Source organism: Oncorhynchus masou, chromosome 8, assembly GCF_036934945.1.
Source record: "Oncorhynchus masou masou isolate Uvic2021 chromosome 8, UVic_Omas_1.1, whole genome shotgun sequence".
Taxonomy (NCBI): Eukaryota; Metazoa; Chordata; class Actinopteri; order Salmoniformes; family Salmonidae; genus Oncorhynchus; species Oncorhynchus masou.
Genome location: NC_088219.1, coordinates 44,488,036 through 44,550,874, shown reverse-complemented (window position 1 = coordinate 44,550,874; position 62,839 = coordinate 44,488,036). Strand labels below are relative to the sequence as shown.

General features: G+C 42.8%; 1 protein-coding gene across 1 annotated transcript; it reads right to left on the bottom strand.

Moving 5' to 3' along the window:
• Positions 1-6,582: 6,582 nt before the first annotated feature.
• LOC135544731 (stromelysin-3-like) lies at positions 6,583-54,540 on the bottom strand. Its single transcript, XM_064972585.1, has 8 exons — positions 54,244-54,540; positions 38,546-38,850; positions 28,933-29,076; positions 19,099-19,232; positions 18,247-18,461; positions 17,638-17,842; positions 16,574-16,834; positions 6,583-9,466 (listed from the first exon to the last, which is right to left on the bottom strand). The coding sequence occupies exons 1-8, from the start codon at positions 54,355-54,357 to the stop codon at positions 9,282-9,284; spliced, it is 1,563 nt and encodes a 520-aa protein (XP_064828657.1). The 5' UTR covers positions 54,358-54,540; the 3' UTR covers positions 6,583-9,281.
• Positions 54,541-62,839: the final 8,299 nt, after the last annotated feature.

Genomic DNA, 62,839 nt, shown 5'->3' with positions numbered 1-62,839 from the left:
ACCATAGTCATTGGTGACTCCATTACCCGCAGTATTAGACTTGAAACTAATCATCCAGCGATCATACACTGTTTACCAGGGGGCAGGGCTACTGACATTAAGGCTAATCTGGAGATGGTGCTGGCTAAAGATATAACAGGGCTACTGACGTTAAGGCTAATCTGAAGATGGTGCTGGCTAAAGATATAACAGGGCTACTGATGTTAAGGCTAATCTGAAGATGGTGCTGGCTAAAGATAAAACTGGTGAGTGTAGAGAGTAGAGGGATATTGTTATCCACGTTGGCACCAATGATGTTAGGATGAAACAGTCAGAGGTCACCAAGCGCAACATAACTTCAGCGTGTAAATCAGCTTGAAAGATGTGTCGGCATTGAGTAATTGTCTCTGGCCCCCTCCCAGTTAGGGGGAGCGATGAGCTCTACAGCAGAGTCTCACAACTCAATCGCTGGTTGAAAACTGTTTTCTGCCCCTCCCACAAGAATTTGTAGATAATTGGCCCTCTTTCTGGGACTCAAGCCTGGCCTGTTGAGGAGTGACGGGCTCCATCCTAGCTTGAAGGGTGCTCTCATCATATTTACAAACATAGACAGGGCTCTAACTCCCCTAGCTCCACAATGAGATAGGGTGCAGGCCAGGCAGCAGGCTGTTAGCTAGCCTGCCAGTTTAGTGGAGTCTGCCACTAGCACAGTCAGTGTAGTCAGCTCAGCTATCCCCATTGAGACCGTGTCTGTGCCTCGATCTAGGTTGGGCAAAACAAAACATGTCAGTGATTGTTTTAGCAATCTCACTGGAATAAAGACCTCCTCCAGTCCTGTCATTATTGAAAGACATTGTGTTATCTCACATCTCAAAATAGGGCTACTTAATGTTACATCCCTCACTTCCAAGGCAGTTATAGTCAATGAACTAATCACTGATCATAATCTTGATGTGATTGGCCTGACTGAAACATGGCTAAAGCCTGATGATTTTAAATCATTAAATGAGGCCTCACCTCCTGGTTACACTAGTGACCATATCCCGCAATGGTGGAGGTGTTGCAAACATTCACAATAGCAAATTTCAATTTACCCTCCAAAAAACGACAGCGTTTTTGTCTTTTGAGCTTCTACTCAGGAAATCTTTGCAGCCTACTCAATCACTTTTAATAGCTACTGTTTATAGGAGTCCTGGGCCATATACCATGTTCCTGAGTTCCCTGAATTCCTGTCGGACCTTGTAGTCATGGCAGATAATATTCACATTTTTGATAACTTTAATATTAACATGGAAAAGTCCAGAAACTCACTCCAAAAGGCTTTCGGAGCCATGTCTCTGGACCTACTCACTGCCACAGTCATACTCTGAACCTAGTTTTGTCCCGTGGAATCAATGTTATGGATCTTAATGTTTTTCCTCATTTCCTGGACTATTGGACCACCATTTTATTACGTTTGCAACTGCAACAAATAATCTGCTCAGACCCCAACCAAGGACCATCAAAAGCCACGCTATAAAATCTCGGACAACCCAAAGATTCCTAGATGCCCTTCCAGACTCTCTCCACCTACCCAAGGGTGTCAGAGTACAAACATCAGTTAACCACCTAACTGAGGAACTCAATTTAAGCTTGCGTAATATCGTAGATGCAGTTGCACCCCTAAAAACATTTGTCATAAGAAACTAGCTCCCTGGTATACAGAAAATACCTGAGCTCTGAAGCAAGCTTTCAGAAAAATGGAACGGAAATGGTGCTGGAAGTCTTCCGGAAGACTGGAAGTCTTCCGATTAGCTTGGAAAGACAGTACCGCGCAGTATCGAAGAGCCCTTTTTCAACTTAATTTAGGAAAATAAGAACAATCCAACATTTATTTTTGATACTGTTGCAAAGTTAACTAAAAAGCAGCATTCCCCAAGAGAGGATGGGTTTCACTTCAGCAGTGATAAACTCATGAACTTATTTGACGAAAAGATCATGATCAAAGATCAAGCAAATTACGGACTCCTCTCTAAATCTGAGTCTGCACAACACTACCAGGACAAGGGAGACACTCAAGTTTTTTTAATACTTTATCTCTTGAAACATTGCTGAAAATAATCATGGCCTCTAAACCTTCAAGTTGTATACTGGACCTTATTCCAACTAAACTAATGAAAGAGCTGCTTCCTGTGCTTGGCCCTCCTTTGTTGAACATAATAAAATGGCTCTCTATCCACCGGATGTGTACCAAACTCACTAAGAGTGGCAATAATAAAGCCTCTCTTGAAAAAGACAAACCTTGACCCAGAAAATATTAAAACGAATCGGCCTGTATTGAATCTCCCATTCCTCTCAAAAATGTTAGAAAAAGTTGCTCAGCAACTCACTGCCTTCCTGAAGACAAACAATGTATACGAAAAGCTTCAGTCTGGTATTAGACCCCATCATTGCACTGAGACTGCACTTGTGAAGGTGGTAAATTACCTTTTAATGGCGTCAGACCGAGGCTCTGCATCTGTCCTCGTGCTCCTAGACCTTAGTGCTGCTTTTGATACCATCATTTGATCACCACAAGTCTTTTGCAGAGATTGGAAACCCAAATTGGTCTACACGGACAAGTTCTGGCCTGGTATAGATCTTATCTGTCGGAAAGATATCAGTTTGTCTCTGTGGATGGTTTGTCCTCTGACAAATCAACTGTAAATGTCGGTGTTCCTCAAGGATCTGTTTTAGGAACACTATAGTTTTCACTATATATTTTACCTCTTGGTGATGTCATTCGGAAACATAATGTTAATTGTCACTGCGATGAGGATGACACACAGCCGTAAATTTCTAAGAAACATGGTGAAGCCCCAAAATTGCCCTCCCTGGAAGCCTATGTTTCAGACATAAGGAAGTGGATGGCGGCAAATGTTCTACTTTTAAACTCAGTCAAAACAGAGATGCTAGTTCTGGGTACCAAGAAACAAAGAGATCTTCTGTTGAATCTGACAATTAATCTTGATGGTTGTACTGTTGTATCAATTAAAACCCTTTAAGGACCTCAGTGTTACTCTAGACCCTGATCTCTCTTTTGATGAACATATCTAAACTGTTTCAAGGACAGCTTTTTTCCATCTACGTAACATTGCATAAATCAGAAACTTTCTGTCCAAAGATGATCCAGAAAAATGAATCCATGCTGTTGTCATTTCTAGGTTAGACTACTACAATGCTCTACATTCTGGCTACCTGGATAAAGAACTAAATAAACTTCAGTTAGTGCTGAGCACGGCTACTAGAATCTTGACTAGAACCAAATTTATTTTATCATATTACTCCAGTGCTAGCCTCTCTATACTGGCTTCCTGTTAAGCCTAGAGCTGATTTCAAGGATTTACTGCTAACTTACAAAGCATTACACGGGCTTGCGTCTACCATACATACCTACACGTACGCTACAATCACAATACGCAGGCCTCCCTACTGTCCCTAGAATTTGGAGGCAGGGCTTTCTCCTATAGAGCTCCATTTTTATGGAATGGTGGAATATGAGAGACGCAGACTCGGTCTCGACCTTTAAGTCTTTATTGAAGACTCATCTCTTCAGTAGGTCCTATGATTGAGTGTAGTCTGGCCCAGGAGTGTGAAGGTGAATGGTAAGGCACTGGAGCAACGAACTGCCCTTGCTGTCTCTGCCTGGCTGGTAACCCTCGCTCCACTGGGAATCTCTGCCTCAAACCCTATTACAGGGGCTGAGTCACTGGCTTACTGGTGCTCTTCCATTCCATCCCTAGGAGGGGTGCGCCAATTGAGGGGGTTGAGTCACTGACGTGATCTTCCTGTCTGGGTTAGCACCCCCCTTGGGTTCGTGCCATGGGGTAGATCTTCGTGGGCTATACTCGGCCTTGTCTCAGGATGGTAAGTTGGTGGTTGAAGATATCCCTCTAGTGGTGTGGGGGCTGTGCGTTGGCAAAGTATATCTTGCCTGTTTTGCCCTGTCCGGGGGTATCGTCGGACAGGGCCACAGTGTCTCCCGACCCCTCCTGTCTCAGCCTCCAGTATTTATGCTGCAATAGTTTGTGTCTGGGGGCTTGGGTCAGTCTAATATATTTGGAGTATTTCTCCTGTCTTATCCAGTGTCCTAAAATCTCTCTCTTTCTTGCTCTCTTTTTCTCTCTCTCGGAGGACCTGAGCCCTTGGACCATGCCTCAGGACAACCTGGCCTGATTACTCCTTGCTGTCCCCAGTCTACCTGGTCGTGCTGCTGTTCCAGTTTCAACTGTTCTGCCTGCGGCTATGGAACTCTGACCTGTTCACCGGACTTGCTACCTGTCCCAGACCTGCTGTTTTCAACTCTCTACAGACTAGAGGTCGACCAATTATGATTTTTCAACACAGATACCGATTATTGTAGGACCAAAAAAAGCCGATAGCGATTAATTTTTATTTTTACTTAATATAATACATCAATAAAATCAATTTAGCCTTAAATTCTCCTTCCAGACTCATATTAAACATCTCCAATCAAAAATCAAATTTAGAATCGGCTTTCTATTTCGCAACAAAGTCTCCTTCACTCACGCCGCCAAACTGACCCTAGTAAAACTGACTATCCTACCGATCATCAACGTCGGTGATGTCATCTACAAAATAGCTTCCAACACTCTACTCAGCAAACTGGATGCAGTCTATCACAGTGCCATCTGTTTAGTTACCAAATCACATTATACCACCCACCACAACAACCTATATGCTCTATTCGGCTGGCCCTCGCTACATATTCATTGCCAGACCCACTGGCTCCAGGTCATCTATAAGTCTATGCTAGGTAAAGCTCTGCCTTATTATCTCAGTTCAATGGTTACGATAACAACACCCACCCGTAGCACGCGTTCCAGCAGGTATATCTCACTGATCATTATCAAAGCCAACACCTCATTTGGCCGCCTTTCCTTCCAGTTCTCTGCTGCCAGTGACTGGAACAAATTGCAAAAATCGCTGAAATTGGAGACTTTTATTTCCCTCACCAACTCTAAACATCAACTAGTCCATCTGTAAATAGCCCACCAAATCTATCTACCTCATCCCCATAGTGTTTTTATTTTATTTACTTTTCTGCTCTTTTCCACACCAGTATCTCTACTTGCACATCATCATCTGCTCATTTATCACTCCAGTGTTAATCTGCTAAATTGTAATTATTCGCTCCGGAGGCCTATTTATTGCCTACCTCCTCATGCCTTTTGCACACACTGTATATAGACTTTATTTTTTCTACTGTGTCATTGATTTGTTTATTGGGTTATTGGCTTGTTTATTGTTTACTCCATGTGTAACTCTGTGTTGTTGTCTGTGTCACACTGCTTTGCTTTATCTTGGCCAGGTCGCACTTGTTCTCAACTAGCCTACCTGGTGAAAAAAAATAAAAAATAATGAAACATGTTCAATTTCCTTTAAATAATGCAAAAACAAAGTGTTGGAGAAGAAAGTAAAAGTGCAATATGTGCCATATGTGCCTTGCTCAGAACATGAGAACATATGAAAGCTGGTTTTTCCTTTTAACATGAGTCTTCAATATTCCCAGGTAAGAAGTTTTAGGTTGTAATTATTATAAGACTATTCCTCTATACCATTTGTATTTCATATACCTTTGACTATTGAAAGTTCTTATAGGCACTTTAGTACTGCCAGTGTACCAGTATAGCTTCCATCCCTCTCCCCTCACTACCTGGGCTCAAACTAGGAACACATCGACAACAGCCACTCTGGAAGCAGCGTTACCCATGCAGAGCAAGGGGAACAACTACTAGAAGGCTCAGAGCGAGTGACGTTTGAAAAGCTATTAGCGCGTGCTAACTAGCTAGCCATTTCACTTCGGTTACACCAGCCTCATCTCGGGAGTTGATAGGCTTGAAGTCATAAACAGCGCAATGCTTGACGCACAATGAAGAGCTGCTGGCAAAACGCACAAAAGTGCTGTTTGAATGAATGTTTACGCGCCTGCTTCTGCCTACTACCGCTCTGTCAGATACTTAGATACTTGTATGCTCAGTCAGATTATATGCAATGCAGGACACGCTAGATAATATCTAGTAATATCATCAACCATGTGTCGCTAACTAGTGATTATGATTGTTTGTTTTTTATAAGATAAGTTTAATGCTAGCTAGCAACTTACCTTGGCTTACTGCATTCGCGTAACAGGCAGTCTCCTTGTGGAGTGCAACGAGAGAGAGGCAGAACGTTATTGTGTTGGGCTCGTTAACTGTAAGGTTGCAAGATTGGATCCCCCGAGCTGACAAGGTGAAAATCTGTCGTTCTGCCCCTGAACATGGCAGTTAACCCACCGTTCCTAGGCCGTCATTGAAAATAAGAATGTGTTATTTTTAACTGACTTGCCTTGTTAAAAAAAAAGGTATCAAAAATACATTTTAAAAATCGGCAAATCGGCGCCCAAAAATACAGATTTCCGATTGTTATGAAAACCTAATTAATCGGCCATTCTGATTCATCGGTCGACCTCTACTTGTAACGCAAGGGTAGTGAGTTTGATTCCCGGACCACCCAAACATAAAATGTACGCATGCAGTCTCAGAGCGAGTGACGTTTGAAACGTTAATAGCGCGCACCCCGCTAACTAGCTAGCCACTTCACATCGGTTACACCAGCCTAATCTCGGGAGTTGATAGACTTGAAGTCATAAACAAAGAAGAGCTGCTGGCAAAACACAAGAAAGTGCTGTTTGAATGAATGCTTACGAGCCTGCTGGTGCCTACCATCACTCAGTCAGACTGCTCTATCAAATCATAGACTTAATCATAACATAATAACACACAGAAATACGAGCCTTAGGTCATTAATATGGTAGAATCCGGAAACGATAATTTCGAAAACAAAACGTTTATTCTTTCAGTGAAATACGGAACCGTTCCGTATTTTTTCTAAAGGATGGCATCCCTAAGTCTAAATATTGCTGTTACATTGCACAACCTTCAGTGTTATGTCATAATTACGTACAATTCTGGCAAATTAGCAATGAGCAAGGCGGCCCAAACTGTTACATTTACCCTGACCCTGCGTGCAATGAACGCAAGAGAAGTGACAATTTCACCTGGTTAATATTGCCTGCTAACCATTCTTTTAGGTAAATATGCAGGTTTAAAAAATATATACTTCTGTGTATTGATTTTAAGAAAGGCATTGATGTTTATGGTAAGGTACATGTTGGAGAAACGGCAGTCCTTTTTCGCGAATGCGCACCGCATCGATTATATGCAACGCAGGACTCGCTAGATAAACTAGAAATATCATCAACCATGTGTAACCAGTGATTATGATTGATTGATTGTTTTTTATAAGATATGTTTAATGCTAGCCAGCAACTTACCGTGGCTTCTTACTGCATTCGCGTAACAGGCAGCCTCCTCGTGAGGCAGGTGATTAGAGCGTTGGACTAGTTAACCGTAAGGTTGCGAGATTGAATCCCTGAGCTGACAAGGTAAAAATCTGTCTGAGCTGACAAGGCAGTTAACCCACCGTTCCTAGGCCGTCATTGAAAATAAGAATGTGTTCTTAACTGACTTGCCTCGTTAAATAAAGTTGTAAAAAAATATATTTTAAAAAATCATCAAAATCGGTGTCCAAAAATACCAATTTACGATAGTTATGAAAACTTGAAATCGGCCATTCCGATTAATCGGTCGACCTCTATTAGAGACCGCAGGACAGGTAGAGATACTCTGAATGATCGGCTATGAAAAGCCAACTGACATTTCCTCCTGAGGTGCTGTTGCACCCTCTACAACCACTGTGATTATTATTATTTGACCCTGCTGGTCATCTATGAACATTTGAACATCTTGGCCATGTTCTGTTATAACCTCCACCCGGCACAGCCAGAAGAGGACTGGCCACCCTCATAGCCTGGTTCCTCTCTAGGTTTCTTCCTAGGTTCTGGCCTTTCTTGGGAGTTTTTCCTAGCCGCAATGCTTCTACACCTGCATTGCTTGCTGCTTGGGGTTTTAGGCTGGGTTACGGTACAGCACTTTCTGACATCAGCTGATGTTAGAAGGGCTTTGTAAATAAATATCATTGATTGATTGATTGATCACAATGTATAAAAAAGTGAGGAAATGGTATCAGTGGCCTGCACTGATACACTGCAACACCAAATGGCTTTTTCATTGACGCTAGCTGCATGACAAATGGCTACACGCTACAATATGAATAAAGTTTACCATCTTGGAGTAGTCAGAGAAGAACATGAAGGACGTTTTACCTGATGAGGTATCACTGTGAAAACTGATATGCGATGCTTGGCTTCCACCACTGTAAAATCATCATATCAATGTTGTGTTAAAGGGACATTACACTCCAAAATAAACTTTGTCATGTCTTCAGGCCTCAAAGTTTGTCTAAAGTCAGGATGAATTCACAACCCTTTAGCTATATTGGCTCCCGAGTGGCACAGTGGTTTAAGGCACTGCATTTCAGTGCAAGAGGCATCACTACAGTCCCTGGTTTGAATCCAGGCTGAATCACATCCGGCCGTGATGGGGAGTCCCATAGGGAAGCGCACAATTGGCCCAGCGTCGACTGTTCCTAGGCCGTCATTGTAAATAAGAATTTGTTCTTATCTGACTTGCCTAGTTAAAGGTCAAATAAAAATATGCGTCAGACCTAGGACACTACTTTTAAGGTATCAAAACATCTGACAAACTTTGATTTTGGAGTGTAATGTAACCTTTAACTGTTAAAGGCAAAGCACTTTATTTGAGGTACAAATGTGTACCTTCCTCGTTGAGTCTGTTTGAACACCTGTGTGTGAAATAGAATGCTCAATGAGGCTGGAGAGAAAATGTGGGTCCCTGTCAAATAGATTTACACGGCTACACCTGATAAACAATGGCATGAAAGAAAGAGGAACTGCACAGAAACATTATTGAGACTCATCTGTGGATCAAAAACATTTGACAAAAAAAAAATAAGAATAAAGGCTATACATCAAGTAAAAATATATATATATTCAGCAGAGCTGTCCGTGTGCTCTTTAACGTATCTCTGAAAGACTGTGCATTGGTTTTACACCAGAAAATATCATATTGTGGATGATGATAGAATGAAATATACCCAATTCATCTGTTGAAATATGACCTCAATTTCTAGTGGTCTTCAGACAGCCACGGACCTCAGACTGGGTTCCTAATGAAAGTTTCAACCAAGTCCTCACCTCTATTAGACCAACAGCTGCAGTCAACCTGCTGATGTTACGCAATGATGTAATTATATCAGTATAAAGTCCCATTGTAGTGACATCAATCTTAAGAGCAAACAAATTAATTTGGTCGTGATATTCCATTCACCTCTTCGGGCGATATGGACTCTTCATGGGCTTTATCGATAATAGGAAGTGGGCAGCCAAAGAAGTCCATGCCGATATAGCGTGGGTATCCTTCCAGAACCGTCACATCCACCGGGTCAAACTTCCAATACTGCATCCCACTCAGGAAATTAGCATATCCTGTCAAGAGGACAAAGGGTCAACATTTAGTCCACTGCAGTTTAACAGAATTATCATGGTTTGTACACACACACACATTTTCAATGTCAGTGTCACTTTAAATGCATTCAATGTCAGCCAAATGAACCCTGATGACTCGGTGGCTCGCGACACGTACAAGGCAAGCAGTACGAGCTCTGCAAATCCACGAGGGAAGCAAAAAGACAATTCAGTCTCAAACTTGAAGACAACACAGGCTCGAGATGCATGTGGCAAGGACTACAGACTATCACGGACTAAAGGCAAAAGCTGTGTGGTGCCCACCGAAGCCTCCGTCCTAGACAAGCTTAACACATTCTATGCTCGCGTCGAGGCATCCAGCAATGCTCCTGCTGCTACGGGCAACCAAGTGCTTGCGCTCTCCGAGGCATGAAGAAAACTCTGAAAAGAGTGAATACACACAAAGCAGCCAGCTCGGATGGCATCCCTGGCCGCATCCTCAGTGTGCTGACCAGCTGGTTGGCGTCTTTCCGCACATAATCAACCTGTCCCTGTCCCAGGCTGTAGTCCCCTCCTGCTTCAAAAAGACCACCATCGTCCCAGTGCCCAATAACAACAAGGTGATGCCCAAATTACTAATTGCCCCGTCGCACTCACCCTGGTCATCATGAAATGCTTCGAGAGAAAGGCTGGTCATGGCCCACATCAAGACCAGCATGCCGGGCACACTGAATCCACTTTACATCGCTACTCACACAGCCATAACACATCTGGACAAGAAGAACACCTATGTGAGAACGCTATTCATTGACATGCCCCGATCCACATCATTGGGACTGCAGTAGAGAGTCAGCAGTATTAAATTCCTTGGAATCCACATCACAGAGGACTTGACGTGGACCAACTACACCACCACTCTTCCCACACCGGTTGAATCAATGATTCTGTACGTTTCTATGTGGAATTTTCAATGCAATTTCAACGTATACATTGGTTTGAAGATTATGTTGAAATTAGATTGATGTAGCAACCTTTTAGTCAGTTTAAGTCAATTGTAACGCTTGTCGTCTGGGGAAGGAGAGTACCAAAGCGCGGCGTAGTAAGTATACATATTGATTTATTCAAAAAACAACTGGACACTGGAACAAATTAATAAACGTGAAATATACAAAACCGAAAAAGTACCGTGTGGCCCAAACACTCACACGGAAACAAACACCCACAAACCAAAAGTGAAACCCAGGCTACCTAAGTATGATTCTCAATCAGAGACAACTAAAGACACCTGCCTCTGAGAACCATACTTGGCTGAACCCAAAAACCAACATAGAAAAACAAACAGACTGCCCTGACCATACTAAAACAAAGAATAAAATAACAGAACTATGGTCAAAACGTGACATCAATGTATTCAAGTTTTACCCTCATTTTAATGTTTACTACACTGGTTGAAATGAAATACAATCAGTGCTGGTTAATTACTTTTTCAAATCCAATGTATTTTCCATGTTGATTCTGTCACAATACATTGACAAATTATGTTGAAACAACGTAAAGGGTGCAATAGCGTCTCTACATTCTAAGGAATAAAATTCAGCCGAAGAAATTCGGCATCTCAGTTTCTGTTGCGTTTACGCACTGAAGGTAGGTGAGGAGTCAAACGCAGGAGAGCAGAAATGTCATTGTAGCGTATATTTAATCGGGGCAAGTCCAAAAAACACGGTACAGTACAATTCCCAAAAACAACATCCAAGGCAATGGGAACTAACAGTACTCCCGTAAGGCAAAAAGACACAACGCACTTTACTATAATAACCACACGCGAAATACACTGAGGAAAGCCTCCACAAGCAACAAGAAAAATAATCCCGCACAAACCTAAGCGGGGGAAACAGGGTTAAATATAAACACAGAAATTACAGCAAATGAAAACCAGGTGTGAATGAACCAAAGACAAAACAAACAGAAAATGAAACATGGATCGGTGATGGCTAGTAGGCCGGGCCCGAACAGGGAGAGGAACCACCTTCGGTGGAAGTCGTGACAGTTTCAAGGTCTCAGATTGAAGAGAAGAAGCCTCGTGAGGTATTGGTTAGTCACTAAGGAACTAAAGTTAATGATGAATAATGTAAATCATGCTTATATGACTTTTTTGTATAGCTGTATATAAGAGAACTAACGGGACTGCCCTGGTAGCTCCAGACCGACATGTACTATGGTGCATTAAGTTTTTTGGAACATCTCCAGCTTGCTGTTAATAAAGAATTATTCATTTAATAGTGGTCATTTCAATGACAAAACCTTCCAACAACTTTCTGAGGATGGTGCAGGATAGTTGCTTCGCTTTGGAACATTCTCAGCACATTTAAGGAACTTGACCAAACAACTTAATTTTTTTGGTATTTCATTACTTTTTCATTACTTTAACATAACGTTTTCATTCTTTTCAATTTTGGTAATGTTCTGGGAACATTCTCCAATGGGGTTGACATTGGGAATGTTCTCAAATAGTTCAGAGAAGATTAAGAAACAACGTTCTTCAGTAGGAATTTCAGTACTTCAGCATAATGTTTCTAAATGTTTCCTCTTGGTTCTATTTAAAACATTGAGAAAACTTAAGTAACGTTTAGAGAACATTCTAAGAATGGTATTTAAAAACATATACATTCCTTTCTCAACATCAACTAAATATTCTCTGTCCTCAATCTTGTTAAGTGTCTTAGTGAGTGCTTGTTTCATTTTTTAAGACACTAACAGCTTAAAGATGGTAGGCAATTAAGGTCACAGTTATGAAAACGTAGGACACTAAAGAGGCCTTTCTACTGACTCTGAAAAACAACATAAGAAAGATGCCCAGGGTCCCTGCTCATCTGCGTGAACGTGCCTTAGGCATGCTGCAAGGAGAAATGAGGACTGCAGATGTGGCCAAGGCAATAAATTGCAAGGTCCGTACTGTGAGACCCCTAAGACAGCGCTACAGGGAGACAGGACGGACAGCTGATTGTCCTCGCAGTGGCAGATCACGTGTAACAACACCTGCACAGGATCGGTACACCAGGAACGCAAAATCCCTCCATCAGTGCTGACTGTCCGCAATAAGCTGAGAGAGGCTGGACTGAGGGCATGTAAGGCCTATTGTAATGCAGGTCCTTACGAGACATCACCGGAACAACATCGCCTATGGGCACAAACCCACCGTTGCTGGACCAGACAGGACCGCCAAAAAAATTGGAACGGAAATGGTGCCATCCCAAACTGGAAGTCTTCTGACTAGCTTGGAAAGACAGTACCGTGCAGTATCGAAGAGCCTTCACTTCTGCGCGATCATCCTATTTTTCCAACTTAATTGAGTAAAATAAAAACAATCCGAAATGTATTTTTGATACTGTCGCAAAGCTAACTAAAAAGCTGCATTCCCCAAGAGACGATGGCTTTCACTTCAGCAGTAATAAATTCATGAACTTTTTTGAGGAAAAGATGATTATTTGAAAGCAAATTACGAACTCCGCTTTAAATCTGCGTATTCCTCCAAAGCTCAGTTGTCCTGAGTCTGCATCACTCTGCCATGATCTAGGATCAAGAGAGACCACTCAAGTGTTTTAGTACTATATCTCTTGACACAATGATGAAAATAATCATGGCCTCAAAACCTTCAAGCTGCATACTGGACACTATTCCAAATAAACTACTGAAAGAGATGCTTCCTGTGCTTGGCCCTCCTATGTTCTGCCCCTGAACAGGCAGTTAACCCACTGTTCCTTGTCATTGAAAATAAGAATTTGTTCTTTAACTGACTTGCCTAGTTGAATAAAGGTTACAAAAATAAAAAATAAAAATGTTGAAGATAATAAACGGATCTCTTTCCACCAGATGTGTACTAAACTGACTAAAAGTGGCAGCAATAAAGTCTCTCTTGAAAAAGCCAAAGCTTGAACCAGAAAATATTTTAAAAACTATTGGCTTATATTGAATCTTCCATTCCTCTCAACATTCTTAGAAACTCACTGCCTTCCTGAAGACAAACAATGTATATGAAATGCTTCAGTCTGGTTTTAGACCCCATCATAGCACCGAGACTGCACTTGTGATGGTGGTAAATGACCTTTTAATGGTGTCAGAACGAGGCTCTGCATCTGTCCTCGTGCTCCTAGAACTTAGTGCTGCTTTTGATACCATTGATCACCACATTCTTTTGGAGAGATTGGAAACCCAAATTGGTCTACACGGACAAGTTCTGGCCTGGTTTAGATCTTATCTGTCTGAAAGATATCAGTTTGTCTCTGTGAATGAAATTTCGGTGTTCCTCAAGGTTCCGTTTTAGGACCACTATTGTTTTCACTAAATATTTTACCTCTTGGGGATGTCATTCGAAAACATAATGTTAACTTTCACTGATGACACACAGCTGGACATTTCAATGAAACATGGTGAAGCCCCAAATTGCCCTCGCTCGTAGCCATTGTTTCAGACATAAGGAAGTGGATGGCTGCAAACGTTCTACTTTTAAACTCGGACAAAACAGAGATGCTTGTTCTAGGTCCCAAGAAACAAAGAGATCTTCTGTTGAATCTGACAATTAATCTTGATGGTTGTACAGTCGTCTCAAATAAAACTGTGAAAGACCTCGGCATTACTCTTGACCCTGATCTCTCTTTTCAAGGACAGCTTTTTTCCACCTACGTAACATTGCAAAAATCAGAAACTTTCTGTCCCAAAATTATGCAGAATTAATCCATGCTTTTGTTACTTCTAGGTTAGACTACTGCAATGCTCTACTTTCCGGCTACCCGGATAATGCACTAAATAAACTTCAGTTAGTGCTAAATAAGGCTGCTAGAATCCTGACTAGAACCAAAAAATGTGATCATATTTCTCCAGTGCTAGCCTCCCTCCCTAATTTCAAGGTTTTACTGCTAACCTACAAAGCATTACATGGGCTTGAGCCTACCAATCCTTACGATTTGGTCCTACCGTACATACCTACACGTACGCTACGGTCACAAGACTCAGGCCTCCTAATTGTCCCTAGAATTTCTAAGCAAACAGCTGGAGGCAGGGCTTTCTCCTATAGAGCTCCATTTTTATGGAATGGTCTGCCTACCCATGTGAGAGACGCAAACTCTGTCTCAGCCTTTAAGTCTTCACTGAAGACTCATCTCTTCAGTAGGTCATATGATTGAGTGTAGTCTGGCCCAGGATTGTGAAGGTGAACAGAAAGGCTCTGGAGCAACGAACCGCCCTTGCTGTCTCTGCATGGCTGGTTCCCCTCTCTCCACTGGGATTCTCTGCCTCTAACCCTATTACAGTGGCTGAGTCACTGGCTTACTGTTGCTCTTCCATGCCGTCCCTAGGAGGGGTGCGTCACTTGAGTGTGTTGAGTCACTGACGTGATCTTCCTGTCTGGGTTGGCGCCCCCCTTGGGTTGTGCCGTGGAGGAGATCTTTGTGGGCTATACTTTCCTTGTCTCGGTATGGTAAGTTGGTGGTTGAAGATATCCCTCTAGTGGTGTGGGGGCTGTGCTTCGGCAAAGTGGGTGGGGTTATATCCTGCCTGTTTGGCCCTGTCCAGGGGTATCATCGGTTGGGGGCACAGTGTCTCGGATGGGGGCACAACTCCTGTCTCAGCCTCCAGTATTTATGCTGCAGTAGTTTATGTGTCGGGGGCTAGGGTCAGTCTGTTATATCTGGAGTACTTCTCCTGTCTTATCCGGTGTCCTGTGTGAATTTAAGTATGCTCTCTCTAATTCTCTCTTTTGTTCTTTCTCTCTCTCGGAGGACCTGAGCCATAGGACCATGCCTCAGGACTACCTGGCATGATGACTCCTTGCTGTCCCCAGTCCACCTGGCCATGCTGCTGCTCCAGTTTCAACTGTTCTGCCTGCGGCTATGGAACACTGACCTGTTCACCGGACGTGCTACCTGACTCAGACCTGCTGTTTTCTAACTCTCAAGAGACAGCAGGAGCGGAAGAGATACTCTTAATGATCGGCTATGAAAAGCCAACTGACATTTACTCCTGACGTGCAGACTTGTTGCACCCTCGACAACTACTGTGATTATTATTATTTGACCATGCTGGTCATTTATGAACATTTGAACATCTTGGCCATGTTCTGTCATAATCTCCACCCGGCACAGCCAGAAGAGGACTGGCCACCCCTCATAGCCTTGTTCCTCTCTAGGTTTCTTAGTAGTTTCTGGCCTTTCTAGGGAGTTTTTCCTAGCCACCGTGCTTCTACACCTGCATTGCTTGCTGTTTAGGGTTTTAGGCTGGGTTTCTGTACAGCACTTTGAGATATCAGCTGATGTTAGAAGGGCTATATAAATTAATTTGATTTGATTTGAAAAAGTGCTCTTCACTGATGAGTCGTAGTTTTCTCTCACCAGGGATGATGGTCGGATTCGTGTTTATCGTCAATGGAATGAGCTTTACACCGTGGCCTGAACTCTGGAGCGGGATCAATTTGGAGGTGGAGGGCCCGTCATGGTCTGGGGCGGTGTGTCACAGCATCATCGGACTGAGCATGTTGTCATTGCAGGTAATCTCAACGCTGTGCGTTACAGGGAAGACATCCTCCTCCCTCATGCGGTACCCTTCCTGCAGGCTCATCCTGACATGACCCTCCAACATGACAGAGCCACCAGCCATACTGCTCATTTTGTGTGTGATTTCCTGCAAGACAGGAATGTCAGTGTTCAGCCATGGCCAGCGAAGAGCACGGATCTCAATCCCATTGAGCACGTCTGGGACCTTTTGGATCGGAGGGTGAGGGCTTGGGCAATTCCCCCCAGAAATGTCCAGGAACGTGCAGGTGCCTTGGTGGAAGAGTGGGTTAACATCTCACAGCAAGAACTGGCAAATCTGGTGCAGTCCATGAGGAGGAAATGCACTGCAGTACTTAATGCAGCTGGTGGCCACACCAGATACTGACTGTTACTCTTGATTTTGACCCCCCTTTGTTCAGGGACACATTATTCCACTTCTGTTAGTCACATGTCTATGGAACTCATTCAGTTTATGTCTTAGTTGTTGATTCTTGTTACGTTCATACAAACACATGTTAAGTTTGCTGAAAAAACATTATTATCTTATCTTTTCTTCTTACAGTAATGGAAGTACGACTCTCACCATATTGGTCCTGGAAGGCAGCGTCGATGTCCATGGGGATGCCTCCCCAGTCCTGCATGCTGCGTGGGTGGGCTGTCTCCACCCGGTTCTCCAGGGGGCTGAAGCGCCAGTAGGTTCCCGACTTGAAGAGGTAAGTCTTCTGGGCCTTGTCCTCGCCCCACATGAGGGCTGCCTGGATGTCCGACACGTGGAGGCCCAGCCGACTCAACGTGTCCGGCCCTGTGATCTTCCTTTCTGCGTCAAACACCCAGTAACTGTCACCTGTTAATGATGTCACACACAGGGGACACAAATGAGAACACACCAAACATTGCCCATGTCTTTTAAGAAACAGATCTAGGAACCGATTAGTCCACTCCCAATTGTCATGTCAACTTTTTGTGGGATGGAATAATATCTGAACCTGTATCAGTTTGTAGGGGCAACTTTTGTGCTAAGCAGATGGTGGGTCCCATGAACCAGGCTGGAACCTTCACCTGGTGAATGGACCTACTGCTGTGTTTTTACCCACGCAAACACTGTCTTAGCCCTTCTGCATATTTCCCCCCTGGTGATCTTCTGTCCAATACTTTCATTTTAGAAGTTTGACCTAACTAAACTTTCATACAAATGGCTCTCAAAGTGCACACTTTCGGTTCTACTCAGAACTGCTACCAACGTGCCAGAGTCTGGTATAGCAGTCTAAACTCGCGACTCTGGACCATACATACCACCTGGCAAAGGGGCAAGTCTCACCTTGGGCCTCTCCGGTCTGTGCCGTTCTTTTCTTTACCCCTACCATATTTGCTACAAGCGGTCCTGTCATAAAATACTATCTCCTTTCAAAAAAAAAATATATATAGCTGCAAGCAGCCTTGTTTCAAACCCAATGGCAGTTCAGTGCCACCATCAGGACAACTTGGACTTATTGCCCTTGGATGATCTACTTCTGTACTCCTTACCATGCCTTCCAAATATCAGAGCTTAAAAACAACCGCTACCAACAGAGCAGTGGCGTCCATAGACATAGACTTACTCGAATGGGTGAAGACCCCCAGTTATTCTGATTTTATGGTGGAACCCACCTTGGAAGAACCAGCTGTTTCCAGTCTTGTCTTCGTAGGCCGCATCAATGTTGTCGGGGATCCCCCTCCAGTGGCGCGTTGCTAGCGCCGGGTACCCCGCCTGCAGTCGGCCGTCGCGGATACGCCACACATAGCAGGACTTGAAGAAGAACAACTCACCTCTGATCATGGACACTGCATCAAAGTTAGTCCTGCAGGGGTCTGGCTGTGGCCAAGTCATGGCGAGAGAGACCCTCAGTGAGCACAGGTTGTCATGCAAAAGCAATATTGGAAGGCAAGACACTTTCTTGAATCTTAACTTTTGTCAAGAGATTGAATTGTGCATATAAGCTTAATAATGTTTCAGTGTCTAACTACAGTATCTTGTGAAAGTATTCACACCCCTTGACATTCATTTTGTTAAAATGTTACTTCCACTTTGACATTAGAGTATATTGTGTAGATCATTGACAATAAAAAAAATATTTAAAAAATGTAATCCCACTTTGTAACACAACAAAATGTGGTAAAAGTCAAGGGGTGTGAATACTTTCTGAAGGCACTGTATATGCTCCCAACAATGGATGTGATCACTAATAAGTTGAACTTCTATTCAGGTTTTTTCCTCACCACAGTGGTTTCGATCTCATTGGTCTCTGTGATGACAGGCTTGGCTTTCCGCGGTGGGCCGTACAGGTATTGGATGCCCTGCTTGTCATCGTCACTCAGCTCCAAAGGGTATGAGAAGCTGTAGAAGGGGGACATGACGGCTCTGTCGACCAGGGAGTGCTGGAGGCCAAGAACATGGCCAAACTCATGGGCCGCCACCTGCAAGAGGTCCGTGCCTGAGGGTCCACCATGGGACATAGGACAAGGGACAGTGACTGTGAGACAGAGGGCTTTAACCAAACTTTCCTGAGAAAGATTTAGGCAGTAACTTTACAGTATTTTTGGCAATGTTTATTCAGTATCTTCCCGTATAAACTACTACAGATGTAGGATCCTAATTTGATCAATTTTGCAACGGAAAGAAGATAATCCTGCAGCAACAAGAAACGCTAATTATTACTTGGATAATTTTTTTATTTTATTTTACCTTTATTTAACTAGGCAAGTCAGTTAAGAACAAATTCTTATTTTCAATGACGGCCTAGGAACAGTGGGTTAACTGCCTGTTCAGGGAAAGAACGACAGATTTGTACCTTGTCAGCTTGGTGGTTTGAACTTGCAACCTTCCGGTTACTAGTCCAACGCTCTAACCACTATGGACATTTTTGTAGGGGTTGTCATAATGTAAAATCAAGTCAAATATTTCTAAGTGGAAATTACAAACTTCAGAAGCCTTTATTTAAACCTCAAATAAACTACACATTTTAAATGTCCTGCATTGCAGGAAATGTATCCTGCAACAGGGTGATCAAAATAAGATCCTACATCTGTACCTATAGGCTCGTTAATCGCTTATTTATGCTATTCACTCACCCATGCTGTTGCCCACAGTCCAACTCTCGTCATAGTCAAAGTGGATGTCGCCTGCCCGGTGGGTTCTGGGAAAAAAGGCATGAGCCAGAATGCCTCCAGGACCATCAAAGGGCAGGTTGTCACCATGCCAGTACCTACACAACAAACAGAGGCACAAGGCAAGGTGGTCACCCATTTGTTTAAGACAAAGTTCACCTCATGACCATTTCAAAAGTCATAACATCACTTTAGGGGCTCCGTACAAATCTGATTCACGTGTTTGTTATTAAGTTTGTACTGTACGTACCAGGGATATCCATTTTGAGATGAATTAAGATTCACTGGTAGTGGAAATTGACACGGACTATTTGCTGGGTTCTCGGCTCAGATATTCAAGTAGGCTCCATGGACCTTTTGTACAGTAACTGATCAAAGTAATGCTGTCATCGCAGTCAGTATTTAAAATAGATTCAATTTAGAATGTGTCCCTGGCCTACACACAATACCAAAGTAGAATTATGTTTTTAGAAATGTTCATAAATTAATTAAAAATGAAAATCTCAAATGTCTTGAGTCAATAAGTACTCAACCTCTTTATTATGGCAAGCCTAAATAGGAAAAAAATGTGCTTTAGAAGTCACATAATATGTTGCATGGACTCACTTAATAGTAGTGTATAACATGATTTTTAAAAGACTACCCCATCTCTGTACCCCACATATTCAATTATCTGTAAGGTCCCTCAGTTGAGCAGTTAATTTCAAACACAGATTCAAACACAAAGACCAGGGACGTTTTCCTATGTCTCGCAAAGAAGGGCAACTATTAGTAGATGGGTAAAAATAAAAAGGTAAAAATAAAAAGATGACATTGAATATTCCTTTAAGCGTGGTGAAATTATTAATTACACTTTGGATGGTGTATCAATACACCCAGTCACTACAAAGATACAGGCGTCCTTCCTAACTCAGTTGCCGGAGAGGAAGGAAACCGCTCAGGGATTTCGCCATGAGGCCAATGGTGACTTTAAAACAGTTACAGAGTTTACTGGCTGTGATAGGAGAAAACTGAGGATGGATCAACAACATTGTAGTTACTCCGCAATACTAACCTAAATGACAGAGTGAAAAGAAGGAAGACTGTACAGAATAAAACTATTCCAAAACATGCATCCTGTTTCCATTAAGGCACTAAAGTAATACTGTAAAAAAACAAATCCAACACAACACAACATATCACTGAGTCCCACTCTTCATATTTTTAAGCATGGTGGTGGCTGCATCATGTGATGGGTATGCCTGTCATCGGCAAGGAGTTTTTGGGGTTAAATAAATGGAATAAAGCTAAGCACAGGCAAAATCCTAGAGGAAAACCTGGTTCAGTCGGACACTGGGAGACAAAATCCCCTTTCAGCAGAACAATAACCTAAAACACAAGTTGCTTACCAAGCTGACATTGAGAGGCCTAGTTATAGTTGCCTTAATTAAATCAGATTGAAAATCTATGGCAACACTTGAGAATGGCTGTCGAGCAATGATCAACAATAAGCTTGACAGGGAACAAAGGATTTTTAAAAGACTAATGTACAAATATTGTAAAATTCAGGTGTGAAAAGATCTTATAGAGAGAAAAAAACAGAAAGAGTCACAGCTGTAATCACTGCCAAATATGATTCTAACATGTATTGACTCAGGGGTGTGAATAATTACAGTTGATTTGGAAAGTAATCCGGGTTGGAGCGAGCGGTCGCATCTACACTTCGGTCCGCAGGAGATACTGCTAGCTAGCTAGCCAACAGCTAGCCAACGTCTACTGAATAGAACTTCAACAACCCGGTCAACATTCCGCTTCGCTCCACAGGTAGTATCACATTTTCATTTCACTTCATTACAGTACAACGGTTTGATTTGTTTGATCGTAGCTAGCTAGCTACATAGCCGTCTTTGTATCTAAGACAATTGTGTAGTCTAGAGCGATTTTCTAGGTTAGCTAGCCAGCTATTGTCGTTCTTTTAACGTAACGTAACGTAATCAACACTGCTAGCTAGCCAGCTAGCCAGCTAGCCCCGAATAGCAGCACTGTAGAAACTATTACACTCGACGGAACGACTTGATTAGTGTAGTGTCAACAACGCAGCCACTGCCAGCTAGCCTACAAAGTCAACAACGCAGCCACTGCCAGCTAGCCTACTCCAGCAGTACTGTATCATTTCAATCATTTTAGTCAATAAGATTCTTGCTACGTAAGCTTAACTTTCTGAACATTCGAGACGTGTAGTCCACTTGTCATTCCAATCTCCTTTGCATTAGCGTAGCCTCTTCTGTAGCCTGTCAACTATGTGTCTTTCTATCCCTGTTCTCTCCTCTCTGCACAGACCATACAAACGCTCCACACCGCGTGGCCGCGGCCACCCTAATCTGGTGGTCCCAGCGCGCACGACCCACGTGGAGTTCCAGGTCTCCGGTAGCCTCTGGAACTGCCGATCTGCGGCCAACAAGGCAGACTTCATCTCAGCCTATGCCTCCCTCCAGTCCCTCGACTTCTTGGCACTGACGGAAACATGGATCACCACAGACAACACTGCTACTCCTACTGCTCTCTCTTCGTCCGCCCACGTGTTCTCGCACACCCCGAGAGCTCCTGGTCAGTGGGGTGGTGGCACCGGGATCCTCATCTCTCCCAAGTGGTCATTCTCTCTTTCTCCCCTTACCCATCTGTCTATCGCCTCCTTTGAATTCCATGCTGTCACAGTTACCAGCCCTTTCAAGCTTAACATCCTTATCATTTATCGCCCTCCAGGTTCCTCGGAGAGTTCATCAATGAGCTTGATGCCTTGATAAGCTCCTTTCCTGAGGACGGCTCACCTCTCACAGTCCTGGGCGACTTTAACCTCCCCACGTCTACCTTTGACTCATTCCTCTCTGCCTCCTTCTTTCCACTCCTCTCCTCTTTTGACCTCACCCTCTCACCTTCCCCCTACTCACAAGGCAGGCAATACGCTCGACGTCATCTTTACTAGATGCTGTTCTTCCACTAACCTCATTGCAACTCCCCTCCAAGTCTCCGACCACTACCTTGTATCCTTTTCCCTCTCGCTCTCATCCAACACTTCCCACACTGCCCCTACTCGGATGGTATCGCGCCGTCCCAACCTTCGCTCTCTCTCCCCCGCTACTCTCTCCTCTTCCATCCTATCATCTCTTCCCTCTGCTCATACCTTCTCCAACCTATCTCCTGATTCTGCCTCCTCAACCCTCCTCTCTTCCCTTTCTGCATCCTTTGACTCTCTATGTCCCCTATCCTCCAGGCCGGCTCGGTCCTCCCCTCCCGCTCCGTGGCTCGACGACTCATTGCGAGCTCACAGAACAGTGCTCCGGGCAGCCGAGCGGAAATGGAGGAAAACTCGCCTCCCTGCGGACCTGGCATCCTTTCACTCCCTCCTCTCTACATTTTCCTCCTCTGTCTCTGCTGCTAAAGCCACTTTCTACCACTCTAAATTCCAAGCATCTGCCTCTAACCCTAGGAAGCTCTTTGCCACCTTCTCCTCCCTCCTGAATCCTCCTCCCCTCCCCCCTCCTCCCTCTCTGCAGATGACTTCGTCAACCATTTTGAAAAGAAGGTCGACGACATCCGATCCTCGTTTGCTAAGTCAAACGACACCGCTGGTTCTGCTGACACTGCCCTACCCTGTGCTCTGACCTCTTTCTCCCTCTCTCTCCAGATGAAATCTCGCTTCTTGCGACGGCCGGCCGCCCAACAACCTGCCCGCTTGACCCTATCCCCTCCTCTCTTCTCCAGACCATTTCCGGAGACCTTCTCCCTTACCTCACCTCGCTCATCAACTCATCCCTGACCGCTGGCTACGTCCCTTCCGTCTTCAAGAGAGCGAGAGTTGCACCCCTTCTGAAAAAACCTACACTCGATCCCTCCGATGTCAACAACTACAGACCAGTATCCCTTCTTTCTTTTCTCTCCAAAACTCTTGAACGTGCCGTCCTTGGCCAGCTCTCCCGCTATCTCTCTCAGAATGACCTTCTTGATCCAAATCAGTCAGGTTTCAAGACTAGTCATTCAACTGAGACTGCTCTTCTCTGTATCACGGAGGCGCTCCGCACTGCTAAAGCTAATTCTCTCTCCTCTGCTCTCATCCTTCTAGACCTATCGGCTGCCTTCGATACTGTGAACCATCAGATCCTCCTCTCCACCCTCTCCGAGTTGGGCATCTCCGGCGCGGCCCACGCTTGGATTGCGTCCTACCTGACAGGTCGCTCCTACCAGGTGGCGTGGCGAGAATCTGTCTCCTCGCCACGTGCTCTCACCACTGGGGTACCCCAGGGCTCTGTTCTAGGCCCTCTCCTATTCTCGCTATACACCAAGTCACTTGGCTCTGTCATAACCTCACATGGTCTCTCCTATCATTGCTATGCAGACGACACACAATTAATCTTCTCCTTTCCCCCTTCTGATGACCAGGTGGCGAATCGCATCTCTGCATGTCTGGCAGACATATCAGTGTGGATGACGGATCACCACCTCAAGCTGAACCTCGACAAGACGGAGCTGCTCCTCCTCCCGGGGAAGGACTGCCCGTTCCATGATCTCGCCATCACGATTGACAACTCCATTGTGTCCTCCTCCCAGAGCTCTAAGAACCTTGGCGTGATCCTGGACAACACCCTGTCGTTCTCAACTAACATCAAGGCGGTGGCCCGTTCCTGTAGGTTCATGCTCTACAACATCCGCAGAGTACGACCCTGCCTCACACAGGAAGCGGCACAGGTCCTAATCCAGGCACTTGTCATCTCCCGTCTGGATTACTGCAACTCGCTGTTGGCTGGGCTCCCTGCCTGTGCCATTAAACCCCTACAACTCATCCAGAACGCCGCAGCCCGTCTGGTGTTCAACCTTCCCAAGTTCTCTCACGTCACCCCGCTCCTCCGCTCTCTCCACTGGCTTCCAGTTGAAGCTCGCATCCGCTACAAGACCATGATGCTTGCCTACGGAGCTGTGAGGGGAACGGCACCCCAGTACCTCCAGGCTCTGATCAGGCCCTACACCCAAACAAGGGCACTGCGTTCATCCACCTCTGGCCTGCTCGCCTCCCTACCACTGAGGAAGTACAGTTCCCGCTCAGCCCAGTCAAAACTGTTCGCTGCTCTGACTCCCCAATGGTGGAACAAACTCCCTCACGACACCAGGACAGCGGAGTCAATCACTACCTTCCGGAGACACCTGAAACCCCACCTCTTCAAGGAATACCTAGGATAGGATAAAGTGGTCCTTCTCACCCCCCCCCCCCCCTTAAATGATTTAAAGTGGCTGTTCCACTGGATGTCAAAAGGTGAATTCACCAATTTGTAAGTCGCTCTGGATAAGAGCGTCTGCCAAATGACTTAAATGTAACGTTAATGTAAGTATTCAAACCCCTTCACTTGGAAGTTACAGCCTTATTCTAAAAATTAAAAATTAAAAATCTCATCAATCTACACACAATACGCCATAATGACAAAGCAAAAACAGGTTATAGAAATGTGCGCAAATAAATAAAAACAAATAAAAAACTGAACTATGACATTGACATAAGTATTCAGACCCTTTACTCAGTATTTTGTTGAAGCACCTTTGGCAGGGATTACACTCTCGGGTCTTCTTGAGTGTGATGCTAGAAGCTTGGCACACCTGTATTTGGGGAGTTTCTCCCATTCTTCTCTTCAGATGCTCTCAAGCTCAGTCAGGTTGGATCGGGGAGCGTTGCTGCAGGTCTCTCCAGTAATGTTTGATCAGGTTCAAGTCCGGGCTCTGGCTGGGCCACTCAAGGACATTCAGAGACTTGTCCTGAAGCCACTCGTGCGTTGTCTTGGCTGTGTGATTAGGGTTGCTGTCCTGTTGGAATGTGAACCTTCGGCCCAGAGGTCCTAAGCGCTCTGGAGCAGGTTTTCATCAAGGATCTCTCTGTACTTTGCTCCGTTCGTCTTTCCCTCAATCCTGACTAATCTCCCAGTCCCTGCCACTGAAAAACATCCCCACAGCATGATGCTGCCACCACCATGCTTTACCGTAGGGATGTGATTGGTCAGGTGATGAGCAGTGAGGGTTTCCTCCAGACGTGATGCTTGGCAAACTTCAAGCGGGCTGTCATGTGCCTTGAGGAATGGCTTCCGTCTGGCCACTCTACTATAAAGGCCTGATTAGTGGAGTACTGCAGAGATGGGTGTCCTTCTCGAAGTTTCTCCCATCTCCACAGATGAGCTCTGTCAGAGTGACTATCGTGCTCTTGGTTACCTCCCTAACTCAGGCCCTTCTCCCCCGATTGCTCAGTCTTCCTCGGGCGGCCAGCTCTAGGAAGAGTCTTGATGGTTCAAAACTTTTTCCATTTAACAATGATGTAGGCCACTGTGTTCTTGGGGACCTTCAATGCTGCAGATATTTTTTTGGTACTCTTCCCAGATCTGTGCCTCGACACAATCCTGTCTCGGAGCTCTACGGACAATTCCGTCAACCTCATGGCTTGGTTTTTGCTCTGACAAGCACTCTTGTCTTCAACTGTGGGACTTTATATAGACAGGTGTGTGCCTTTCCAAATCATGTCCAATCAATTGAATATACCACAGGTGGATTCCAATCAAGTTGTAGAAACATCTCAAGGACGATCAATGGAAACAGGATGCACCTGAGCTCAATTTCGAATCTCATAGCAAAGCGTCTGAATACTTATGTAAATAAGGTATTTATTTTTTGTATTTTTAATACATTTGCAAAAATGTTTAAAAACCTGTTTCCTTTTTGTCATTATGGAGTATTATGTGTAGATGAGTGTGAAAAAATATATATATTTAAACCATTTTTCCTTTTGACAACAAACTGTGGAATAAGTGAAGTGGCATGAATACTTTCTGAAGGCACTGTAGGTCTGATGGGGATACTGTAAAACTACAGTTTTCATTGAAGACAAGGGAATATAACTCTGTCGTGCTCGTGCCAGATCAAAAAATCAGATGAGGGTGGAAAACGTTTGCCCTGAGGACGTTCATTCACATAAACCGCAGCAAACATGTCCTGCTTTGTAAAATTCAAGTGCAGGTTCAAGAGAGTGTGTGTGTGTGGGGGGGGGGGGGGCTTGGGGGATCCACCCTGAAGCATGGTTTACAGACCTAGGATGTTAATAAGAGCCAGTCTGCTACAGCAGGAAAATAAATAATAAAAAATAAAAAAATAATCCTGCCACAGCGACTTCAGTGGGTAAATGCTCACGTTTGATGACCATTGTCACACTGGAGAAGTGTGCTCTTCATGGATGAATCCGGGTTTCAACTGTACCAGGCAGATGGCAGACAGTGTGACAGCCACAGCGATATATGTGAATTTATATGTGGACTATAATTAATGGACATTTTGAAGTTGAAATTACAAACTTTAGAAGCCTTATAAACATTGGACACACTACAAGTTTACATTTCTGGCTGTGCAGGACAATTCTCAGGAACAAAACAGTGATTATATTAAGATCCTACATCTGTATTGTAGACATGGGTGAGTGACGGGCAGGGTTGGGTTCAATTCAGGTGGAAATTCAGGAAACTAGACCCTATCAAAGAGGTTATTAACATACACTAAGTTGACTGTGCTTTTAAACAGCTTGGAAAATCCCAGAAAATTATGTCATGGTTTAGAAGCTTCTGATAAGGCTAATTGACATCGTTTGAGTCAATTGGAGGTGCACCTGTGGATGTATTTCAAGGCCTACCTTCAAACTCAGTACCTCTTTGCTTGACGTCATGGGAATATCAAAATAAATAAGTCACGACCTCAGAAAAAAGATTGTAGACCTCCACATGTCTGGTTCATCCTTGGGAGCAATTTCCAAATGCCTGAAGGTACCACATTCATTTGTACAAACAATAGTACACAAGTATAAACACCATGGGACCACGCAGCCATCATACCGCTCAGGAAGGAAATGTGTTCTGTCTCCTAGACATGAACATACTTTGGTGCGAAAAGTGCAAATCAATCCCAGAACAACAGCAAAAGACCTTGTGAAGATGCTGGAGGAAACAGGTACAAAAGTATCTATATCCACAGTAAAACGTGTCCTATATCGACATAACCTGAAAGGCCACTCAGCAAGGAAGAAGCCACTGCTCCAAAACCGCCATAAAAAAAGACTACGGTTTGCAACTGCACATGGGGACAAAGATCGTACTATTTGGAGAAATGTCCTCTTGTCTGATGAAACAAAAATGTAACTGTTTGGCCATAATGACCATCATTATGTTTGGAGTAAAAAGGGGGATGCATCAAAGCCGAAGAACACCATCCCAACCATTAAACACAGGGGTGGCAGCATAATGTGGGGGTGCTTTGCTGCATTAGGGACTGGTGCACTTCACAAAATAGATGGCATCACGAGGGCGGAAATTGTGGATATATTGAAGCAACATCTCAAGACATCAGTCAGGAAGTTAAAGTTTGGATCTTCCAAATGCACATTGACCCCAATCATACTTCTAAAAAAATGGCTTAAGGACCACACAAAGCCCTGACCTCAATCCTATAGAAAATTTGTGGGCAGAACTGAAAAAGTGTGTGCGAGCAAGGAGGCCTACAAATCTGACTCAGTTACACCAGCGCTGTCAGGAGGAAATGGCTCAAATTCACCCAATTTATTGTGGGAAGCTTGTGAAGGCTACCCGGAACATTTGACCAAAGTTAAACAATTTCAAGGCAATGCTACCAACTACTAATTGAGTGAAATGTAAACTTCTGACCCACTGGGAATGTGACGAAAAGCAATGAAAGCTGACATAAATCATTCTCTCCACTATTATACTGACATTTCACATTCTTAAAATTAAGTCGTGATCCTAACTGACCTAAAACAGGGAATTTTTACTTGGATTAAATGTCAGGAATTGTGAAACTGAGTTTAAATGTATTTGGCTAAGGTGTGTGTAAACATCCGGCCTCGACTGTACATACAGTACCAGTCAAAAGTTTGGGCTCATTCCAGGGTTTATCTTAATTTGACTATTTTCTACATTGTAGAATAATAGTGAAGACATCAACTATGAGAACACACATGGACTCATGTAGTAACCCAAAAAGTGTTAAACAAATCAAATTATATTTTATATTTGAGATTCTTCAAAGTAGCCAACTTTTGCCTTGATGACAGCTTTGCACACTTGACATTCTCTCAACCATCTTCATGAGGTAGTCACCTGGAATGCATTTCAATGAATAGGTGTGCCTTGGTAAAAGTATATTTCAGTATTAATACATTTGAGCCAATCAGTAGTGTTGTGACAAGGTAGGGGTGGTATACAGAAGATAGCCCTATTTGGTAAAATAACAGCTCATACAGCTCAGATATGACAAGAACAGCTCAAATAACCAAAGACAAACGACAGTCCATCATTACTGTAAGACATGAAGGTCAGTCAATCTGGAAAATGTCAAGAACTTGCAGTCGCAAAAACCATCAAGCACTAGGATGAAACTGGCTCTCATGAGCACCGCCACGGGAAATGAAGTTACCTCTGCTACAGAGGATAAGTTCATTAGAGTTACCAGCCTCAGAAAATGCAGCCCAAATAAGTGCTTCACAGAGTTCAAGTAACAGACACATCTCAACATCAACTGTCCAGAGGAGACTGTGATCGAATTGCTGCAAAGACACCACTATGTGTGAGTTGAAAAAGAGTTGATCTTGATCTCAAGCCTGGCACTTTGGATGCCTCAGGTTCTCATAGTGTTAGCAGTTACAAGTTGTTTTTGCCTCTGACCACAATGCCCAAAATGCCCAAAATGCACAAACACAAACTTAGAACATCTATCATCTAGTATGATTATTACCTGGTGAAGTCGATGATGATGTCAGCTCCCCCACTGCTGACCTCGGTGAACTTCAGGGGCGTGACGTCACTCCACACAAGCAGCGCCTCCTGTAGGATTCGACGCACTTTCTCCTTACTCAGTTGCCAAGGGAAGCGCATAATCCTGAGACACACATACACACACACACACTTGTGTCAGGGACCACCGGTGTGATTGGCATCTTTGTGTTCTACCCATAATCCTCTTTTGCAGGGGGCATTTCTCTGGTTGCTTTATAGGCACGAGGTGAGCCTGGCCTCGGCCCGGGATAATCTGGCTGTTGTGAGAGAGGCTGCAGTAAAGTGGCCGCAAAGCCCAGTCTGATGCTGCCCAGCTTGACTGGTGGGTTGGAGCTGACAAAGGAATCTGATATCATACGTTGCTGAATGGGATCTATGGATTAGCTCAACTGTCTGCACAATGGCAGATCAACTGACACCATGAAGGCATGGTTCGTATACAGCAACATGAACAAAGACTATGAGATAGAGGTGCTTGCATACTGACCCAACTAACCAACCAACACTCTTTATTCAGAATCATGTATTCGGATTCATACTTGTTATTCAAGGCATAGGTCATGTGCCGTGCATAGCAACATAACTTCACTTGTTCACAGCTGATGTGGATTAGCAGAGAAGGCTAAAGGGAGAGTTGACGGAGGTTGTTTGTGCTTCCAAACTCTAAGACCTGCATTATTATGACAGGCGTTGACAGACAGAAAGGGCAGCACTTGTTTCCCCCTATGGAGGGCATTTAAACAACCGTGACATGTTTTGTCTCAATCTCCATCTCGTGCCATTATCCACCACCTCTTCCGTTACCCCCCTGCCCTGTAGACATTTTCTCTTCTACCTCCCTTGATACCTGCCATGGCGGCTATCACTTTCATTCTTCATTTTAGATTTCATGGGGTAGTTGTGTGGGTAGTTGGGTGCGTTAGAGAAATTGATTGTGTCTCATTGTGTTTAGGCCCTACATTCATGCCCAGACAGGAGAGGCCAGGTTGTGCTGTCACTCTATAACCCCACTCTACCTAAATGAAAACTCCCTAACCCTACGAGGGCGATGCATGCCGGGGCGCGATTCCACCTACAGCACCTGACGCCTGGAGCAGACTCGCATTAAAGTGGAACTGATAGCGTTTTAACAACATGAAATCTTATTAAAATCATATACACCTTCAGAAAGGATATGCCACCTTTAAACATTTAGACATGGTCATTTTCACATTTTCATGAATGTATGACGTTTTGGGGAATGACGTACAGTACCAGTCAAAAGTTTGGACAAACTCATTCAAGGGTTTTTCTTTATTTGGACTATTTTCTACAATGTAGACTAATAGTGAATATATCAAAACTATGAAATAACACATTTGGAATCATGTAGTAAACAAAAAAGTGTTCAACAAATCAAAATATATGTTATATTTTAGATTCTACAAAGTAGCCCCCCTTTGCCTTGATGACAGCTTTGCACACTCTTGGCATTCTCTCAACCAGCTTCACTTGGAATGCTTTTCCAACAGTCTTGAAGTAGTTCCCACATATGCTGAGCACTTGTTGGCTGCTTTCACTCTGCGGTCCAACTCATCCCAAACATCTCAATTTGGTTGAGGCCGGGGGATTTGGGAGGCCAGGTCATCTGATGCAGTACACCATCACTCTCCTTCTTGGTCAAAAAGCCCTTACACTGCCTGGAGGTGTGTTGGGTCATTGTCCTGTTGAAAAACAAATGATCGTCCCACTAAGCCCAAACCAGATGGGATGGTGTATTGCTGCAGAATGCTGTGGTAGCCTTGCTGGTTAAGTGTGCCTTGAATTCTAAATAAATAACCAACTGTCACCAGCAAAGCACCCCCACACCATCACACCTCCTCCTCCGTGCTTCATGATGGGAACCTCACATGCGGAGATCATCCATTCACCTACTCTGCGTCTCACATCAAACCTACTCTGCGTCTCACACCAAAAATCTTGAATTTGGACTCATCAGATCAAAGGACAGAATTCCACCGATCTAATGTCCATTGCTCGTGTTTCTTGGCCCAAGCAAGTCTCTTCAAATCTCTTCAAGTCTCTTTCACAGATCCCTCCGGAACTGTCATTACGCACACCTGGTCCCTATTCCCATTTGATTAGTAATTGTGTAAGTGTGTCCTTTGTTCACCATTGTCCTGTTGATTATTGGTCCAATGTCCATTGGTCGTGTGAGTACTATTTTGTTTTGGCTTTCGTGCCACGTATATTGTGCAGATTACGGGTCTCGTCCCGTGTGATAATCATTGTGCAATTGTGTATTTATTCGAGGTACTCCTCGCTCTTTTGTTTGGATTTCTCCCCTGTTTTGTATACGTGTTTGTTTGGTCATCTTCCACGTGCCTTTACACGGCAAGCTGTCATTTGGGAAATAAAAAACCCTATTATGCATTCCTGTGCCTGTCTCCCGATCCCTTCATACCAGCCTGACACTATTGGTGTCCTTTAGTAGTGGTTTCTTTGCAGCAAATCGACCATGAAGGCCTGATTCACGCAGTCTTCTCTGTTGATGTTGATCTGTGTCTGTTGCACGAACTCTGTGACGCATTTATTTGGACTGAAATTTCTGAGGTAGTTCACTCTAATGAACTTATCCTCTGTGGCAGAGGTAACTCAGACTTCCTTTGCTGTTGCAGTCCTCATGCGAGCCAGTTTCATCAAAGGGCTTGATGGTTTTTGGCGATTGCACTTTAAGAAACTTTCAAAGTTCTTGACATTTTCCGGATTGACTGACCTTCATGTTTTACAGTAATGATGGACTGAAAAACAATATGAGGGGGACAAGTCATTCACTTACCCACTCCTCCAATGACATGACATCCTCCTAGTAGATAGCTAATGTTAGGCTCTGTGTTTTTAGCTTGCTAAATAAATTATGAATGCTGCATTGATGTATGGTGCACTCAAAATGTATTGTAGTTGAGTAGCCAGCCTCGGCTACTGCTGAAATGGTGTGCATGGTGTTTTGTTGCAGATGTAGTTTTTTGGTCATTCATTGTCAGTGCTTGCTGGGACTTGTATTGACATTCCCAGCCTTAGTAACAGTCGTCCGTTTATTCAAAATATTGAAACTGAAACGGTGCATTCCAAATGGGTGGAGGTAGCAAACAATGTACCAGCTTTGATTTACAACCTGCAATATGTTTGGGACTACCAGGAAATGTATTGTTGAATTGGTTGGTTTTGGTTTTGTAGCATAAACTGGGAATTTGATAATTTGACTGATATGATGATTGTGTTTTTTCATATGTGCAAAGTAATTAAAACGCTGTCAGTTCCACTTTAAAGTTGTGCTCTGGGAGGAGTAAGAGACTACTATGGAACAGTCACTGTGCTGCTAATGCTACAGTCCGTTATTATTACAACAAAGTCAACACAGAGAACACAGCAAAACACTTGCCTGGTAATGACCCCCCCTGGAGTCAGTTGCTCGACTTGTTCCTCACCACAGCCAGCCACTGTGGGAGAAGAGGAGTGGAACCAGACTGGGAACAACAGTGCTGATTGCTGGCTTGAGGGGCAAAAGTTGCTCTGTGATGTTGTGTGTCTCCTGAGGTGAAAATGTGACGAGCCAGCAGAGTGCAGTAAACACCCTTACTGTGCTGTAAATCATTTCTTTCTTGAAAAGAGGCCACCCAGCTGTGTGTGCAGAAATGATTGTGTGTGAGAGGGAGTAAAGGGCACGGGAGGTTCTGTGCCTGTTGACAATCAGCAAAATGACCATGAAGCTATATTTAGGGATACTTAGTAAGTGGTTACCTCAAAGGGAACATGAGTAATGACGAATGAGGCAATATTTTGGTTTTTGGCGAAGGGTGGTTGATTATTGTAACGACGTTCTTCGTTTGTCGAAAGAGAGTCGGACCGAAATGCAGCGTGTTGGTTACTCATGTTTATTAATAGAACAAACGACGAAACATGAAAAAACAAAAACAACAAACGGAACGTGAAAAACCTATACAGCCTGTCTGGTGAACACTAACACAGAGACAGGAACAATCACCCACGAAATACAAAGTGAAACCCAGGCTACCTAAATACGGTTCCCAATCAGAGACAACGAGAATCACCTGACTCTGATTGAGAACCGCCTCAGGCAGCCAAACCTATGTAACACACACCCCTAATCAGCTACAATCCCAATAACTAAAAAAACCCACTAAGAATTACAACAAACAATAAACCCATGTCACACCCTGGCCTGACCAACTAATAAACTAAAACACAAAATACTAAGACCAAGGCGTGACAATTATACTCAGCATTTCTGCGTTTGATCAATACATATGCCATGTTTCACATGAAAACATGAGCTCTCTATTTTCTATTCTACACCATTATTTCTCTCTTCTATGTTTTTACATCGTCTAGATTTATTTCTCAAGAGTGACACTTACCGTAATGTTGAAAAGGAAATTGAGTTCCGCAACAACAAAGACTAATTCTTCTTGGCCCTGCTCTGATAACACTCTCCTGGAAGTAACTATTAGCTTGACCTTTCCACTCTCCAGCCCCCTCCCTGCTGAGCTGTATGTGCAGATGTTGGGAAATATTTGGGCTGCTCTGCTGTAACATGCTTGAGTGCTCTGACTCTTGTAAATGGCTGTGGTTTTTCAGGTCACGACTGCCAGACTCCTAATGACAGAGAAGGAGGGTGGCCAATGTCTGGCTAGGCCTGTCTTTTAACTGTAATGGAAGAGCCGAGGCAGTCAAAACACAAGGAAGAGACCAAACGGCCCTGAGGGCACAGGGTTCATCGTGTCAATCAAAAGATGCTTCAAAGGCAAAGAAACACCAAACTAAATTGAAATTGTGCCTCCTAGTTTTCTGTTACGTTTGGTTTGAAATTACATCATAAACATAAACACAGCTCAACACTGAATACACATAGACTGGGCACCCTCTCCTTTGAGGTCCTTTGTAGTTCAGTTAGTAGAGCATGATGCTTGTAACTAGAGGTCGATCGATTATGATTTTTCAACACCGATACTGATTATTGGAGGACCAAAAAAGCCGATACAGATTAATCGGACGATTTTTAAAAATGTATTTGTAATACATAATGATAATTACAACAATACTGAATGAACACTTATTTTAACTTCATGTAATACATCAATAAAATCAATTTAGCCTCAAGTAAATAATGAAACATGTTCAGTTTGATTTAAATAATGCAAAAGTGTAAAAGTAAAAGTGCAATATGTGCTATGCAAGAAAGCTAGCGTTTCAGTTCCTTGCTCCGAACATGAGAACATATGAAAGCTGGTGGTTCCTTTTAACATGAGTGTTCAATATTCCCAGGTAAGAAGTTTTAGGTTGTAGTTATTATAGGAATTCTAGGACTATTTCCCTCTATACCATTTGTATTTCATTAACCTTTGACTATTGGATGTTCTTATAGGCACTTTAGTATTGCCAGTGTAACAGTATAGCTTCCGTCCCTCTCCTCGCTCCTCCCTGGGCTCAAACCAGAAACACAATGACAACAGCCACCATCGAAGCAGCGTTACCCATGCAGAGCAAGGGGAATAACTACTAGAAGGCTCAGAGCGAGTGATGTTTGAAACACTATTAGCGCACGTTAACTAGCTAGCCATTTCACTTCGGTTACACCAGTCTCATCTCGGGAGTTGATAGGCTTGAAGTCATAAACAGCGCAATGCTTGACGCACAACAAAGAGCCACTGACAAAATGCACGAAAGTGCAGTTTGAATGAATGTTTACTCGCTTGCTTCTGCCGACCACCACTCAGTCAGATACTTAGATACTTGTATGCTTGTATGCTCAGTCAGATTATATGCAACGCAGGACACGCTAGACAATATCTAGTAATATCATCAACCATGTGTAGTTAACTAGTGATTATGATTGATTGTTTTTTGTAAGATAAGTTTAATGCTAGCTAGCAACTTACCTTGGCTTACTGCATTCGCGTAACAGGCAGTCTCCTTGTGGAGTGCAACGAGAGAGAGGCAGAACGTTATTGTGTTGGGCTCGTTAACTGTAAGGTTGCAAGATTGGTTCCCCGAGCTGACAAGGTGAAAATCTGTCGTTCTGCCCCTGAACAAGGCGGTTAACCCACCGTTCCTAGGCCGTCATTGAAAATAAGAATGTGTTATTTTTAACTGACTTGCCTTGTTAAAAAAAAGGTATAAAAAATACATTTTAAAAATTGGCAAATCGGCGCCCAAAAATACAGATTTCCGATTGTTATGAAAACCTAATTAATCGGCCATTCTGATTCATCGGTGGACCTCTACTTGTAACGCAGGGGTAGTGAGTTTGATTCCCGGACCACCCAAACGTAAAATGTACGCATGCATGACTAAGTTGGTTTGGATAAAGGTGTCTGCTAAATTGCATATGTGAACGACCGACCGCCTTGATTCAGTCTTATGCAGCAACATTTGAAATTGTTTTTTACATTGGATAAAAGTAGAGACTCAGAGCTACAAAGTGGTATATCATACACTGCATTTGAGGAACAATGGGAAAGTAATTCTGCTTTGAAAGTTGATCAACTTGTAACTTCACTTTTGAGAAAACGCCTTTGAATGTTTCGGTACCTACTGGAGAGCTTTTCTTTGTCTACACCCATTCATCATCATTCACACCCTCTTAAGCTTTAGCCCCCATCCAAACTCTAACCACTCTACTCGCCCTAGCAGAGCTGGTTAGACATGTTATCCAGAGCGTTGGTTACTAACTGTGCTGCTGGCAACAATTTATTTACACTTTTTTACTGATGTTTACTGACACCGGCCATATTCAATGTTCGTTGAGCGTCCGTAAATTCATTAGTTATTCTGTGCTCTGGCACACTCAGTCGAGTGTGCTCTGAAAACGGAGTAGTTGGCCAGACTTAATTGACAAACTCACCCGAAATGATTACTTGCATAGTGACATGGAGCTAGCTAAATAATGAACCATAATCCCAACTCATGACGTTACTACCCTGCATGAATCTGCAGGTAGCTAACCAACCAAATTCAATGTTAGCTAGCTAACATTAGGCTATAACTCGCCAAGCAAATGGCTCTGAGATACAAATAACAAGATCATACAAGTAACGTTAGCTAGCGAGCCAGCCAGCTAACGTTAGCTAGCTAACAGTACACGCATAATATCTTAAAATATTGCTGGCTAGACTATCTTACCCGTATACATCATAGATGGATCCGTCTCCTGCCACGGATGCCATGGTTGCCCTTAGTTTGAAGACTTAATCTGGAGACAGGTTTTTTTCCCATCTCCTTAGCTAACGCTCAAATTCTACTGATTTCAAAACTCAGTACTCCAGAAAGTGGAGAGCAGCACTTCTGCAGTTTTACTATGCAATACATTTTTTTTGAAAGCTTTGTTAGACAGGATTACCTACACATACTGACCAGCTCAAATAGACAGAAGCATGCTATATGGCACCAATCCAAACTCATCTCTCGGCATGTCTCAGCCAATCATGGCTAATCTGTGGCTAAACCAACTAGGCTCGTAATTTAACTATTATATTCGTATTTACAGATGGCGTACAAGTTTGTTATTAAGGCACATGAATGTTCACATGTTCAAAAATACATTTCTGCCCCCCCATAAACCTTTTTTTTATGTTCAAACGGCTGTGAAGTAATGACCCTGAAACGGGTTACATGTATACTATTGATGTCTACAGCAGAGCTTAAGACAGCAGTTGCAAGTCTACAACAAGGTCAGTTATCCATCACTGAAATGTCTTTCATTTTGGATTAAAGACCCAGTGCAGTAAAAAATGGATTTTCCTGTGATTTATATACAGTGCATTCAGAAAGTATTTATACCCCTTCACTTTTTCCACATTTTGTTACGTTAGAGCCTTATTCTGAAATTGATTAAATCATTTTTCCCCCTCATCAATCTATACACAATACCCCATAATGACAATGCAGAAAACGTTTTTTAGCGATTTTTGCAAATTTATATACGTAAATATATTTCCTTTTTTATATAAGTATTCAGACCCTTCACTCGGTACTTTGAAGCTCTTTTGGCAGCCGTTACAGCCCCGAGATGCTACAAACCTGGCACACCTGTATTTGGGGAGTTTATTCCATTCTTCTCTGCAGATCCTCTCAAGTTCTGTCAGGTTAGATGGGGAGTGTTGCTGCACAGCTATTTTCAGGTCTCTCTAGAGATGTTCGAGCGGGTTCAAGTCTGGGATCTGCCTGGGCCACTCAAGGACATTCAGAGACGTGTCCTAAAGCCACCCCTGAGTTGTCTTGGCTGTATGCTTAGGGTCGTTGTCCTGTTGGAAAGTGAACCTTCACCTCAGTCTGAGGTCCTGGAGCAGGTTTTCATCAAGGATCTCTCTGTACGTTGCTCCGTTCATCTTTCCCTTGATCCTGACCTGTCTCCCAGTCCCTATTGCTGAAAAACATCCTCACAGCATGATGTTGCCACCACCATGCTTCACCGTAGGGATGGTATTGGCCAGGTGATGAGCGGTGCCTGGTTTCCTCCAGATGTGACGCTTGTCATTCAGGCCAGAGAATCTTGTTTCTCATGGTCTGAGAGTCCTTTAGGTGCCTTTTGGCAAACTCCAAGTGCACTGTCATGTGACTTTTACTAAGGAGTGGCTTCTGTCTAGACACTACCATAATGGTCTGATTGGTGGAGTGATGCAGATATGGCTGTCTTTCTGGAAGGTTCTCCCATCTCCACAGAGGAACTCTGGAGCTCTGTCAGAGTGACCATCGGGTTCTTGGTCACCTCCTTGACCAAGGCCCTTCTCCTCCAATTGCTCAGTCTGGCCTGGTGGACAACTCTAGAAAGTGTCTTGTCTTGGTGGTTCCCAACTTCAACCATTTAAGAATGATGGAGGCCACTGTGTTCTTGGGGACCTTCAACGCTGCGGATAAATTTGGAAGAAGTGAATGGGTCTGATTATTATGATTTCAGCTTGTTTTGGCCTTTGGAGTTTCAAACCTCTGCCAATAACAGCTAGTTTTCCCTTCCTCACTCTGAGCGCTCCCAGACAGTCCTAGCAATATTCTTGTCTTGCTTGAAAAATTGCCCTTTGCTAAGAAGCTATTTTTGTTTCTTATTGACCATTTTAATTGAAAATAATCACTAACTTACTGAAATATGTCACCCAGAAATGATTTGCATTCAGATAAAATGGCTGCATTGGACTATAAAATGTAAAGGCTCCTCCCTCCTCACAGTAGCTGTAACCTGGGTGATCTCACCCAAATAATGACTGTTTTTGAGCATATAAAAGAAGTTAGGATGGGGACCAGCATGATACATATTTCCCCATCACCCACCTTTCATTCAGAAGAAAATACCCCCCTTTGTCAGCCAGTGTAATGTAGGAGTGAACCAGTCTATCTTGACAGGGATTGCCTTTCTATCTCTGTGCATGCTGGCTAAACTACTAAGACATCAGTGACATATTGAGTGTGCCCGCCACGTATAAAAGTTCCCCAGAAAGCTTCCCCAAAATAGTATACCCCATTGAAAAAGAAATGTATGAGTGTGTCTAGACTCTAGAGCGACCAAAGAAGACCCTTACTTGTAGGTGAGGTCAGTCTTGTCCCAGCGCCCCCCAAAGAGAACGAATCGCTTCTGACGCTGCTTTCCTCCAAAGGTTTCCCCCTTCCGCATGTGGTAGTCCAAGACACCACCTTGCTTCTGAGTAGGATAGTCTGGAACGCCACAGCGAGGCCGGTTCCAGACCAACTCTGTTCCATTCCCTGGAAGCACAGTCTCTGGATAGACACTTCCTGACGGGCGCGATCGTTCCTTCAGCATGTCCTGAGTATGGCTCAACCTGCCCCTCTTCTTCAGGCCATAGTTGTGGGTCTTTTGAGGCCATCCCTGTGAACAGAGGTATATGCAACTAAGTACCATTCAAAGAAAGTAAATTAGGCTATTGTTTAGACAAAATTGCATGTATTTGTATTTATTCCTGGGATCCAGCAAAATTAAGGCAGTTTATACCATTTAAAAAACATTAAAATGCATTCACATATTTCACAACACACTTTGTGCCACTACCACACTTTGTGCCACTACCACATATCTTCATGCATGTGTCTGTGCCTATGTTTGTGTTGCTTCACAGTATTTGTATTGTATTTTTATCTGTATTTTAAATCTAATTGTACTGCTTGCAACAGTTACTTGATATGGAATAGAGTTCCATGTAGTTATGGCTCTATGTTGTACTGTGCGCCTCCCATAGTCTGTTCTGGACTTGGGGACTGTGAAGAGACTTCTGGTGGCATGTCTTGTGGGGTATGTATGGGTGTCTGAGCTGTGTGCCAGTAGTTCAAACAGACAGCTCGGGTACATTCAACATGTCAATACCTCTCATAAATACAAGTAGTGATGAAGTCAATCTCTCCTCCACATTGAGCCAGGAGAGATTGACATGCATATTATTAATATTAGCTCTCTGTGTACATCCAAGGGCCAGCCTTGCTGCCCTGTTCTGAGACAATTGCAATTTTCCTAAGTCCCTTTTTTGGGGCACCTGACCACACGACTGAACAGTAGTCCAGTTGCAACAAAACTAGAGCCTGTATGACCTGCCTTGTGATAGTGCTGTTAAACCTCTCTGGGATAGGCGGGGCAGTCGCGTCCCACTTGACCAATTGCCAGGGAAACTGCAGAGCGCCAAATTCAAATAAAATACTATAAAATTAAAACTTTCATTAAATCACACATGTAAGATACCAAATTAAAGCTACACTCGTTGTGAATCCAGCCAACATGTCAGATTTCAAAAAGGCTTTTCGGCGAAAGCATTCTGAAGCTATTATCTGATGATAGCACAACAGGTAACATAGAGAGAGTAGCATATTTCAACCCTGCAGGGGCGACACAAAACACAGAAATAAAATATAAATCATGCCTTAGCTTTGACGAGCTTCTTTTGTTGGCACTCCAATATGTTCCATAAACATCACAAATGGTCCTTTTGTTCGATTAATTCCGTCGATATATATCCAAAATGTCCATTTATTTCCGCATTTGATCCAGAAAAACACAGCTTCCAATTTGCGCAACGTCACTACAAAATATCTCAACAGTTACCTGTAAACTTTTCCAAAACATTTCAAACTACTTTTGTAATACAACTTTAGGTAATTTTAAACGTTGATAATCGATCAAATTGTAGACGGGACAATCTGTGTTCAATACAGGAAGACAACAAACTCACGCTACTTTTCTAGTCATGCGCCTTCTCAAAACGTACACTTCAAATGACACATTCAAGATGGCCGTACTTCTTCATTACACAAAGGAATAACCTCAACCAATTTCGACTGGTGACATCCAGTGGAAGCGGTAGGAACTGCAAACAAGTGCCTTAGAAATCTAGTTTCCCCCAATGAAAACTCATTGAATAGACAGTGACCTCAAAAACAAAACAAATCTGAATGGTTTGTCCTCAGGGTCTTGCCTGCTACATAAGTTCTGTTATACTCAGACATGATTCAAACAGTTTTAGAAACTTCGGAGTGTTTTCTATCCAAATCTAATAATAATATGCATATCATATATTCTTGGCATGAGTAGCCGGAAGTTGAAATTGGGCACACTATTTATCCAAAAGTGAAAATGCTGCCCCCTATCCCAAAGAGGAAGGTAGAGCAGTGCTTTGTAATGGGCAGACTTCTCCCCATCTTAGCTACTGTTATATCAATATGTTTTGACCATGACAGTTTACAGTCCAGGGTTACTCCAAGCAGTTTAGTCACGTCAACTTGCTCATTTTCCACATGATTTATTACAAGATTTAGGGTAAAGTGAATGATTTGTCCCAAATTCAAAGTTTTAGAAATATTTAGGACTAACTTATTCCTTGCCTCCCACTTTGAAAATAACTGCAGCACTTGTTAAAGTGTTGTAGTCATTTCAGTCGCTGTAGTACAGTGGTTCTTCCTTTAAAGGTTGTGTCATACTGCAGCACACCTTGCGGGCTGCCGCAGAATTCTATGGCACGTTATTTAAATATCAGCCATTGTTGACATTAATGCTAGTTAGTGCTAGTTTGACCACCAGAGGGCATCTTTGAGAAGCATTTGACAGTTTTTAATATTGGCTGTACTAGAAAATGTAAATGTAAGAACCTAGTATATGGGATTGATTTTAAATTTGGCTTACTTAATTTGATTAATATTATGGTGTTTCTATTCCAAGAAAAACAAAACCCTCAGGGTTCCCATTAGGAAAATATGGCGCTATACAACGTGACTGGTCGGGAGTAGGCTACTAAGTGACAGCGAGTGAAGAGCTAACATCCTAACATCCAATCCTAACATTTTCACACCCTAATTGAAGGCTAACCAATACCCAAACGTAGATTCAGTGAAAATAAAAATCTAATTGATTTATCGATCAGTCCCCATGCTTGTCTCAGAGCAGCGCGAAATGGTGCTGAAATAGTTGACCACACGCAGGAAGGCTATTGCTTCAAATCCTATTATAACAATTGGATGACTTTGGATGTTCCAGTAAGCAACAATTTGTTGCCTTCATTAGCCTACTTTATTCCAATATTTCTGTCATTCAGTGATATTTACTCCCATAGAAATTCATCATGGATCCATCCAGATGTGGTTAAAGACCTAGTAATATTTTACATCAATAGCAGTCAATATTAATCGTCACCTTATTTCAGTCTCATCTGAAAGTTGTAAATTCTTGGTTCACAAACCCTGGCTAACAAGTTGAATCAGCAATACAAAATTGGGTTGAGTTAGGTATTTAGCAAATAAATAATTAATCACACAGAATTACATATACACAGAATGAATCATACGTTGATTACAAATTATGTCATAAAGGAAAACGTCCCGAACGGACAGAACAGATATGACAGCTGGTTACACAAAGAAAATGGGGCTGGGTTTGAAGTGAATGAGCGGGAAGCTTGAAGAACAAAGGGAGAAGTGATGTCTCTATCGGGCCATAGACAGCTACTCTATCGTAAATACAGAATCTTATGCATTCTAAATTACCGCCCATTTGGAAAAGGAAAACGCAATAAATATTTACTCTGAGCAGCGCTTCAATAGGTTGGTGGTAGATGGAAGGCCGTGTTGCCCAACAGAGTCCTTTGAAGAGTGTCTCTGGTGGTGAACGTGAAACTTTGTAGTGTTGTCGTTGTGTGGTAGACGGGATACTCTGTCCGTCCTTTCCTAGCGCACGTTTACAGCAACCGCTGTTAACTTAACGGCTAGGAGGTATCACTTCTGTAGCGAATAAGAGTTCAAAGTTCATACCATTCGCAACCAAAGCTCACACTGAGGTTGGCTTCGTTCTGTAGTTATTATCTGAATCCTTCTGACATCGGATCGTCATCCTAATGTACCCGGAACAGGAGGTTACATTTTCATCAAGGGCTTACATAGTGGAGGGAGAAGGGTGTGTTTCATAGTTTATAGCCCATGTCTCTTCACAGGGGCCACTGATTGAGCAGAGCCCTAACCTTATGAAAACCCAAATCTCTCATTCGGTAGCTAAAATTAAATTTCTTTCTTTTCACTAATAATTTTATATTTAAACATTTGAATTGAACAACAATTCCATGTGAATCTGATAACTATAATGTGTGGACCTTCCCAGATACAGTTTAGGTCATCCTGTCATCAGTCATAATGTCTCATAATGTCTCAGATGACAACCGAACTGACATCATATTCATTAAGTAACCAACGCATATTTTCAACTGGTTCTATTACCGAAATATGGTCCCTTTCCCTCCACTTGTTTGATGTTCCCAGACTCTGTTTAACAAAGGTTATTCAAGAGTCCCTCTGTAGAGTCAAGAGAGAGGGAAGGGAGAAAGGTATTTATGGGGGGGTCATAAACCTTACCCACAGGCCAACGTCATGACACCAGTCAACCTGGCCTGATGACTCCTTGCAGTTCCCAGTCCACCTGGCCATGTTGCTGCTCCAGTTTCAACTGTTCTGCCTGCGGCTATGGAACGCTGACCTGTTCACCGGACGTGCTACCTGTCCCAGACCTGCTGTTTTCAACTCTCTAGAGACAGCAGGAGCGGTAGAGATGCTATGAAAAGCCAACTGAATTTACTCCTGAGGTGCTGACCTATTGCACCCTCAATAACCACTGTGATTATTATTATTTGACCCTGCTAGTCATCTATGCACATTTGAACACCTTGGCCATGTTCTGTAATAATCTCCACCCTGACAACCCATCATAGCCTGGTTCCTCTCTAGGTTTCTTCCTAGGTTCTAGCCTTTCGAGGGAGTTTTTCCTAACCACCATGCTTCTGCAGCTGCATTGCTTGCTGTTTGGGGTTTTAGGCTGAGTTTGTGTACAGCACTTTCTGACATCAGCTTATAAATAAATGTTATTGACTATGTCGGAGAAAAATAAACCGCCAAATCAAAGTAAAACAAATGATATTGGTCAAATGAATATATTTAGCAGATGTTGTTGCAGGTGTAGCGAAATGCTTGCATTCCTAGCCCTAACTGTGCAGTAGTATGTATGTAATATTGAAATATTAGGACGAGCAGTGTCGTAGTGGCATTGACTAGAATACAGTATCTACAGTGCATTCTGAAAGTACTTCAGTTCCTGTATATTATGACAATCACACAGTTGTTATTAATCATGAAACATACACCACCTCCTTTCTTCTTCCCAGAGAGTTCTTTATTCCTGTCTGCGCAATGTACTGAGAACCCAGCTGGCTGTATGGACAGGGACAGTATAGAGAGAGAGAGCCATGATTCTGTGAAACCGAGTATGTAACAGTCCCTGATGTCTCTCGTCGAAGCAGATCCTCGCCCTGAGCTCGTCTACTTTATTGTCCAGGGACTGAACATGAGTGAGTAATATACTCTGAAGCGGTGGATGGTGTGCACACCTCGAGTTGGACTCAAAAGTCCCCTCCAAATACCTCTTTTCCGCCGTCGGCATCTTGCAGCCTCTGGGATAAGTTCAATTGCCTTGGTGGGTACGAACAAGTTATCAAATTCGGGTATGTCATACTTCTGGTCGTAATGCTGCAGAGTTATCCCCGCTTTGATATACAAAATATATTTCCGGCTGAATGTAATAACACAAACGTTCTGAGGTAATAATGTAAGAAATAACACAAACAAAAAAATAAAACTGCAAAGTTGCTTAGGAACTATACGCATAGTTTCCATGTCTGTCGGCACCATCTTCTTCACCATTGCCCTCTGTTCTGTTGGCGAACATGCAGTCAATGGAGAACAAACTGGATGAGCTCCGTTCGAGACTATCCTATCAACGGGACCTAAAAAACTAATATACTGTCCATCTTGTTTTTTTCTATGCATCATCAAGACCGGACTGCAGACTTGGGTAAGACGAATGGAGGAGGGGTGTGTCTCTTTGTTAACAATCGCTGATGCACGATCTCTAATGTTAAGGAAGTCTCAAGTTTTTGCTCGCCTGAGAAAGAATACCTCATGACAAGCTGCAGACCTTACTATTTACCACGTTTTCAACTATATTTTTCATAGCTGTCTATTTGCCACCACAAACCGATGCTGGCACTAAGACGACGCTCAACGTGCATAGGGCCATGACAAGAAAATGCACATTCAGAGTCAGCGTTTCTTGTGGCTGGTAAATTTTCATGTAGGGAAACAGGTTTTACCTAATTTTTACCAGAATGTCACCTGTGCAACTAGAGGCAAAAAACTCAAATCACCTTTACTACACACACAGAAACACATACAAGGCCCTTTCCTTTCCCTCACTTAACAAATCAGACCATAACTCTATCCTCCTGCTTCCTGTTTCCAAGCAAAAACGCGCTCAATACCGAAGTAGTCTGATGAATCGAATGCCAAGCTACAGGACCATCCGTATCGATGGGTGATTAGGGGAAGGACGAATGGAGAGGAAATTAGATTTCGCTCACACGCACAGGGATGCCACCATGCTGCCGAGTCATCCCGGAAGCTCCCAATGATCTCATTACCGAGAGAACCCGAGGCTTCCCAGTCTGCCCCAAGGGCTGCCGATGACGGCAGAGTCACCGCTTCCTGAGCCTATGCTACTAGGCAGAGCTGGGCTGTCGCCAGCGGAACGGTAATACAGGATCGACACGAAGAGTTGTCTGTAATGCAAGACTCTTGGTCATTTCGTCCTTTAACTTCTTGGTGACAGGGGGCAGTATTTTCACGTCCGGATGAAATGCATGCCCGAATTCAACTGCCTGCTACTCATCCCCAGAAGATAAGATATGCATATTATTAGTATTTGGATAGATAGTATTTGGATAGAAAACACTCTGAAGTTTCTAAAACTGTTTGAATCATGTCTGTGAGTATAACAGAACTTATTTAACAGGCGAAACCCCTAGGACAAACCATTCAGAATTTTTTGGGGGGAGGTCACTCTCTTTTCAATGGGGTTTCATTGGGAATCCAGATTTCTAAGGGACCTTCTTGCAGTTCCTATCCTTCCACTGGATGTCAACAGTCTTTAGAAATCGGTTGAGGTTTTCCTTTGTGTAATGCAGAAGTACAGCCACCTTGAACGGGTGTCACTTGAAGTGTACTGTTAGATAGAGGCGCGTGACCAGAAAGCTAGCTACAGTTTGTTTTCCTCCTGTATTGAACACAGATCATCCCGTCTTCAAATTTATCGATTAGTTACTTCAAAAAATACCTAAAGTTGTATTGCAAAGGCAAAGTTTACAGGTAACTTTTGAGATATTTTGTAGTCACGTTGTGCAAGTTGGAACGGTGTTTTTCTGGATCAAACGCGTCAAATAAATTGACATTTTGGATATATATCGATGGAATTAATCGAACAAAATGACCATTTGTGATGTTTTTATGGGACATATTGGAGTGCCAACAAAAGAAGCTTGTCAAAGGTAAGGCATTAATTTTAATTTTTTTCTGTGTTTTGTGTCACGCCTGCAGGGTTGAAATATGCTTTTCTCTCTTTGTTTAGGGAGGTGGTATCCTTAGATAATAGCATTGTTTGCTTTCGCCACAAAGGCTTTTTGAAATCTGACATGTTGGCTGGATTCACAACAAGTGTAGATTTAATTTGCTATCTTGCATGTGTGATTTAATGAAAGTTTGATTTTTATCGTAATTCATTTGAATTCGATGCTCTGTATTTTCCCTGGCTTTTGGCCAGGTGCTAGCGTCCCACATATCTCAAAGAGGTTAAAGAAACCAGGCTCATCGGTAGGAGCAAGAACTCTGGTGGGCCATATGGAGAACGTTCCTGCTTCCTCTGCTCGCACCCCTTTTCAAGCCATTCTGCTGTGGGGAGACCAGTCCAAATCTCTCCAGGTTCTCATTGACTCTGGGGCCAACAAGAGATTTTTGGACGCTATCCTGGCACCCGAGCTGAACATTCCCACTCAGCCTCTTTAGTGCCTTGGGGTCGGAGGCCGAGCAGTTGCCATACCAGGCAGTGATGCAACCAGTCAGGATGCTCTCGATAGTGCAGATGTAGAACCTTTTGAGGATATGAGGTCACATGCCAAATCTTTTAGGTCTCCTGAGGGGGAATTGGTTTTGTCGTGCCTTCATCATTACTGTCTTGGTGTGCTTGGACCATGTTAGTTTGTTGGTGATGTGGACGCCAAGGAACTTGAAGCTCTGAACCTGCTCCACTGCAGCCCCGTCGATGAGAACGGGGCGTGCTCGGTCCTCTTTTTCCTGTAGTCCACAATCATCTCCTTTGCCTTGATCACATTGAGGGAGAGGTTGTTGTCCTGGCACCACACGACCAGGTCTCTGACGTCCTCTCTAAAGGCTGTCTCATCGTTGTCTGTGATCAGGCAGTGGTTCCTCCTTTACAAATTGTGAGCTTACGCCGCGAGACTTAGAGGTAATTTGTGGTTTATTACGGTACCCTGCGTCACCAATTCATTGCTCCAGACCAGCACAAGGGGGAGTTTATCCTACTGTGTCTCTAACTAACAATGAATGGGTGACATAAACCTAAATAGAAACTGATAATTGTGCACGACATCAGTATTACTTACTAAAACTGTTGTTACACTAACGTTTTTCTTATTTGATTTTGTTAGGATTATTTTGGTGTTACTGTAGTAGTGTAGGCCACTCCCGACCAGTCATGTTTTACAGCGCCTGAGTGGGGCAATGTTCTATGACACTGCATAGCAGTGCCAACTGTGTTGCTACAATGCTGGTTCAATAACCGTGCCGCTCTCAATTGGGAAACCCATGAGATGATTGTAGGTTTTTGTTTTCTCTCCCTCTAAAAACAGAAATAAATAATTCTAAATAACAAACTGGCTTTATTTAGAAATTAGTAAAAATGTCTCACCCCATGTCACAAAGTGATTATTATTATTATTATTATTATTATTAATTTAGAATTATATAAAAGCCCTTTGGATTTTCTCACAGATATATTATTAACCCTGTTATTAGCAGGACAATACATATTGGTCATATTGTTCATGGCTCTCAAGTGGCGCACAATGGGATTGCAACTATTTTAGCCCCGTTTTGCACTGCTCTGAGACAAGCATGGGGACTGGGGACACGACATAGGGATTCTTTAGCTAAATTGTCCAGTAATGTACTCCCGGCCGCCACGTTGTACAGCGCCATATTTTCAATTCCATCCTAACGGACACCCAGAGGGCTTTTCATTTTTCTTGGAATAGGAACACCATAATATTAATCAAATTAATTAAGCAAGTACCAGTCAAAAGTTTGGACACAGCTACTCATTCCAGGGTTTTTCTTTATTTTACTATTTTCTACACTGTATAATAATAGTGAAGACATCACAACTATGAAATAACACATATGGAATCAGTTAAGAACAAATTCTTATTTACAAGGACAGCCTACTCTAACAACCATTAATGGTACAAGTGGTTCATACTTTAAAAACGTGCCATAGAATTCTGCTGCACCACGCAAGCTGCGCCGCAGTACGCTGCAACTTTAAATGGAGGAACCAATGTACCACGGTTGTGTCATCGGCAAACTTAATAATGGTGTTGGAGTCGTGCCTGGCCGTACAGTTATGTTTGAACAGGGAGTACAGGAGGGGACTGAGCAGGCACCCCTGAGGGGCCCCTGTGTTGAGGATTAGCGGGGCAGATGTGTTGTTATCTACCCTTACCACCTGGGGGCTGTCTGTCAAGAAGTCCAGGATCCAGTTGCAGAGGGGGGGTGTTTAGTCCCAGGGTCCTTAGCTTATTGATGAGCTTTAAGGGCACTATGGTGTTGAACGCTGAGCTGTAGTCAATGAATAGCACTCTCACATAGGTGTTCCTTTTGTCCAGGTAGGAAAGGGCTGTGTGGAGTGCAATAGAGATTGCATCATCTGTGGATATGTTGGGCAGTATGCAAATTGGAGTGGGTCTAGGGTTTCTGGGATAATGGTATTGATGTAAGCAGTGATCAGCCTTTCAAAGCACTTCATGGCTATAGACGTGAGTGCTATGAGTCAGTAGTCATTTAGACAGGTTACCTTAGTGCTCTTGGTGGTCTGCTTAAAACATTTTGATATTACAGGCTCGGACAGGGGGAGGTTAAAAATGTCAGTGAAGACACTTGCCAGTTGGTCAACCCATGCTCGGAGTACACATTCTGGTAATCCATCTGGCCCTGCAGCCTTGTGAATGTTGACCTGTTTAAAGGTCTTACTCACACTGGCTGCGGAGAGCTTGATCACACAGTCGTCTGGAACAGCTGGTGCTCTTATGAATGTTTCAGTGTTATTTGCCTCAAAGCGAGCATAGAAGTAGTTTACCTCGTCTGGTAGGCTCATGTCACTGGGCAGCTCTCAGCTGTGCTTCCCTTTGTAGTCTGTAATGATTAGCAAGCCCTGCAACATCCGACGAGCATCAGAGCCGGTGTAATACGATTCGATCTTAGTCCTGTATTGATGCTTTGTCTTTTTGATGGTTCGTTGGAGGACATAGCGGGATTTCTTATAAGCTTCCGGGTTAGAGTCCCACTCCTTGAAAGCGGCAGTGGTCACTGTGGGGACGACGTCATTGATGCACTTATTGATGTGGCCAATGACTGATGTGGTGTACTCTTCAATTCCATCGGAAAAATCCCGGAACATATTCCAGTCTGTGCTAGCAAAACAGTCCTCTAGCTTAACATTTGCTTCATCTGACCACTTTTTTATTGATCTTGTCACTGGTGCTTCCTGCTTTAATTTTTTCTTGTACGCAGGAATCAGGAGGATAGAATTATGGTCAGATTTGCCAAATGGGGGGTGAGGGAGAGCTTTGTATAATCTCTGTTGCACATTTAACATGCTGATAGAAATTTGGTAAAACGGATTCAAGTCTCCCTGCATTAAAGTCCCTGGCTACTGGGAGCGCCACCTCTGTGTGAGTATTTACTTGTTTGCTTATGGCGGAATACAGCTCATTCAATTGCTGTCTTAGACCAGCCTCTGACTGTTGTGTTATGTAAACAGCTACAAAAAATACAGATGAAAATTCTCTAAGTAGATAGTGTGGTCTACAGCTTATCATGAGATACTCTACCTCAGGAGAGCAATAGCTCGAGACTTAGATATCGTGCACCAGCTGTTATTTACAAAAATACATAGTCCGCTGCCCCTTGTCTTACTAGACGCTGCTGTTCTATCCTGCAGGTACAGCGTATAACCAGCCAGCTGTATGTTGATAGTGTTGTCGTTCGGCCATGACTCTTTGAAGCATAAGATATTACAGTTTTGAATGTCCCGTTGGTAGTTTAATCTTGCATTAATCATCAATTTTATTCTCCAAAGATTTCACATTTGCTAGCAGAATGGAATGAAGTGGGGGTTTATTCGATCGCCTACGAATCCTCAGAAAGCAGCCCGCCCTTTGGCCCATTTTTCTCCGCCTCTTCTTCACGCACATCACGAGGATCTGGGCCTGTCCCCGAGAAAGCAGTATAATGCTCGCGTCGGGCTCGTCAGACTCGTTAAAGGGAAAAAAGGATACTGTCAGTGTGTGGTGAGGAATCGCAGTCCTGATGCCCAGAAGTTATTTTCGGTCATAAGAGACGGTAGCGAAAAAATTATGTACAAAATAAGTTTAAAAATCTGTTACAAAAAAACACAATCGGCTGGGGACACGTAAAGCCTGCTTCTTTGCTGCCATTTTACACAATGGACTTTATGCAAACTGGAAACCACATATCCTGAGGCCGCATTTATCGTAACTGGGGATTTAAACAAAGAAAATTTGAGGAAAAGAATGCAGACATTATATCAACACATTGACTGTAATACTCGCGCTGCTAAAACGCTTGACCACTGCTACTCCATCTTCCGGGATGCCTACAAGGCCCTCCCCGGCTGATCACAACTCCATTTTTGTCCTCCCTTCCTATAGGCAGAAACTCAAACAGGAAGTACCCGTGCTAAGGACTATTCAATGCTGATCTGACAAGCTTCAGGATTGTTTTGATCACGCGGACTGGGTTATGTTCCGGGTAGCCTCCGAGAATAATAATAATAATGAGAATAATATCAACGCGGTGACTGAGTTTATCAGGAAGTGTATAGGAGATGTTTTAACCACTGTGACTATTAAAATGGATAGATGGAAGCATTCGCGGAAAATTGAAAGCGCGGACCATCACATTTAACCATAGCAAGGTGACTGGGAATATGGCCGAATACAAATAGTGTAGTTATTCCCTCCGTAAGGGAGGGACAAAGTGGAATCACAATTCAACGGCTCAGACATGAGACGTTTGTGGCAGGGGCTACAGACAATCACGGACAACAAAGGGAAAACCAGCCACGTCGCAGACACCGACGTCTCGCCCGTTTTGTGGATAACACAGTTGTAACGGTACTCGTCTGGTGAAGTAGAAGCGGACCAAAATGCAGCGTGATATTTTTGATACATGTTTAATGACGACGGAAAAACACGAACAATACAAAAACAACAAACGGAACATGAAAACCTATACAGCCTATCTGGTGACAACAAACACAGAGACAGGAACAATCACCCACGAAACACTCAAAGAATATGGCTGCCTAAATATGGTTCCCAATCAGAGACAACGATAATCACCTGCCTCTGATTGAGAACCGCCTCAGGCAGCCATAGACTATGCTAGACACCCCCAAGACAAAAAACACCACAAAAAACCCATGTCCTGACCAAATAAATGCAAACACAATATACTTCGACCAGGGCGTGACAACAGTGCCACTGACGTGGCCCGCTACCAAGGACTATGGGCTCTCCTTCTCCGTGGCCGACATGAGTAAGACATTTAAACGTGCCCAGAAGGCATCCCTAGCCGCGTCCTCAGAGCATGCGCAGACCAGATGGCTGGAGTGTGTACGGACATATTCCCTATCCCAGTCTACTCTCCCCTCATGCTTCAAGATGTCCACCATTGTTCTTGTACCCAAGAAAGCAAAGGTAACTGAACTAAACTTCTGTCATCATGAAGTGCTTTGAGAGACTAGTCAAGGATCATATCACCTCTACCTTACCTGACACCCTAGACCCACTTCAATTTGCTTAGCGCAGTGCGATGCAATCGCTGCACACTGCCCTATCCCATCTGGACAAAATACCCACATAAGAATTCATACCTAAGCTATTCATTGACTATAGCTCAGCATTCAACTCCAACTCAATCATCAACTTTGCAGTCGACACAACAGTAGTAGGCCTGATTATCAACAATGACAAGACAGCCTACAGGGAGGAGATGAGGGCCCAGGAAGTGTGGTGTCAGGAAAATAACCTCTCACCCAACGTCAACAAAACAAAGGAGTATACAGTATTCTACTGTATCTAACTCTGACATTGCTCGCCCAAAATATTTATATATTCTAAATTCCATTCCTTTACTTTAGATTTGTGTGTATTGTTGTGAAATTGTTCAATATTACTGTTAGATATTACTGCAGTCTTATAGCTAGAAACACAAGCATTTAGCTACACCCGCAATAACATATTCTGTGTGACAAATAAAATGTTATTATATTATTTTATTTGACTTGACCACACCGCACACGTCGCGTGCGCAAGCATTGTAAAATAAATGTACGCATAGATGTTATTCAATAATTGCACCCACACTGCTCGCACACATCTGCAAAGCCAGGCGCTAAAATAGAACTCCCCTCTCACATCTCCTCATTGGCTATCAGGAGCATATACCCATGTAGGTGATTGAAAGATGAACTGAGGTCCACACTCCAACAGATAGTGGTAACACACCTTAAAATTGGTTGCCAACCGCCATATTAAGTCGAAAGAAGAAGAAGAAGCCAAAAGGAGGAGAGATTACTAGAAACAAACTCGGTTTACCCTTTTATCTGTGGATTCATTGTCGAGTAGAGGAGCTTGTGCATTTCAGGTAAAAAAAACAACCCAATGTTGATATCCCAGGACAAATTAGCTAGCAACAGCAAGCTAGCTAGCTAAATTACTATAAATAGTTCATGCTTTTTGACCTGTCCCCAAATTAATATAGTTGGTTCAGAGTTTGTTGTGATATTTCAACCTGCGTGTCCTAATCGCATCTGGTGTGGGTGGACAAAATCAACACGCACGCGTGCGGTCTGGTCAGCATGTAAGAAATAGCAGAAGTGACGTGTTATCTCCAATTGGCTACAACATAAATCATGTAATACTGCTGGAGGCCTCCCCTCATGTTGGGCTCATGCTGAGACACTCTTAACTCCTGCCCCATGAGTAGCAGTGTTCTATTCAGGTTTGACCTCTTCCCCCACATACCACATTTTTCTACAGGAGGAAGCTCTCTGTCTATCGTTGGGTGAAATGCACCTTGTCTATATCTTGCGCTTAGTAGCGCAATCTTGTCACATACACTGAGTGTACAAACATTAGGAACACCTTCCTAATATTGAGTTTCACCCCCTTTTGCCCTCAGAACAGACTCAATCTGTCAGAACATGGACTCTAAAAGGTGTCAGAAATATTCCATAAGGATGCTGGCCCATGATAACTCCAATCCTTCCCACAGTTGTGTGAAGTTGACTGGATGTCCTTTGGGTTATTCTTGATACACGGGAAACTGTTGAGCTTGAAAATCCCAGCAGCGTTTTAGTTGTTGACACACTCAAACCGGTGCCTGGTAACTACTGCCATACCCTGTTCAAGGGCACTTAAATATTTTGTCTTGCCCAATTCACCCTCTGAATGGCACACATACACAATCCATGTCTCCATTGTCTCAAGGCTTAAAAATCATTCTTTAACCTGTCACCTCCCCTTCATCTACACTGATTGAAGTGGATTTAACAAGTGACATTAATATGGGCTCATAGCTTCCACCAGGATTCACCTGGTCAGTCTATGTCATGGAAAGAGCAGGAAAGAGTGTTCCTAATATTTTGCAAACTCAGTGTACATAGTCACCTCCTACAATAGCCACACATTAAATTAAATGGAATAAGAAAATCATTTATCTTCAGAGTTCAGACCTAAGTATTTTTCCACCTGATCGGCCTGAAGCATTCCAAACCACTCCCACACTCCTTCTGTATGAATAACTCATAGTCCTTATGTTATCTCTCTCTCAACGAAGGGCCACAATGCTGCCATTAACTGTACACAAAGCCCAGCTCCAATGTGAAATCTGAGAGGCAAGTATTGTGTCTAGGTCTTCTCCTTCGTCATGTCTGTCCACCAATTGAAAATATCGAGGGCTATCAAGGTGTAAAGGCTCGACCCAGTTTGTTACCATGACATTAGCGTGTCACTAATGGTCTGTTACAAATCGCTGGGAAAATAGGTTGCATCCTTAATTATACATACAATCTCTGTCAACATTCCACCAAGGTCACCCTCAGCTTCACACACACACACACACACACACACACACACACACACACACACACACACACACACACACACACACACACACACACACACACACACACACACACACACCTGTTCTATCGTATTTCAGTATCAGTTGATTGACATGTAGCCCAAAGCTGCAAATAATTTGAAAAAAATCATTTGCCATGAATACCTGTAAATTGCACAACAAAGTAACTGTTTTACTAAAGACCTTCACAAGAAAAGAGTTTGTGCATTGTGCACATTTACGCATGTGCTCTCTCTCTCCCTCTCCTTTTCTCTCTCTCCCTCTCAAAACACACACGGAGAGTGATTCTGGACCCACATACAGACTCCATAATATCAACTCATAAAACGCGACTGCTCTGCAAAATGTAAAGAATTCCACATCATCTGCATTTATATCGTAATTCACTCACCGCCACTACTTTATACCTGTTGCTGGCTCTCCCCTCCAGTACTGGCATAGAATGAATGCAGAGCAAGAGGTGATATGCCCAGACGCTACAGTAAACCCAAGGAAGCAGCATCATCTTTTGATTCGGAGCAGACTCGCAGTTTGACTGGGCTGGAGCACACTTTGGGGGATAGCAAGGGCTGAAGAAATGAATGGCGGAGAGGTGTCTCGCAAGGGGATTTTATACTCTCTCATTTCTTTGTTCTCTTTCTTCAAATTACATGTTTTTATGGGCCTAAGTGATAAATTCACAGGCGCCCATGTGATTTAACCCCTTGCCAGCTGCATCCATGTCCTCAAGCGCCTTCTGAACCTTCTTTTTTAAAATACCTTAAGCATAAGCTCAGTGTGCTAATGTAGTCTCTAGGCTAACAGACCACTAGAGTTACAACCTGGTCTCAGAGCATTTCATATTATTCTGTACGTAAATCCGAGACACTCCATTTAGTATGATATGTTAGGTTCCGTATGGTATGTATTCATTTGAGGCCACCATTTGTATAATATGTTACGAATTTGCTAAATGTACAATATGTTACAAATTCCAATTTGTTTTTGCTAACGTTAGCTAGGTGGCTAACTTTAGCTGGCTGACTAACATTAGCTAGGCTAGGAGTTAGGGTTAAAGTTAAGGTTAGAGGGTTAGGGGAAGGGTTAGCTAAAAGGGTTAGGGGTTAGGTTTAGGGTTAGGGTTAGCTAACATGCTAAGTAGTTGCAAAGTAGCTAAAAAGTAGTAAGTAGTTGTAAAGTTGTTAATTAGCTAAGTTGTTTGTGAAGAGATTCGAACATGCAACCTTTGGGCTGCTAGATGCTTGCATTATACACCTACCCATCCACCCCGAAAAAAACATCATCCTTTTGATTTTGCCTTAAGTAACCTTCTGTCTTAAGTAATCATAACAAACGTAACATATCATACTCATTTGATTTTCCCAGATTTACATGTACTATGTTATGTTTAGTCTGAGACCAGGCTGTAGAGTTTGATAGGTTGGAGACATGTTATTAATAACAAGTTTATTACCCTTGATTTATAGATTACTTTGATGGAGATTTGTTTTTATAACTCTAGATGTTTGCTTGCAAAGATACTTTTTCCAGTTTTTAGGTTAGCCTATTAAATGTCCAATGCAGCCGTTTTTATCTCATTATTAAATCATTTCTGTGTAACAATGAAGTACAGTACCTTACTGTGATTGATAACAATTAAAATGGTCAAAAATAAACAAAATTGCTTTTTAGCAAAGCCAATTTCTCAAGCAAGAACTTTGCTAGCGCTGTCTGAGAGTAGTCTGAGTCAGGAGGGGGAAACTGAAAACTAGTTGTTATTGGTAGAGAGGTATGGGACCCTCTTTCTTATTGGTCTATGAACATCACCAAGCAGGCTAAAACTCCATCTCTCCAAAACAGGCAGAAATTTCAGGCAGTCTTTTCAAACAGCTCTTATACTAAAAGGGCAATTTTATCATTATTCCACCCTCATAGTGTGGAAATACATACTGAACAAAATATAAACGCAGTATGTAAAGTGTTGGTCCCATGTTTCATGAACTGAAATAAGAGATCGCAGAAATGTTTCATATGCACAAAAAGCTTATTTCTGTTAGTGAGCATTTCTCCTTTGCCAAGATAATCCATCCACCTGATAGGTTTGGCAAATCAAGAAGCTGGTTGAACAGCATGATCATTATACAGGTGCACCTTGTGTTGGGGATAATAAAATGCCACTCTAAAATGAGCAGTTCTGTCATGCATCACAATGCCACAAATGTCTCAAGTTTTGAGTGAGCGTGCAATAGGCATGCTGACTGGCGGAATGTCTACCAGAGCTGTTGCCAGAGAATTTACTGTTCCTTTCTCTACCATAAGCAGCCTCCAACTTGTTTTAGAGAATTTGGCAGTTCATCCTACCCGCCTTAAATGCATAATAAAACAAGGCTACAACAAAATTAAATTGAAGTTATAAGCAGAAAGTGAATTTCCAACAGAGGTTGGTAATAAAATATAGAATAACACTAATAACTAACAGTAATAAGGAGAGAATTGTCATGTTTGTTTAGTTTTATTTTTTAAACCTTACAAAGTGACAGTGGCAAAGACATTGATAGAGATGGTTGATGTGAACTTTTGAGTGTTGACAGTATATGAATGGTATTATGTTATTAGTGGTTGTTGGATAGCGCTCTAATAATGATATGTTTTAGTAAATTGAAGAAGCTGAGGTTTCCATACAAGGTTAACTGATGAATAGAGGGGTTGAGCCTTGAGACTGACAAAATAGGCAAGCCGCAAGTGAAAGTGAGTAGTGCTCACTGAACTCAAACAGACTGTAAGGGTCAAAATGGGAAATTTGAAGCAGAAGTATGAATTGTTGAGTGGAGATGTTTTTTTTTCAATTATTATTACTAAATTTTATAGTTTGGGTAACACCACTGAATTTAAGCCAGAAGGTAATGTCATTTAAAACAATCTACGGGGGACAGTGTTTAAAATGAAGGTAGATCCATATAAACGTTTTAGTACCGATATTAAGCTGATAAACCAGCAAAGACAATTGAAGGTTCTAAAAGATTTGTTAAACAACAGGGTTTTTTTTTTACTACATTAATGCACCAGGTAAGAATAAGATTGGTATGGTTACCGGAAAGGGATTCTGGGATTTGTTGTGTTTTTAAAGGTGTTTATTCTACTTAATGGGACTGTAACGGCGTTCGTCTGTTGAAGGAGAAGCGGACCAAAATGCAGCGTGGTGGTTACTCATGTTCTTTAATGAAAATGAACTAGACATGAAATAACTTCAATATACAAAACAACAAACGGAACATGAAAACCTATACAGCCTATCTGGTGACAACAAACACAGAGACAGGAACAATCACCCACGAAATACTCAAAGAATATGGCTGCCTAAATATGGTTCCCAATCAGAGACAACGATAATCACCTGACTCTGATTGAGAACCGCCTCAGGCAGCCATAGACTATGCTATACACCCCCAAGACAAAACACACCACAAAAAAAACCATGTCACACCCTTGCCTGACCAAATAAATGAAGACAAACACGATATAATATGACCAGGGCGTGACAGGGACACTGCATTATCTGATGTGTCTTAAGTAAGATTTTTCTTCCAGGACTGATGGAAGTCTACTAGTTGTTAAGGGAGCTCCCAAATGAAGTAAGGCCTGGCTATTTTTGTTTGTTTTTACCCTACGTTTTGAATATTTGTTAGTGCTGTTAACACTGTGTTTAGTATATTGTATGGAGTCTATTTCATTTGGTTTAGTGGGGTTTTCACAGATGAGAAAGGATACACCTTAAAGGGCACACAAATTGAATTTTCTGAAGTTCTTATTTTATGAGTGGACCATGACAAGGACGAAGAGGGTGCGCTACCCCTGAATGAGGGGCAACTGTCACTATTCCTTGAATTACCTTATGGGAAACAATTAAGTTAAGATGGAGTTATCAAGGGTTCAAATTTTATTTGTTATGTAGATTTAATAGGCAGTGTTGATGTTTGCTATTTTTGGTCGCATGAATCACAATGTGTGTCCAAGGGGGGAATTACCTGTCCTTTGAGGCCTTTTGGTACATATGCAAATCGATTTTCTTAACATTCCTGACTGTAAAAGGAAAAATGTTGGTAATGTTTGACAGCACTACGTTTTACCCATCTCGACTGAAATATAGACGTGTATCAAATGATATATGCAGAAGTGTATGGCTGGTTGTTTTGTTTGTTGTTTTTCTGTTTTGCTTCAATAACAAATCTCACCAGATTGGGTCTGGTGAATGGTTGAAATTTCTTCCAAAGGATTAGTGGTCTAAACTCCCTGATCCTGTAACTCTGCAGTGAGATCGACAAGTTGATAGGGGAATAAAAGCCAATTTTGTAATGTAGTGGAGGAAGAAGTCAGACGCAGGAGACAGAGTTCAGAGTGGCGCTATACTTTATTCACCACACAGGTGAAAACGACGCCACTCAAACAAATGCCCCAAAACACAGGGGAACTAAACAGTCCCGAATAACTCACATACACGAACAACCGTGACTTACAGGCGAGTACACATAAAACAATCCCGCACACCCAGCAGGCGGGCCGGCTGGATAATAAAGCCCAACTAATTAACCCAACTAAACACAGGTGTAACTAATAAACAGACAAGGAGGGGGAGGAAAAAGATCAGTGGCAGCTAGTAGGCCGGTGACGATGACCGCCGAGCGCCACCCGAACGGGAAGGGGAGCCACCTTCGGTAGGAGACGTGACAAATTTGAAAGAAAATAAGTATGGTTTCAACTGTGTGTTGTTATTCTCTTTGACTTTTGGTTTAGAAATTTGTATGAAGAATATGGGTAGTAGTAATAATTTGTCATACAGTAAATAATCTGTCTGGATTTCTTGAATCAGAAATGCCCTAAACTAAACTGTTGTTCTGGTCTGTCCTCTCTTGAGGTTATGGCAAAGGTGACCACAGATGTTATCTATATGCAAGGGAGGGATAATTAGGCCGAGAACAGTGTGAACCTCAACCCCCTCTGACCGGCTGAAGTAATGGTAAAAATGGCATTCAGTCTGGTCCTTCATCACTTCTGCCGTGAGACCTGAGTCCAAGCCAGCAACCTGTACACAGCATCCTAGTCGAAGCTATCAACTGCCTTTTCTCTCATGCCTTTTCTCTCAGGAGTGTGCCATCAGTCCACGTGGAGGGAGCATGGAGAGAGATCCGTTCCAAACTTCTCTCATGTTGCTGGTATACTGGTTGGCAAATGGACAAAACATAATGGGTGGTAGAGGCCGTGGAGACACAGGTGAGACATTAGTATTTTGGGGGAAATCGGAGTATTCCTCAGACATTGAAATCGGGACATTATCATGGGCCATCCACTTTGAACATGCATGCCATTGGGAAGACGAACTGTGAAGCTATCTGAAGAAGACAATGAAGACACGTCAGAAGAATGAGTGCCTTGAAGGAGAAGGGGTTGGTCAACTGTGCCTGTAATTGATGTAGACTTGATACCCCAAAATTGTTTATTTGGAGTATCATTGTTGATTGTGGAGGTCTACACCCTGCAAGATTTATAGTAAATTAAACTAAGAATGCATTGAGATACTGATCTCTGTAATTAAGACCGTGATGACAAAAGTTATAAGATGGATATACTGTATGTCAAATGTAAATGTATATTTTCTCTATAAAATCAGAGACCCGGCTATGTTTGTTAAGCTTTCAACGCTGAACCATTCTTGGTGATGTTGATTGCTTCATTTTTGCAAATCTTATAATTAAGCTGTTGTTGGAAGAATCTACAGTCTCTCTCTTCCTATAGAATTTCTCTGACAAATTTTAATTGGGGTCACTCGCTGTCTCATTTTCTACCGCTGCACTCGCTGTCTCATTTTCTACCGCTGCGCTCGTTGTCTCATCTTCTACCGCTGCGCTCGTTGTCCCATTTTCTACCGCTGCACTCGCTGTCTCATTTTCTACCGCTGCACTCGCTGTCTCATTTTCTACCGCTGCACTCGTTGTCCCATTTTCTACCGCTGCACTCGCTGTCTCATCTTCTACCGCTGCACTCGCTGTCTCATCTTCTACCGCTGCACTCGCTGTCTCATTTTCTACCGCTGCGCTCGTTGTCCCATTTTCTACCGCTGCACTCGCTGTCCCATTTTCTACCGCTGCACTCGCTGTCCCATTTTCTACCGCTGCACTCGCTGTCTCATCTTCTACCGCTGCACTCGTTGTCTCATCTTCTACCGCTGCACTCGTTGTCCCATTTTCTACCGCTGCACTCGTTGTCCCATTTTCTACCGCTGCGCTCGTTGTCCCATCTTCTACCGCTGCGCTCGTTGTCCCATCTTCTACCGCTGCACTCGTTGTCCCGGGTGATTGTCCCATTTGCTGTAATGAAGCTTGTGTGTGATTTTATTTTTTATGTTCAATTTTCTGTTCCAGATTGGCTGTGTTTTGATAAGGAAGGTATGAAACTCAGCAACACAAAGGAAGGTTGTTTATCATGGATGAAATGTCAGGCACCAGAAGGATGTATTTTGTTTGTTTAAATGTATGCTTAAAAGGATCCAGCCCTTTTTTCAATTTTAAACTTATGAAGTTGATTTTGTAGCATAATGTGGGAGTTTGATATTTTGACAGATATTATGATTATGTTTGTTTCATATCTGCAAAGTAGTTAAAACGCGGTCAGTTCCACTTTGAATGTGCAGTTGAAGTTGGAAGTTTGAGTCGTTAAAACCCGTTTTTCAAATACCCAACAAAATTATTGTTAACAAAATATAGTTTTGTCAAGTCGCTGAGGACATCTACTTTGTGCATGACACAAGTAATTTTTCCAACAATTGTTTACAGACAGATTATTTCACTTATACCTCACTGTATCACAATTCTAGTGGGTCAGAAGTTTACATACGCTAAGTTGATTGTGCCTTTAAATAACTTGGACAATTTCAGAAAATTATGTCATGGCTTTAGAAGCTTCTGATAGGCTAGTTGACATCATTTGAGTCAATTGGAGGTGTACCTGTGGATGTATTTCAAGGTCTACCTTCAATGTCAGTGCCTCTTTGCTTGACTTCAGGGGAATATCAAAAGAAATCAACCAAGACTTCAGAAAAAAAGTGTAGACCTCCACAAGTCTGGTTCATCCTAGGGAGCAATTTCCAAATGCCTGAAGGTACCACATTCATCTGTACAAACTATAGTACACAATTATAAACACCATGGGACCACGCAGCCATCATACCGCTCAGGAAGGAGATGAGTTCTGTCTCCTAGAGATGAACGTACTTTGGTGCGAAAGTGCAAATTAATCCCAGAACAACAGCAAAGGACCTTGTGAAGATGCTGGAGGAAACAGGTACAAAAGTCTCTATATCCACAGTAAAACGAGTCTTATATCAACATAGCCTGAAAGGCCGCTCAGCAAGGAAGAAGCCACTGCTCCAAAACCACCATAAAAAGCCAGACTACGGTTTGCAACTGCACATGGGGACAAAGATCATACTTTTTGGAGAAATGTCCTCTGGTCTGATGAAACAAAAATTGAACTGTTTGGCCATAATGACCATTGCTATGTTTGGATGAAAAAGGGGGAGGCTTGCAAGCCGAAGAAAAGCATCCCAACCGTGAAGCAAGGGGGTGGCAGCATCATGTTGTAGGGGTGCTTTGCTGCAGGAGGGACTGGTGCACTTCACAAAATAGATGGCATCATGAGGGAGTAAAATTATGTGGATATATTGAAGCAACATTTCAAGACATCAGTCAGGACGTTAAAGCTTAATGGGTCTTCCAAATGGACAATGACCCCAAGCGTACATCCAAAGTTGTGGCAAAATGACTTAAGGACAACAAAGTCAAGGTATTAGAGCGGCCATCACAAAACCCTGACCTCAATCCCATAGAAAATTTGTGGGCAGAACTGAAAAAGTGTGTGCGAACAAGGATGCCTACAAATCTGACTCAGTTACACCAGCTCAGTTAGGAGGAATGGGACAAAATTCACCCAACTTATGGAAGCTTGTGGAAGACTACCCGAAACGTTTTTACCCAAGTTAAACAATTTAAAGGCATTGCTACCAAATACTAATTGAGTGTATATGTAAACTTCTGACCCATTGGGAATATGATGAAAGAAATAAAAGCTTAAATAAATCCTTCTCTCTACTATTATTCCGACATTTCACATTCTTAAAATAAAGTGGTGAGCCTAACTGACCTAAGACAGGGCATTTTTACAAGGATTAAATGTCAGGAATTGTGAAAAACTGAGTTTAAATCTATTTGGCTAAGGTGTATGTCAACTTCCGACTTCAACTGTTTATGATTTAGCTGATGGCTTTCAGAGTTCAATAGAGGACTGTAACGTTAGCTAACTAGCTAACATACCCAGCTATTCCAGCTAGGCTACCAAGCTAGCTAATGTTAAGTTTCTTCTAATTGAGAATCTTCCGTTTTGTTGTGAAGGGGAAAAAAATCAATGGTATCTCATCCCTTCTCAGCTCTTGTCGAAATGGGTTCACCGTAAGTTTAGCCTGACAATCCCTATGATGATCTTTGGTCACTGTATCATTCTTGATAGCCACAAGCCACTAGCAGAATTGGGGTGAATCTCTGATAGGTAGAACGGTGAGAATTGACAAATTTTCACGCTTGTTTGTAAGGAGCACATCCAGGCACAGAACACCACATGTGCATGATGACATACATTAGTGGAAAATAGTAAATATTGGCTACTTCTTTGAAAGTATAAAACTGTCAAGAGGAGTAAAACAAGGTTGTCCACGATCAGCATATCTATTTATTATGGCGCCGTACTCAGATTATTGCATGGTTTGCTTTTTCCGTAAAGCTTTTTTGAAATCTGACACAGCGGCTGCATTAAGGAGAAGTGGATCTAAAATTCCATGTGCAACACTAGTATCTTTGATCAACGTTTATTATGAGTATTTCTGTAAATTGATGTGGCTCTCTGCAAAATCGCTGGATGTTTTTGGAACTACTGACCATAACTCGCCAATGTATACTGAGATT

Excerpts from the sequence above, each read along its gene's own strand:
- LOC135544731 (XM_064972585.1), bottom strand. The coding sequence starts at position 54,357 with ATGATGCTGCTTCCTTGGGTTTACTGTAGCGTCTGGGCATATCACCTC. Across the intron at positions 38,851-54,243 it reads ACAGGTATAAAGTAGTGGCG|GGATGGCCTCAAAAGACCCA; the intron begins GTGAGTGAATTA and ends CTCTGTTCACAG. Across the intron at positions 19,233-28,932 it reads ATCATCATCGACTTCACCAG|GTACTGGCATGGTGACAACC; the intron begins GTAATAATCATA and ends TTTGTTGTGTAG.